Here is a 72,089-nt window from a genome sequence, read left to right on the forward strand (position 1 = left end):
CTTTATAAGAAGAGACACAAGATTCTGGGAAGATGGCCAAATAGGAACAGCTTCAGTCTACAGTTCCCACTGAGACCAAGGCAGAAGGTGGGTGATTTCTGCATTTCCAACTGAGACCAGGAGACTCCCTTGGGTGCCTACACCAGCAGGGCCCCGGGTTTCAAGCACAAAACTGGGCAGCCATTTGAGCAGACACTGAGCAAGCTGCAGGAGTTTTGGGGGTTTTTTTGTTTGTTTGTTTGTTTCCCACACTCCAGTGGTGCCTGGAACCCCAGTGAGACAGAACTGTTCACTCTCCTGAAAGGGGGCTGAAGCCAGGGAGCCAAGTGGTCTTGCTCCACGGGTCCCACCCCCACAGAGCCCAGCAAGCTAAGATCTACTGGCTGGAAATTCTCGCTGCCAGCACAGAATCTGAAGTCAACCTGGGACACTCGAGCTTGGTGGGATGAGCATTTGCCATTACTGAGGCTTCAGTAGGTGGTTTTCCCTTCACGGTGTAAACAAAGCCACTGGGAATGTCAGACTGGGTGTGGAACCTGCCACAGCACCACAAAGCTGCTGTAGCCAGACTGCCTCTCTAGATTCCTCCTCTATGGGCAGGGTATCTCTGAAAGAAAGGCAGCAGCCCCAGTCAGGGGCTTATAGATAAAATTTCCAACTCCCTGGGACAGAGCACCTGGGAGAAGGGGTGACTGTGGATACAGCTTCAGCAGGCTTAAACTTCCTGCCTGCCAGCTCTGAAGAGAGCAGCAGATCTCTCAGCACAGCGCTTGAGCTCTGCTAAGGGACAGACTGCCTCCTCAAGTGGGTCCCTGACCCCTGTGCCTCCTGACTGGGAGACACTCCAGCAGGGGTCGACAGATACCTCATACAGCAGAGCTCTGGCTGGCATCTATCTGGCAGGTGCCTCTCTGGGACGAAGCTTCCAGAGGAAGGAGCTGGCAGCAATCTTTGCTGTTCTGCAGCCTCTGCTGCTGATACCCAGGCAAACAGAGTCTGGAGTGGACCTCCAGCAAACTCCAGCAGACCTGCAGAAGAGGGACCTAACTGTTAGAAGGAAAACTAGTGAATAGAAAGCAATAACATCAACATCAACAAAAAGGATGTCCAAGCAAAAACCCAGTCCAAAGGTCCTCAGCATCAAAGATCAAAGTAGATAAATCCATGAAGGTGAGGAAAAATCAGCACAAAAATGCTGAAAATTCCAAAAGCCAGAATGCCTCTTCTATTCCAAAGGATCACACCTCACCACCAGCAAGGGAACAAAACTGGATGGAGAATGAGTTTGACAAATTGACAGAAGTAGGCTTCAGAAGGTAGGTAATAACAAACTCCTCTGAGCTAAAGGAGCATGTTCTAAGTCAATGCAAGGAAGCTAAAAACCTTGATAAAAGGTTACAGAAACTGCTAACTAGAATAACCAGTTTAGAGAAGAACATAAATGACCTGATGGAGCTGAAAAACACAGCATGAGAACTTCGTGAAGCATATACAAGTATCACCAGCCAAATCGATCAAGCAGAAGAAAGGATATCAGAGATTGAAGATCAACTTAATGAAATAAAGCATGAAGACAGGATTAGAGAAAAAAGAATGAAAAGGAATGAACAAAGCCTCCAAGAAATATGGGACTATGTGAAAAGACCAAACCTATGATTGATTGGTGTACCTGAAAGTGACAGGGAGAATAGAACCAAGTTGGAAAACACACTTCAGGATATTATCCAGGAGAACTTCCCCAACCAAGCAAGGCAGGCCAACATTCAAATTCAGGAAATACAGAGAACACCACTAAGACACTCAAGAAGAGCAACCCCAAGAGACAATCATCAGATTCACCAAAACAAAGCAAAAATGTTAAGCGTAGCCAGAGAGAAAGGTCAGGTTACCCACAAAGGGAAGCCCATCCAATTAACAGCGGATCTCTCTGAAGAAACCCAACAAGCCAGAATAGAGTGGGGTCCAATATTCAACATTCTTAAAGAAAAGAATTTTCAACCCAGAATTTCATTTCCAGCCAAACTAAGCTTCGTAAGTGAAGGAGAAATAAAATCCTTTACAGACAAGCAAATTGCTGAGGAATTTTGTCACCACCAGACTGGCCTTCCAAGAGCTCCTGAAGGAAGCACTAAATGTGAAAGGAAAAACTGCTACCAGCCACTTCAAAAACATACCAAAATATAAAGACCAATGACACTACAAAGAAACTACATCAACTAATGTGCAAAATAACCAGCTAGCATCATGACGATGGGATCCAATTTACACATAACAATATTAACCTTAAATGTAAGTGGGCTAAATGCCCCCAGTTAAAAGACACAGACGGGCAAATTGGTTAAAGAGTCAAGACCCATCAGTGTGCTGTATTCAGGAGACCCATCTCATATGCAAAGATGCACATAGGCTCAAAATAAAGGGATGGAGGAATATTTATCAAGCAAATGGAAAGCAAAAAAAGGTAGGAGTTGCAATCCTAGTCTCTGATAAAACAGACTTTAAATCAACAAAGATCAAAGAAGACAAAGGCATTACATAATGGTAAAGGGATCCATGCAACAAGAAGAGCTAACTGTCCTAAATACTCATGCACACAATACAGGAGCAGCCAGATTCATAAAGCAAGCTCTTTGAGACCTACAAGGAGACTAGACTCCCACATGATAATAGTGGGAGACTTTAACACCCCACTGTCAATATTAGACAGATCAATGAGACAGAAAATTAACAAAGATATTCAGGACTTGAACTCAGCTGTGGACCAAGTGGACCTAATAGACGTCTACAGAACTCTCCACCCCAAATCAACAGAATATACTTCTTCACAGCACCTCATAGCACTTATTCTAAAATTGACCATAATTGGAAACAAAACACTCCTCAGCAAATGTAAAGGAATGGAAATCATAACAAACAGTCTCTCAGATCACAGTGCAATTAAATTAGAACTCAGAATCAAGAAACTCACTCAAGCCAGGCTCACACCTGGAATCCTAGCACTTTGGGAGGTGGAGGCAGGTGGATCATGAGGTCAAGAGATCAAGACCATCCTGGCCAATACAGTGAAACCCTGTCTCTACTAAAAATACAAAAAAAAAATTAGCTGGGCATGGTGGCACATGCCTGTAGTCACAGCTACTCGGGGGGCTGAGGCAGGAGAATTGCTTGAACCTAGGAGGCTGAGGTTGCAGTGAGTTGTGATCATGCCACTGCTCTCCAGTCTGGAGACAGAGTGAGATTCTGTCAAAAAAAAAAAAAAAAAAAAGAACAGAAAAGAAAGAGAAACTCACTAAAAACCACAGAACTACATGGAATCTGAACAATCTGCTCCTGAATGGGTAAATAACAAAATTAAGGTAGAAATAAGTAAGTTATTTGAAACCAATGAGAATAAAGACACAATGTACCAGAATCTCTGGGACACAGCTAAAGCAGTGTTTAGAGGGAAATTTATAGCACTAAATGCCCACAGGAGAAAGTGGGAAATATCTAAAATCAACACCTTAACATCACAATTGAAAGAACTAGAGAAGCAAGAGCAAACAAATTCAAAAGCTAGCAGAAGACAAGAAATAACTAAGATCAGAACAGAACTGAAGGAGACAGAGACGCAAAAAACCCTTCAAAAAAAATCAATGAATCCAGGAGCTGGTTTTTTGAAAAGATTAACAAAACAGATAGTCCACTAGCCAGAATAATAAAGAAGAAAAGAGAGAAGAACCAAATAGATACAATAAAAAAATGATAAAGGGGATATCACCACTGATCCCACGGAAATACAAACTACCATCAGAGAATATTATAAACACCTCTACACAAAAAAGCCAGAAAATTTAGAAGAAATTAATAAATTCCTGGACACATATGCTTTCCCAAGACTGAACCAGGAAGAAGTTGAATCCCTGAATAGACCAGTAACAAGTTCTGAAATTGAGGCAGTAATTAATAGCCTACGAATCAAAAAAGCCTAGGTCCAGATGGATTCACAGCCAAATTCTACCAGAGGTACAAAGAGGAGCTGGTACCATTCCTTCTGAAACTATTCCAATAAATAGAAAAAGAGGGATTCCTCCCTAACTCATTTTATGGGGCCAGCATCATCCTGATACCAAAACCTGGCAGAGACACAACAAAAAAAGAAAATTTCAGGCCAATATCCCTGATGAACATTAATGTGAAAATCCTCAATAAAATACTGGCAAACCAAATCCAGCTGCACATAAAAAAGCTTATCCACCACAATCAAGTTGGCTTCATCCCTGGGATGCAAGGCTGGTTCAACATATGCAAATTAATAAACGTAATCCATCACATAAACAGAACCAATGACAAAAACCACATGATTATCTCAATTGATGCAGAAAAGGCCTTCAATAAAATTCAACACCCCTTCATGCTAAAAGCACTCAATAAACTAGGTATTGATGGAACGTATCTCAAAATCATAAGAGTTATTTATGACAAACCCACAGCCAATATCATACTGAATGGGCAAAATGTGGAAGCATTCCCTTTGAAAACCGGCACAAGACAAGGATGTTCTCTCTCACCACTCCTATTCCATGTAGTACTGGAAGTTCTGGCCAGGGCAATCAGGCAAGAGAAAGAAATAAAGGGTATTCAAATAGGAAGAGAGTAAGTCAAATTGCCTCTGTTTGCAGAAGACATGATTGTATACTTAGAAAACTCCGTTGTCTTAGCCCAAAAACTCCTTAAGCTGATAAGCAACTTCAGCAAACTCTCAGGATACAAAATCAATGTGCAAAAATCACAGGCATTCCTATACACCAATAATAGACAAACAGACAAGTCATGAGTGAACTCCCATTCGCTATTGCTACCAAGAGAATAGAATATCTAGGAATACAACTTACAAGGGATGTGAAGGACCTCTTCGAGGAGAACTACAAACCACTGCTCAAGGAAGTAAGAAAAGACACAAACAAGTGGAAAAACATTCCATGCTCATGAATAGGAAGAATCAATATAATGAAAATAGCCATGAGGCCCAAAGTAATTTATAGATTCAATGCTATTCCCATCAAGCTACCATTGACTTTCTTCACAGAATTAGAAAAAACTACCTTAAATTTCATATGGAACCAAAAAAGAACCCATATAGCCGAGACAATCCTAAGCAAAAGAAACAAAGCTGCAGGCATCATGCTACCTGACTTCAAACTATATTACAAGGATACAGTAACCAAAACAGCATGGTACTGGTACAAAAACAGATATATAGACCAATGGAACAGAACAGAGGCCTCAGAAATAACATCACACATCTACAACCATATGATCTTTGACAAACCTAACAAAAACAAGCAATGGGGAAAGGATTCCCTATTTAATAAATGATGTTGGGAAAACTGGCTAGCCATATGCAGAAAACTGAAACTGGACCCCTTCCTTACACCTTATACAAAAATTAACTCAAGATGGATTAAAGACTTAAAGGTAAGACCTAAAACCATAAAAACCCTAGAAGAAAACCTAGGCAATACCATTCAGGAAGTAGGCATGGCCAAAAACTTCATGACTAAAACACCAAAAGCAATTGCAACAAAAGCCAAAATTGGCAAATGGGATCTAATTAAACTAAAAAGCTTCTGCCTAGCAAAAGAGACTATCATCAGAGTGAATAGGCAACCTACAGAATGGGAGAATATTTTTACAATCTATCTATCTGACAAAAGTCTAATACACTGAATCTACAAGGAACTTAAACAAATTTACAAGCAAAAAACAAACAACCCCATCAAAAAGTGGGCAAAGGATATGAACAGACACTTCTCAAAAGAAGACATTTATGTGACCAACAAACATATGAAAAAAAGCTCATCATCACTGGTCATTAGAGAAATGCAGATTGAAACCACAATGAGACACCATTTCACACCAGTTAGAATGGTGATAATTAAAAAGTCAGGAAACAACAGATGCTGGAGAGGATGTAGAGAAATAGGAACACTTTTACACTGTTGGGAGTGTAAATTAGTTCAATCATTGTGGAAGACAGTGTGGCAATTCCTCAAGGATCTAGAACCAGAAATACCATTTGACCCAGCAATCCCAGTACTGGGTATATACTCAAAGGATTATAAATCATTCTACTATAAAGACACATGCACACGTATGTTTATTGCAGTACTATTCACAATAGCAAAGACTTGGAACCAACCCAAATGCCCATTAGTGATAGACTGGATAAAGAAAATGTGGCACATATACACCATGGAAAACTATGCAGCCATAAAAAATAATGAGTTCATGTCCTTTGCAGCGACATGGATGAAGCTGGAAACCATCATTCTCAGCAAACTAACACAGGAACAGAAAACCAAACACCGCATGTTCTCCATCATAAGTGGGAGTTGAACAACAAGAACATGTGGACACAGGGAGGGGAACGTCACACACTGGGGCCTGTTGAGGGGTGGGGGGCAAGGGGAGGGATAGCATTAGGAGAAATACCTAATGTAGATGACAGGTTGATGGGCACAGCAAACCACCATGGCACATGCATACCTATGTAACAAACCTGCGTGTTCTGCACATGTATCCCAGAACTTAAAGGATAACTTTAAAAAAAATGAAGAAGAAGAGACACAAGACAGATGATCTCTCTCTGCCATGTGAGGATACATTGACAGGACAGCTGTCCACAAGCCAGAAAGAGGTCTTTCACCAGGAACTAAATCAACTGGCACCTTGATATTGGACTTCCAGATGCCAGAACTGTGGTAAATAAATATCTATTGTTCAAGCCACCCACTTAGGTAGCAGCTAAGTTCAAGTCACTTAGATAGCAACTCTATCTAAGACAATTAGCTTATCCAAGGTATCACAGCTAGTGAATGGAAGTAGTAGATTTAAATAAAGACAGTCTAACTGGAGACCTTACACTTAACCTCCAAGCTATAATACAATCCCCCAGTGCACCACTGGGATACTGTGCAACTGCTTGGCATTGCCAATCAAAGGAAGAGACAGCAAAAGTCTCTCCCAGATAGAAATGTTGCAAGAGGTACTGTGCAGGAGGTGTCCACAGACGACAATTTCACTGGAGTACCAGCAAGGGTAAGGAAGCCACCTTGACTATCTGGAGACCCCAACAGTGATTCCAGAGCCTACTGTGGAGGCCATGGCTGGAGAGAGTTGAACAACAGAAGAAAGGATAATGATGGTGTGAGGAGAGATGAGGAAGTGGAGCAGCAAGGATGGATGTGAAGTGGGGTAACAATGTAGGAAGGGTTGCAATGCAGGGCAGTACCTTAGAGATTCTGGACTCATTTCTTTTCATTGAAATAAAATTTCCTGGAAACAAATTATCCCAGTTTCTAAGGTCTTTTGTCTATGCTGAAATGCAATGAACCACAATGAGGGTGTTCTCAAAATTGGCAAGATACCAGCACAAGCTGGGAAATCTTTTGCTTACTTAAATTTTCATGATGAGGTTGACCAGGGTATGTTTGTAAATCCTTGGCACGTTCACGAAGGCATGTCCTCAGTCTTCCTCTTCCAGACACTGTTTACTCCATTGGCAGATATTAATATTGAAACATGTTTGGGTGGAGGCTCTAGGAAAATAGATGAAGAACAGCCCCTGCCCTCAAGGGGCTCACAGTCTAGGGAACACTCAGACACTTACATGATCAATGGCAATACAGTGACCTTGAAAATAGGACAAAAGGTGCCCAAAAAAAAAATCACTGACAGGAAAATCCTGACTAGTCAAGAAAGTTTCAGGGAGAAAGTGTCATGGCTGACTTTTGCAAGACAAATAAGAGTCGGCCAGTTAGAGAAGGATAAAGGATGGACGTTCGTGGCAGAGGAGACGGCTGGATGAAGATGGGGATGCATAAAAGAGCATGCTGAATTCAAGCACTTGTAAAGTGAAGATCCTATTCTGAAGATCCTGTTTATTGCTCATTTTCTTTTATTCGCACTTAGGGATAGTTAGTAACAGATCAGTGGTAGGTGATGGGGAGAAGAGTAAATTGGTAACATTCTACCCATATTCCCTGCATTATAAAATACTCCCCTTCAGTTGAAGAATACAATGTAAAACTCTGGATCTATCGATAACTGTCTCCCAAATTGCTTTTTGTCTTCTGAGTCACTGCAGGGGTTTCGTGCACCTCCTTTGTACCCATGAAACCCAACCCCTTCCTAGGATGGCAATAGCACCAGCTCCAAGTCTCTTATTTCCTGTCACTGGCAAATTTCTCCCTAATCTGATTACTACTTTGTTATTAGACTATTTTCATATTACCCTTTTTAGCATATAGATGGAATTTTTAGTTTTTTCTAAATGCTTCAGATAATCTTTATCCCTTTAAACACCCTTTAAATGCTTTTTCAATGAATGTTACTCATTACCGTGAGATTCGTTCCCCTCTGGTTCTTTTCAAAGGGCAGAGCATTGAGGAGATAACAGATTTTGACAAGTTATTAAAGAAGGGTTAAGTCCACAGATTTCATTATATTTTCTCGCACAGAGTCTGGAGTAATATTTTATATTTATTTTGTTACACGGGGCCTTATCATATAATCCCCCCACCTGCCACCACCACCAAAGGAACCTACTATGTGGGAGTTCCTGTGACAATATGTGGCTTGCGAGTTGCCTGAAAGAGATCAGAGAGTATCTTAGAAACAAAGTAGAATTTGTCTCTCTCTGATCACGATAACCAGAAATGGAAAAGAACACTGAACCAAAAATAGTAGCACCATTTACTCTGACAGAATAGGAAACTAGCAGCTTCTGCTTGTGAGTTTTAGGATCTCGAGCAAGCAACACCTCTGTGACTCCTTTTACTCGTCTGTCAAACAGAAAGGATGATATAGATGCAAATGTATTTCCCTAAACAGAATCCAGAATTAGTACAATTTTCAGTCCAATTTGTACAGCTCTGCATTTTACCAAAAGAAAGGACTAAAATAGTGGAGTAGTCCACCAGCCAAATGGTGAGCAGAGATTGCCACGGGCTTTAATAAAATTCTATTTATAGTCAGAATTCTGGAGCTATATTCACCATTGTCTGTTAGATAAAATACATACCTGATTATTGTATACACCATTTACAGTGTGGCTTTAATGGAACATTCTAACACAGAAATGAGCAATCTTTAAGAGTTAGATGTTATGTGGGAAGGTAGAAAAATCACATGCTTTGGAGTCCAAAAATGTGGTTCCTATTCTCTGCTTGGTTTCTTTGTGAGTCTCACACCCACCATAGCCTAAGTCATTAGTTCCCAAACTTTGTCACATGGGTATCCCTCTCTGCAAAAAGGAGCAAACAGGTCGCTTGCCCAGGAATTTGGGGGAGATCCTGGAACCACCTCTTGTCATCAGAACATCCCCCATTGAAAATACTCTGATTTACCGTAAAAATCTATTTGACTTGTGATCGAATCCCTTTTATATGTATTCTTGGTTTCTAAATAAAAATGTTTAGAATTCGTTATTGTCATCTAAAATTTTTAAAAGTTGTTCAGAGCTGTCCCTCATGTAGCCTCCATTTCCTCACCTCCCTTCACTTTTAAAATTATTTCTGGCCAAGCACAGTGGCTCACGCCTGTAATCCCAGCACTTTGGGAGGCTGAGGAGGAGGATCACTCGAGCCTGAGTTCAAGACCAGGCTGGGCAACAGAGTAAGACCCCCATCTCTACAAAAACGTTAACAATTAGCCGAGTGTGGTGGTACACACCAATAATCCCAGCTACAAGGGAGTCTGAGACAGGATCACTTGAGCCCGGGAGTTTGAGTCTGCAGTGAGCTGTGATGGTACCACTGCACTCCAGTCTGGGCAACAGTGAGACCCTGCCTCAAACAAACAAACAACAACAACAAATATATATATACACACATATATATACACACATATATATATATACACATATATATACATATATACACACATTTGTATTTTAAAAATCCATGTATATATTTTTTAAAATTCAAATATTACTACAAAGTATTTATTGAAAATATAGTCCCCTTACTTACTCTCTAAGTCCAAGTCTGCTGACCAAGGGCAAATACTTTCCATTTTCTTAGCTTTTTCTTTGGATATTTATGGTCATATTTTAAAATAATATTCTTGGACTTTATGGAACTGAACACACAGCATGTAATCTTCTGCACATTGAATTTTTTATTCAATGTTATATGTGTAAGAGGCAGCCATGTGGTTCGTTTAATTACATGTTGTGTTGTTGTGTAACATTTGGTTCAATAATTATACCACAATTTACATATCAATTCTCTTGAGATTGGTCACTTGAACTCTTTCTATGTTTTTGCTATTCTAAGCAATTTACTATGAACATTCTTATACATGTCTCCAAGGAATACAGGCAAGATTTTCTTTCCATCCTGAGATGTAGAATAGCAGGATCACCAATATACACATTATCAACTTGTGTGTTTCACTTTCTTAATAAAACAAATTCTTTCTTTAAAATTTTATTTTTAAATTTTTAATTACTATGGGTACATAATAGTTGTATATATTTATGGGGCACATGGGATATTTTGATATAGGCATACAACATGTAAGGATCAAATTGGAGTAATTGGGGTATCTATCTCCTCAAACATTTTTCATTTCTTTGTGTTAGGAATATTCCAATTTTACTCTTTTAGTTATTTTTAAATATACAGAAGTTATTTTGAGACAGGGTCTCACTCTGTCACCCAGGCTGGAGTGCAGTAGCATGATCTCAGCTCACTGCAACCTCCACCTCCTGGGCTCAAGTGATCCTCCTGCCTCAGTCTCCCAAGTAGCTGGGACTATAGGTGCGTGCCACCATGCCCAGCTAATTTTTGCAGTTTTTGTAGAGATGAGGTTTCCCCAGGTGGGCCAGCCTGGTCTGGAACTCCTGACCTCAAGTGATCCGCCCACCTCGGCCTCCCAAAGTGCTGAGATTACACGCATGAGTCACCGCACCCAGCCAAATTATTGTTAACTATAGTCACCCTATTGTGCTACTGAATAGAAACCAAAATTCTTAATATAAAAGTAGGCAAATTCATCAGTCTCAGCTTTATGATTTGTCCTTTTCTTATGTATTCAGAAGTTGTTTCTTACTCTAAAATCGTGAAAACATTCTTCCATTTATTTGTAAATAAGTCCTGAATCCACCTGTGATATATTTTTGAGTCTTGTGTGCCTATTTCCTCTTCAAACCCTCTCATCTGGCTCCCACTTCCACCACATAACTGAAAGTGCTCTTGGGAAGGTAAGCAATGGCTTCCACATTGCTTTATTCAATTCTCTTTTCCAGGCCTTATCTTAGATAATCACTCAGCAACTTTTGATACAGATGACTCCTCCTCCTTTGTGAAAGATCTTCTGTTCTTGGCTTCCATGAAACCACATTCTCCTAGTTTTCTTTTACACATCAGGCAGCTCCTTCACCTTTGCATGTCTCCGTTCCCTTCTTGACCTCCCAGGTTCAAGCAGTTCTCCTGCCTCAGTCTCCCGAGTAGCTGGCCCTCTCTTCTTCTCTTTCTATGCTGTTTTTCCAGGCAATCTCGTCTATTCTAAGGGCTTTGTGCTGATGATCCTTAACATTGAATCTGTAGCCTATACCTTCCTCCTGAGCTCCAGCCTTATAACCCCTTATGGATGTCTCTTGGCATCCAAAATTATTATGCCTAAAACTGAACCCTTGATCTGCCTTTCCCAATTCCATAAATGTCACCCACATCCACCCTGACATATACCAAATATCTGGTGAGGTCTTCCTTGACATCTCCCTCAACATCTAGCACAATAGCGAGTCTTACTGAGTCTCACTAAAAGGCATCTGAAATCTGTACACCTCTCTCTCTGCTCACTACCAAGCATTCATTATCACCCAATGACTCCTAATCATGCCCCCTGCTTTAATTCTTGTTCCCTCCAATTTTTTTCCCAGATGAAAGCCAGAATGATCTCATAAAAATATAATTGGATCCATGTCAATCACCTATATAAAACCCTTCAAAACTTATTATTGCAGTTAGGATAAAAATCCCAAATCCTTTATGTGGCCAAGAGGATACCTTGCAGCAAATGACACCAGCCTCTTTATATATAATCCAGTATACCTTAAGGTCAACTTACAATACTCTTTCCCCATTTGTTTTTTGGTTTGTTTGTGTCTCTCTTCCCTCAAGCTTCAGGTTAAGTGTCCTCCCCTCTGTTATATGATCTCGTAGTAACTTGACTTTCCTTTATATCATCTAATATGATTTGTGATTAGATGTTTGTCTGAAAATTAACTTATTTTCTGTATCCGCACTAGATCCTGACTTCCTGGGGGCAAGAACCATGTCTGCATTATTATTATTATTTCTCCCGTACACCCTGGGCCTAGCACAGTGCCTACCCATGTTAGGAACCCAATAAGCCCTGTTAAACACCAAGGGCACGTGGAGAAGGCAATGCCCCTCTCTTCACTGAGAAGACTCATAATCTCGCAGAGTTCCTAGCAGCTGAGACTCAGAGTCTTGGGGCTGCATTCCTGTTTCCAGGAAGATGATGCTGGAGAATTCACTCCTTATGACTTCATCTTCATTTTTTTTTTTCTGAGACAGAGTCTTGCTCTGTCACCCAGGCTGGAGTGCAGTGGCGAGATCTCAGTTCTCTGCAGCCTCTGCCTCCCGGGTTCAAGCCATTCTCCTGCCTCAGCCTCCCAAGTAGCGGGGATTACAGGCACGCACCACCACACCCTGCTAATTTTTGTATTTTTGTAGAGATGGAGTTTCACCATGTTGGCCAGGCTAGTCTTGAACTCCTGATTTCAGGTGATCCGCCCTCCTCAGCCTCCCAAAGTGCTGGGATTACAGGAGTGAGCCACCGCCCCCTGCCTGGGCTTCATCTTCCTTATCCGGAAGCTTCCCCTTTCCCTGCTCGTGTTTACATTCCCTGCCCCGTAATTCCCACTACACTCCCTTTTGGGGCTAGGATTTCTTTCTAAGGGAGAGGACAGCAGAAGGGGATAAATTTTCCCCACAGAAGCCTGCCTGACTGTACAGGCTGTGTACACTGATTATTATTGTTACTTTAAATCGGAAATGTAATTAGTGTATTAGTACTTAATTGTATAGTAGTCTATTAGTAGCACAAAATCCATTCACCTAAGATTATTCTTGTAGGTGATTCGGACACAATAAAGTCAAACTTATTACTATTTCATCATCACTGTGGTATTATTGCCCCCTGGTGGCTATGCTAATTACTTAGCCCTCACCGACTGGGAGCTATCGCTCTTCAAACAGCAGCTGGGATGTTCCCGGAGGATTGTGGTACTTGCTTCCCTCCAAACAAACCTAGAGACAATCCGGGCGCGGTGGCTCACGCCTGTAATCCCAACACTTTGGAAGGCCAAGGTGGGAGAATTACTTGAGGTCAGGAGTTCGAGACCAACCTGGCCAACATGGTGAAACCCTGTCTCTACTCAAAATGCAACTATTAGCCGGGGCGCACACCTGTAATCCCGGTTACTCAGGAGCCTGAGGCAAGGGAATCGCTTGAACTGGGAGGGGGAGATTGCATTGAGCCAAGATCATGCCACTGTACTCCAACCTGAGTGACAGAGTGAGGCTCTATTTCAAGAAGAAGAAGAAAAAAAACAAAAACTAGAGACAAAAAGGGCATGAGAGCATTTTTTTTTTATGAAAGTCTCTATGTCAACCCCACCCACACCTTTGTCTTTAGGGTGACCCACTCCAACCCTTTACTCCCCTTCCCCTAGACTTTTCTGTCTCTTCTTAGGCATCATTCAGTCTGGCAACAGCTAGAGTCATGAAGCCATGTGGTCTCCAAGAACAACAGTTGGCGACCCCCAGTTTAGAGAACACCTATAGTTCAACCTGATAGGCAGCATTTCCATGGCCTTAGGCTTTCAGGCAGCAAAAAAGTTTCAAATTTATAAAATCATAGAAGCACTGCCAGCCATCAGCCAGGTGAAGTTACCTATGATAATTGCTGTGCACTCTTAGGAAGTGTCACCTGTGCACTTTGGTTTCATGTTTCCAAATGCATACTCACTCTTCAAATCAGAAACTTACCCACAAGACACAATTCAGCCACTCACAATTGTACAGCCTGGTTCTAGCCTTTAAGATGAAATAGGAGAAAGGTGGATATGGGGAATTTTGTGTCTAATCGATAGAAAACGCTTTGGCCGAGTTGAAAATATATATATAGCAGTTTTTGCTATATGTTCTTTCCAACAGAGAGAAGCATTTCCAAAAAGCCGGAGGTAGTTGCTTTTATCCATAATGGAAGCAATTCAGTTAAATGGTTGTTCACAAAGCAGAACTTGTCATGGAACCCAGGGTTCCTTGCTGCCTGCATTCCCTTTTTTTCCTCTCTAGCACTGAATTAAGAATCAGATAGCAACTGGCTCTGATTCTTGATCCCTTCGTTACTAGCTGTGTAAGGCAAGTTACTCAAGGATTTCTGAGCCTCAGGATCTTCCCTTTATATCCATAAAATGGGTATAATAATACCTACCTCATATGTTTGTTGTAAAGAACTTATGCCAGGCATGTATTAACCATTCAAGAGGCAGTAGCTGTCATCATTACTATAATTATTCTTGTAGTTATTCAAGACCTTATGATTGATCTCAAGGAAGAAAATAACAAAAAGCCAGTCAAAGCTCATTGTTTGCATCAGAGAACAATATTTAGTTAGTAACAACGGACAAATGATATCCTTCCCTTGCCCTCCTTTTCTGTCTCTCTGTGGCAGGTGGAATTCTCAAATGGACCCTAAAATTCCAGGCCCCTGGTATACGACCCTGGATAATCCCTTTTCCTTGGATGTGGGTAGAGCCTGTGATTATGATGGAATGTCACAGTCATGAGCAGGTTACACTGTATGGTAAAGGGGAAGGCATTCTGCAGATATAATTAGGGTTTCACATCCGTTGATTTTTGAGTTCATTGAAGGAGATATTATCCTGGGTGGGTCTGACCAAATCAGGTGAGCCCTTAATTTTTATTTTATTTATTTATTTATTTTTCTTTTTGAGACAGAGTCTAGCTCTGTTGCCCAAGCTGGAGTGCAGTGGTGTGATCTCGGCTCACTGCAACCTCCACCCTCCAGGTTCAAGCAATTCTCTTGCCTCAGCCTCCCAGGTAGCTGGGACTACAGGCACACACCACCACGCCCAGCTAATTTTTTGTGCTTTAGTAGAGACAGAGTTTCACCATGTTGCCCAGGCTGATCTCAAACTCCTGAGCTCAGGCAATCTGCCCGCCTCAGCCTCCCAAAGTGCTGAGATTACAGGTGTGAGCCACTGCACCCAGCCTGAGCGCTTTAAAGGAGGCTCTAGAGGTTGCAGACAGGAGAAGCAGAGCTCTCTCTTGCTGGCCTTGAAGAAGCAAGTTGCTGTGAGTTCCACAGCTGCAAGGAAATGAATTCTGCCCATAATCACGTGAGCTTGGAAAAGGATCTCAAGTCCCAGATGAGACCCCAGTCAACACCTTGATTGCAGCTCATGAGGCCCTGAACAGAAGACCCAACTAAGTCATGCCTGGACTCCTGACCATGAAACTGTGAGAAAATAAATATGTGTTGTTTTAAGCCACTGAATTTGTGGAAATTTGTTATGCAGGTATACAAAACAAATACACTCCAATACCTCGAAAAATATTAACATGGTATTCACTGGTGTTTAATTTCCCAAAGAACTAGGAAAAGAGCCCAGATGTCAAAACTCTTATCCCAGTATTTGATTGCTTCTTTGACTTGTGGGTTATTTATAGAATATTTTTAGTTTCCAAATAGTTGGGAGCTTATCCAGAGATCATGTTATTGGTTTTTACATTATACTTCCAGTATGTTTCCATTTCTCCCCTCCTGGCCTCTGTGCTATCATCGTCATCACATATTGTACATTCACATATGTCATGAACTCCACACTGTATTGTTATTATTGTTCTTTAAACAATGAATTCTCTTTAAAGAAAATTAAGAAATAAGAAAAACTCATATGTAAATTACCATTTCCAATGCTTTTCATTCCTTTGTATAAATCCATAGTTCCATTTGGTATCATTTTCCTTCCATTTGAAGGACTTAACATTTCTTATATATGGGTCTGCTGGTGATGAGTTCTTTCAGCTTTTGTATGCCTAAAAACGTATTCATTTAGCCTTTGTTTCGAAGAGATATCTTCACAGGATATAAAAGTGTAGGTTGCCATATTTTTCTTTCAATATTTTACAATGCTTAGTACTTTAAAGTACCTTGGCACATAGCATGTTTCATTTCTCTGTCTGCTTTTAAGATTTTTCTTTTTATCACTGGTTTTGAGACATTTGATAAAGATGTTCCTTGATATAGTTTTTTTTTTTTTTTTAATGTTTCTTGTGCCAAGGGTTCCTTGGGTATCTTGGATTTGTGAGTTTATCATTTTCATCAAATTTGGATTGATGCCCATTATTTTTTCAAAATTTTTTCTGTTCCCACCTCCTACCCCCGCCCCCACCTTATCTTCTCTCCTTTGGGGACTCCAATTACATGTATATGCAGTTGTGTGACGTTTTTCTTCAGTTCACTTACACTGTGTTCATTTTTGTTCTTAGTCTTTTTTCTCTGTATGTTTGATTTCAGATAGTTTCTCTTGCTATGCCTTCAAGTTCATTAATCTTTTCTTATGCAAAGTCTAACTGATCATTAATTCTACTCAGTGTATTTATTTAAATACATTGTATTTAATATTTCCTGTAGCTCTTTGAACATATGGAATACAGTAATAAGAAGTTTTAATGCCCTCATCTGCTAATTTGAACATCAGCTCTGGGTCGATTTTGATCAGTTTATTTTTCTCCTAATTGTGGGTCACATTTTCCTGCTTCTTTGCATGCCTGCTAAGTTTTGTATTAGATGTCCGACATTATCAGTTTTACCTTATGGGTGCCACATAGTTTTGTGTTCCTATAAATATTCCTGAACGTTGTTTTGAGAGGCAGTTCCATTAGTTCAGTCCTTGCTTTTGCAATGTGTTAGGTGGGACCATAGCAATGTTTAGTGTAGGGCTAATTTTTCCCCACTAGCAAGGCCAAACCTGTCTGAGTACTCTAATCTATGCCTCATGAGTTTTCTGGTCTGGTTGGTAAGAACAAGCACTGTGAGAGCTCTGAGTATTATAGCCTCTAGGCCTTCCTGTAGTTATTTCCCCAGCTTTAGGCAGCTTTCTCATATGCATGTATTGACCAGTCCTCTGTGGAATACTCAAGGGGATCCTCTGCAGCTTTCCAGAATTCTCCCTCTGTCTCCTATCAGCTACTTTGCCCTGCAAACTCTAGCCACTTTTTCCTCCCTTGATTCTCAGCTCCTTCTCCTCAATTCAGGCAATCCACAGGGCTCCGCTGGGGTTTCCTTTCCCTGCACTACCATCTATAAACATCTTCAAGGTAGTTAGCTGGGGTTAATCAGAGAGCTCACCCTCTCAGCTTTCCATCTCTCAAGGATCACTGTCCTTCATCACCAGATGTCCAATGTCTTGACAACCATTGTTTCATATATTTTGGATTTTTTATTAATTTTTTTTCCTTGAGAGGGTAAATCTAGTGTTTGTTACTCTATCTTGACTGGAAGCAGAAGTCTATCTGAACCATGTTGCATCAGAAGAAAGGGCAGAAGGTGAGAGTCATCATTCTACTGAATTTCTAGAAGCTGTCTAGATATATGATAATCATACAATTGAGATAGTTTTCCCGTTTTACTCCCCGTTTCTTTTTACATAATAGACTGAGAAAAGGGGACAGGTCAGATGCATCTATTTTTCTCTTGCAGGAATTTATAAATTTTTTAAACTTGTTTTCCTAACAGAATGAGAAATAAAAGAATTCTAAAATTATTGGTGAATTTAACTCAAAGCAAGCTAAAAGTCTTAAGAAGATAACAAGATGAATTTTTCCCTCTAGTAGTTTGAGGTGATACCACATCTGCTCTGAACGATTGAAAGTACAATCTTACTACATTATGTAGAATCCTTTGAAATTAAGATTCTTCCTGCTAGGTGAACATCCTTGCTAAGATCACTGCAAATACCTATCACTGTTGTCCGTTCCACATTTATCTGGTAAATATTCAGTCTAATTAATAGTCAGTTGGGATTAACTCTAAAGGGGAACAAGAATAAACTCAGCAGGAAAGTTTTAGGCCCTCCCATTATGGAGAATTCTTCAATTACTCCTTTTAAGTTTTCAGAGACTGTGCTAAAAAGGACTGATGATGCTGTTAGCTATAAAACCTGTCAGGGGAGAAGAATGTTCCCTGCTGCAGTGTTTGCTGAAGTTACATCAATGTCTGAGCAACATCCCCATCACTAAGAACACCACCTGGTTGTAAAGTAAACTGTATTTAGGGTAAAAAAAAAAAAAAAAAAAAGAAGGCATTTTGTCATGCAATACGGTATCCTCTGCTGAGTGCCAGAGAAATTCTACAAATGGAATAAGAACTAGCAGGATCTGGCTGGGCGCTGTAGCTCACACCTGTAATCCCAGCACTTTGGGAGGCTGAGGCCGGTGGATCACGAGGTCAGGAGATCGAGACCATCCTGGCTAATACAAAAAAAATTAGCCGGGCGTGGTGGCGGGCGCCTGTAGTCCCAGCTACTCGGGAGGCTGAGGCAGGAGAATGGCGTGAACCCGGGAGGCGGAGCTTGCAGTGAGCCGCGATTGCGCCACTGCACTCCAGCCTGGGCGACAGAGTAAGACTCCGTCTCAAAAAAAAAAAAGAAAGAACTAGCAGGATCTGTGCAGGCATGGTAGACTTAGGGGCAACAGGAGCAACCCATATCCTACGCTTGTACCTCCATACATTATCCCCTTTTTGACTCTTTTGTACCTCATACAATCAGTATATTAACATGTGACCTCCTCAAGAACAAAAACTAGATGGTACTATTTAATATTCTTTTGGGGTCCCACCCAGTCCTAACAGCAATGATGCTGACATTGGCTATCTCTCTGACCTTGTCCCTACATCTTCCAAACCCCCATGCAGCCACACTGGCCTTTACGCAGTCCCTCACATGTGCCAAATATGCTTCTACCACAGGGTGCTTTCACTTGCTGTTCCCTCTGCTTGGAGCATTCCACTCACTTAAATCTGTAACAGTCATTTCTTCTCTGCTTTTCCTGACGCTCCAGCCTAAAATCACACCACCCCTCCAGTACTTTCCATCCTTTTCCAATCTTTATTTTCTGCCCAGCCCTTTTTACCACCTCACATGATATATATTCACTTATGTGTTTATTCTGTTGACCCTTAAACAGTAAGGCACTTGAAGGCAGGGGTTTTATTTTGATCTTCCTGTCTCCCCAGCACCTGAGACAGCAGCTGGTGCACAGTAGGGGCTCAATAAATAGTTGCTGAATGAATAAATAAGCAAGCATGTAGAACAAATTGTGAGCTAAACACGTGTGTGCATCATAAGGAAACTGGCTTGGTTAGATGGAAGTAGCGAATGATATTTGGTTATACATTTAAAATTTAACACAGCACACGACTGGAGATACTATTGGAGTTTGTTGGTATGGGGTCAGCTGAGATGCGGAGTAGCAATCTAGGAAGGCAATGAAGAAGGATTCATGGGAAAATTGAGGCTGGTTGAGTCTGAGACACTCCCTCAAGAAAGGCTTAGTACGAAGATCCTCAATCATGAATCCTGCAAAACATTTCTCAGCAGGCTGATGTACAGTTGTCCCTCGATCTCCCCAGGTTCCGGGACCCTGCAGACACCAAAATCCATGGATGCTCAAGTCCCTTATATAAACTGACATATCATTTGCATACAAACTACACACATCCTCCCATTTGCCTTAAATCCTCTCTAGATTATTTACAATACCTAATACAATGTAAATGCTATATAAGTACTTGTTATACTGTATTGTTTTTAATTAGCATTATTTTTTATTGTTGTATTCTTAATTTATAAATTTTTAACCTGTGGTGGCTGAATCTGTGGATGCAGAACCTGCAGACACCAGATACCCAGATACCGAGGGCCAACTGTATACCCTGTGGAGTGTGAAACAGCATAACCTTTTTTTGACCTGCACTCTTACTTAATATTAGCACCTGGAAGTGTGGTGGCAAGGTAGGTAACCACATTTAAAAACTGACCTGAACAGTAGCTGCACAGGACCATTTACAAACTGAGCTAGAGTTTTCCACTGGCACATTCCCCTTCCAAGATGGCACCAACTTTGTTATTTTATTTTTTTAAGAATAAATGACATTTTCATATTCGCAGTGCATCAGTCTCGCTGGGGCTCTTCTACTCCCTTAATGGTTGTCATTATGAGGATTCCATCTGCTCACTCACAGCTGAAAGGTGGGCCAACAGGAGGGCCCAGCTGAGCACTTAATAGGTGCACAATACACGTTTCAGAAATTTAAAGTGGCAGAGCCACTTCTGCAAGCAATGACGCTGGTGCCACATGGTGTGAGGATGAAGCCCCTTCAGGCAGAGGAAGATTGAAGAATGGAATTTCTCTTTACCAGTGGAGGCTGGTCCCCAGCACACTCATCTGTTTGGGAAAGGTCCCAAACCTTTCTCAATCCATCTCTCTCTCTCTCTCTCTCTCTCTCTCTCCCTGCCTCCCCCTGCCCCTTCCTTGCTTCCCCACCCCACTCCCACCCTACTAGGCTTGCACCTGAGTTTCACAGTCCTTGCAGAGAGAATTGGTGGCAGCCTCCCTGTGAGATTCTCCTGGTGAGACTCAGCAGACTTTCTAGGGGAGAAGAGCTGTAATTTTCCTCCAAGTAATTTTGACTATCAGGCCCTCACTGCAGCTTGTTCTGAAAAAGAATAGAGAACAGGCAGCTCTCTGTAGCTGCTATAATTGCAGAGCCAAATGAGAGAAGACAGAGGGAAGGAGGGTGTGAGCAAAAGAAGTGAGAATCATGGGACTTATGCAAACCCCATCCGTGCTCAGGAGGGAGCTTCCCTAGAGGAACAGTGGGGACAGCCACTGCGACGACGGTAATGCTTGAGTCTAGTTGGTGATATATGCCACACAGTACTTGCACACTTTTCTGATTTTCTTTTTTTTGTTACTTTTTATTTTTATTTTGAGACAGGGTCTTACTCTGTCACCCAGGCTGGTGTACAGGCTAGAGTGCAGTGGTGCGATCTCAGCTCACTGCAGCCTCAACCTCCCAGGGTCAGGTGATTCTCCCACCTCAGCTGACCAAGTGGCTGGGACTATATGCCACCACGCCCAGCTAATTTTTTGTATTTTTTGTAGAGACAGAGTTTCGCCATATTGCCCAGGCTGGTCTCAAACTCCTGGGCTCAGTTAATCTGCCTCAGCCTCCCAAAGTGCTGTGATGGCAGGTATGAGCCACCACACCCAGCCCTGATTTTCCTAAAGCTTTGTGGCTTGATATATCAGTTGAATTATGTTGGTCTAAAAATGAGATGTAATCAAACTGGTGGTTTAAAAAAAAAATCCTGTTTAAAACCAGATTATTTGGCCAGGCGCGGTGGCTCACGCCTGTAATCCCAGCACTTTCGGAGGCCGAGGCGGGCGGATCACAAGGTCAGGAGATCGAGACCATCCTAGCTAACACGGTAAAACCCCATCTCTACTAAAAAATACAAAAAATTAGCTGGGCATGGTGGTGGGTGCCTGTAGTCCCAGCTACTCGGGAGGCTGAGGCAGGAGAATGGTGTGAACCCGGGAGGTGGAGCTTGCAGTGAGCCAAGATTGCGCCACTGCACTCCAGCCTGGATGAGAGTGAGACTCCATCTCAAAAAAAAAAAAGAAAAAAAACCAGATTATTTGACAAAAAACTTTTTCTTCACTTGCAGTAAAGCTAATTTGATAAATTTGTGAATTTCAGCCAGAATTTATAATTTTATCTACTTTACAATAAAAAATACATCTACCCTAAATGTCAAATTTGTAAATCATCTCAATTGCCATATATTGCATAATTATTGTGCAGGAATATTGTGAAGGAAGTACTTTTCAGGCCTTTTTTTTTCTAATTTAATTTTCCCAATAACCCTGGAAAGAAGATAGGTATTATTACTAGCTTCTTTCTTTTTTTTTTTTTTTTTTGATACAGAGTCTCACTCTGTTGCCCAGGCTGAAATGCAGTGGTGCAATCTCGGCTCACTGCAGCCTCTGCCTCCCAGGTTCAAGCAATTCTCCTGCCTCAGCCTCCCAAGCAGCTGGGACTACAGACACGCGCCACCATGCCCGGCTGATTTTTTGTATTTAGAGTAGAGACGGGGTTTCACCGTGTTAGCAGGGGTGGTCTCGAACTCCTGACCTCAGGTGATCTGCCTGCCTCAGCCTCCCAAAGTGCTGGAATTACAGCCGTGAGCCACTGCGCCTGGCCTACTATCTCCTTTCTTAAAGAAGAGTAAACTAGGACTTAGGAAGGTGAAATAACGTCCCAAGGTCAAAGGTGAAGCCAGGTCAGTCTCCCTTGGATGCCCAAGTTCTTCTCTGCTCTGCTCTCTGCAATGTGTCAGTCATCCCTACGCATGTGAATAACCTGAGGTACTTGTTGAAAACACAGATTCCAAGGCACCAGTCCTGCAGGTTCCAATCCAGCACCCTTGTTCTTGTTGCTGGGAATATGCATTGATGACAAGCAGCAGAGGCTATTCTAAAACAGATGCTGTAGTGCCTCGCTTTGAGAACCAGAGCTCCAGGAACTATTAAACATCCAGCACCTCCTAGTCCAGCCCCCAGAGATTAAATGGCTTCCTCAAGGCTGCTGCATGACAGAACAGGGCTGGGATCAGAAGGGACCCAGCCGGCCCAGCATTCTTTCCACCACATTCCAGTGGAGAAAAAATTCAAATTTCTGAGAGAGCTTTGTTCTTCCCCTCATTTTTTCAGTTCTTCAAGCAGCCAAACTCCCCTGGAGCGTCAAACAATATGTTCAAGGCCAGCACGGAAAAATCACACCACTAATTCGAAAAGTCTCAGTGCTTTGTGCCCACGTACTGCCAAAATTGGAAGCAGTGAAAATCATTTAAATATTACTTTTCTTTAATTGTGAGAATATCAGTGTGTGAAAATTGCCATGTGTAACCTTAAGAGTTGTTACAGCTTTCTAAAAAGCAAGCTTGCCTTTTCCAACTGCCATTCAGCAAGTATTGTTTCTCATTTTACACATCCCCATTAAACTCTCAGCACAGTATTAGACCTATACAATATCTAAATGCAGTTCAGAACTGCTTCTTAACATAGATGTAAATGGAAGTCTTATAATTCTATGAGATTATTATAGCTAAATTTACTGTTACACTGCCGTTCTCTGAGTTATTACCCTGAGATTGGTGTTTTACTCTCTGTATTTACCCAGTTTGTGTTGAATGAGCAAACATCAAGATTGTTGGCTTAATGCCAAGGTTCAACAAACAATTGTTCCCCTGTTTGTGGGCTTATTTATTTATTTCTAGTTGTTCTCTGCAAGAATCTGTCAAACCAACTCTCTTAAAGGGATACCTAAAATATGCCTGGACTCTGTGATTTGCGGCAACACCATTCATTCATTACTGGTGTTATTGCAAGTGTTGGCAAATGAATTGCAAAAATGTTGATTATGCAAATGTGTTGTCGTGTGTGTGTGTTTTTAATGACAATATTCTGATACAAATTTCCTTTAGTAATAGTAGTTTTCTTTATCACACAGCTGTTCACAGACAGATTTGTGAGCTTCCTAAACGTGCTTGGTAGAGTTACTGAGGCAACCTGCCCCAGCAGATTCAGAAGCCAGAAACTTCAGAGACCCCTTATAACTGAGCAACACAATGTATATGAGGGATGAGGGGTGACTGTTTTCAAGTAATGGAATGTTTGGGTTGAAATGTCTGGCAAAGGGATGTGAAGAACCAGAACAACATGGGATTTTAAAATTAGATCTTGGACCAGGCACGGTGGCTCATGCCTATAATCCCAGCACTTTGGGAGGCCGAGGCAGGATCACCTGAGGTCAGGAGTTCGAGACCAGCCTGGTCAACATGGTGAAATTCTGTCTCTACTAAAATACAAAAATTACCTGGGTCTGGCGGCAGGCGCCTGTAATCCCAGCTACTTGGGAGGCTGAGGCAGGAGAATCACTTGGATGAAGGAGGCAGAGGTTGCAGTGAGCTGAGATAGTGCCACTGCACTCCAGCCTGGGCAACAAGAGCAAAACTCCATCTAAAAAAAAAAAATTTTAATTTAATTTAAAAATAAAATTTGATCTTGAATTCAAGATGACACTCAAAATGCCACCTGTTTCCTACAAGCTGGTACCCTCTTGTCTTTTTCCAGAAGCCACGGTGCTCCCTGCACTACATCTCGGATGTAAAACAGCAGGGCAACACAGTGAAGTGTCATTCCCACCCTATAGCCCTCCTGTTGAACAGAGTGCTTCAGCCAAGCATGGGAGGGCTTATCAGCTGAATGAAGCCACTTAACATGTTTTACAGGCCTGGGAATTCTGTTATTTAATGAGATAAATTCCCTTGTGTGGCATTTATACCCTCGGAGTTTTTTGCCCTTCTGAAAGTAGCACAAACTCTTTCTGGCTTCTCGGGTTCCTTATAGTGATTTAATAACTTTGTGGGAGTTACTTTATCATTTTAAGTCTGAGATCAGCAAACATGTTCCATAAGAGGCTGGATAATAAAGATTTTAGGCTTTGCAGACCATATGATATCTGCCATAACTACTCAACTCTGCCAGAAAAGCAGCGGTTGGATGATAATATGTAAACAAATGGGAATGTCTGTGTTCCAATAAAACTTTATTTACAAACACTGACATTTGAATTTCATATAATTTTCACAAATCACTAAATCGTACTCTCCTTCATTTTTTTTTCAGCCACTTAAAACACAAAATCCATTCTTAGCTCATGTGTCCTATAAAGACAGAGTGGGCAAGATTTGGTCAGTGGGTTTTCTAGTCTTTGCTTCAGACTAATAGTAGGCTGATAAAGTAGAAATGCCAATATTAGCCACTAGCTGCCCTCATTTACTTAATCCTTAACAAGCACTCAAAATATTAGCTATTATTGTAATAATCAGTCCATTGAGACATGTTTGGGAATGAAAATCAGTACATAATTTTTCTATTTATGGAAAGATGCCAGTAAACTCAGTAAATGTGATATTGGGTTTAGAACTGATTTCTCTATGTGACTTTCCACTTCTTAGAAAAGCCTGGAGTTGGAACTGAAATCAGAAAGCTTCCATTGTGGAATTTGAAGCCTCTGGGCTGCCTATGACTCACCCTGCCCTAATACCCTGCCCTAATACACTATTGCTCAGAGTGCTGCAGGGAGACAAGGCTGATCTCTGGTTTGTCCTGCATCCCATGTGGGTTAAGTTTGTACCAGAACAGAGAGAAAACCGACTCCTAGGTTGGGTGATGGCAGGCGAGGATTTTCTTTTCTCCTTCACCCTGACCCACTAAATACAAAGAACCTTTCTCTACCAGGGAAGAGAAATAAGCAGCTGGTGTAACATCAGGGCTCCTAGTTGTAATTTTATGCATAAAGATGTTCCTAGACTGAAAATTCCTTGATAAAATGAGGCCAGTGTTTCTTTTCTTCTGTACTTGATTGTCTAATGGACTTTGTCTTGATTCTTCTCCTTCATTTTCCTCCTCACTTCTTTCTCCTGTCTTCCATTTTTCTTTTCTATTTTCTGTTTTTGCAGTAATGATTTAATATTCAGAGGTGTTCTACATCTTTGCTACTCAAAGTCTGGTTGTATTTATTACCTATGGTTTTTTTTAACATAGCTAGTTGAATTGTAAGTTTATATACTTTAATTTTAATAACAGCTGTATTTAACAACTGGGGCCAAATTTCCTGTTAATCGGCTCTCATCAGCCCTAACAGACACCTAGAAAAAGGGCATTTTCACAACTTCGGATATGTTAACTTAAAAAACACACACAGTATCTAGAAATGTGGAAAGGAGAGAAAACTTCATTTCTTATAAAGGGTTACAGCCTGCAAGGTGGCCATCCTTCAGGCTGGGAAGCTTGCCTCGTGCAAAGACCAGAGACAGGTGCTTCAAAGGAGTAGGGGTTGGGGTAACAGCTTTATCCTGAACCGGCTGGCTAAACGTACATATTCAACAGGTTGTAGGAGGAGCTATGAATATTCATAAAGGTAGTTCGGATGCATATGTATTAAATTAACATGCATGTTAACATATGACCCCATGTTCACTTTGGGGTGATTTAACATTTGAATGTATTAAAATTAAGTCCTATATATCAAAAGGTCTTTTGAGGACATGAAGCATGCAAGTCCATAACCTCTGTCAACTGGTCAGAAACAGTCCATGGTCGCTGGTCTTCTTACCAGCAGAAAGTTACTGAAATTGATCTCTTGTCCAATCAAAGCTGTAGTTAGGGCTGGTGTCGCAGGAGGTCAGTTAGTCAGAGCCTGTGAGCTGGATAAGCTGTAATTGTTTCAATATTGCTTATTTCCGGCCAGTGCTTGTTTAGCTGCTAAAGAGAAAGAAAAACTTCATAGCAAGATTAGAACATAGTTTCTTCTTTAAATGTAGAGGTGTATGACTTAACCATTGCCTTAGGTCCTATTTATAATTTGGTATGTTACTGCCACGAAAGTTCTGTCAATCTTCTTTTTTTTTTTTTGAGATGGAGTCTCGCTCTGTCACCCAGGCTGGATGGAGTGCAATGGCGCCATCTCGGTTCACTGCACTCTCCACCTTCCGGGTTCAAGCAATTCTCCCTGCCTCAGCCTCCCAAGTTTCTGGGATTACAGACACCCACCACCACGCCCGCTAATTTTTGTAATTTTAGTACAGATGGTGATTCACCAGGTTGGCCAGGTTGGTCTTGAACTCCTGACCTAAGGTGATCCACCTGCCTTGGCCTCCCAAAGGGCTGGGATTACAGGTGTGAGCCACCGCCTGTTCTGCCAATCTTCTGGTCTCTATTTTAACATTAATGCTGATCAGTTGTCGTGTCTAAACCAAGGCAGTATAAAAAAAAAAAAAAAAAAAGGCATGTCTGACCTCTCATTCCGTCATAACCAGGAACTTGGTTTTTAAGTTGTTCTGGGATCCCCTTGGCTCAGATGGGGTCTGTTCAGTCTATGGTGGGCTTAGGATTTTATATTAGTTTACACAGTGTAGTCCTAGGATGCTGCAGACGACACCTGCACAACACACTTGGGTACCACCTACTCGTTCTCAGCAAATTTCTGTTCACGGAGAGCCTTAAAAGAAAAAAAAAAAAAAAAAAAAAGTTGTGTGCAGTATTTTACCCTTAGAGTTCTACAAACATCCATTTAACTTGCTCAAGAACATTTTATTGGTGTTCTTTGTGTTGGAATATTCTAATCGAGAATTTCCCCCAGTTTCCAGTTGGGGCATTACATGTGACACCCATGAGTTAATACTATCAGAGCTGTTCCCCCAACACCATTTTAGCTTTGTTTCAACTCTTCATTCAATAAATCTTCAATGTTTCTTGCTCCATAATTATAATACTTTGAGTTGAGTTTCATTTCCTCGTCTTTCCTCTTCCTCAATTTTAGTAAAACGAAAATTGACAGCAACATCCAATAACAGTGAAATGAGTTTAAATGCTGTAAGTAATCGGCTTCCTATCACAGAGATGAGCATTAGTTTCCTTGGAAGGACCCAGGATTTTTACACCTCCAAGAATCCTCAGTTGTACTTTCCTGGTATTGTGGTGACACAGAGAAACTGAGTCAGGCCACCTAGTTCCTCATCCTACCTTCATTAACTAGCTTCCCGTTGACCTTGGGAAAGTCACTCAACTTCTCTAAAACTAAAAAAAAAGAGTTGATAGGAGACCTCTAAGATTCCTTTTAGTTCCTGTTTTAATTCTTTTTAAAAATAAAAATTAAGATTAAAAGAAAATATCCGGAAAAGACAAACTTGTTCCTCATTTGAGCAGTCTTCCTGGTCTGCCTTTTTTGACGGATAACACCTTCTTGATTTAATTCTCTGCTAGAAATATGCATAGCCATGCTCTTTCCATACAGCCTAACAGCTCATAAAATGCACCTGCCATTAAAATGATTTGCGTGACCCATCTGGCGGCTGCTGAGCTGTTTATGGTCCTATCCGCTTTTCTCCATCGTGTGGGTTTCTGTTTCTGCGACCGTCTTTCTGAGGTCGCTTTGTGCCACTGCCTTCTGGTGCTGTCGGGGCCGCCTCCACTCCGTCCTCCGGCTCTCAACAGCCGTCTCTGCGACTGGACACCTGCCTCGCATTCCACACGATCACCTTCACTACGGACAGTGTCTAAAAACAAGGATGTGGTCCAGGCACCAGGGGGAGGGGCGTGTCACACACACCGTGTCTTACAAAGAGGAAAAATAAGAGGTTCCCGCAAAATGCTTGCGACTCTGGTACTTTTCAAAGTAACGCAGCCAGGCAGCGGGCCTTCCCCCGGCCCCTCGCTCTGGATAGGGCTGCCATTTTCATCCTAGCTGTGATTTAGACGCCTCCAACCTTCTAGTTTTCAGTTACCAGAGTCCCATCTCCGCCCAGGTCCCGGGTCTGCATGACGTAATTTATTGTGGCAACCATTCCTGGAGGCTGCCCAGAAACCCAGTGCGTCCGGCCCGGGGTTTAAGCGCGGGAAGTGGGAGAGGAGGGTGGCGCCCGAGCGCAGGGGCAGGGGCGCAGGGCGCAGGAGCGCGGGACCACCGGCGCCGGAGCGCGGCAGGGAGCGCTCGCGGGGGCGCACAGCAGCCAAGCCCGCGGAGGAGGAGCGCGCGCGCGCAGCATGGGCTGCGGACCTTCCCAGCCTGCTGAAGACCGCAGACGTGTACCCGCGCCCAAGAAGGGCTGGAAAGAGGGATTCAAGGTAATAAATAAATAAATAAATAAACAAACAAACAGACAGACAGACATAAAGCCTTTTGCCTGGGAGGTCTCGCGATTCCCACGCTTGGGGGCGACAAGAGTTGGCTGGAGCAGGGTCGGTCGAGGCTAGTTAACAGGTGGTAGCAACTTTATTCTACCGGTGTTTAACTGCTGTCTTAACCGGGTCTAGACAGATGGATGGATAAATATCAAAATATATCTATTTATATCGATAGAGAGTATAGATACAGATATATGGCTATAGGATCAATTTTGAGAGCCTTTGGTGTTTAAAGAGATTGCGAAGGTGGTCACACCCCAGGGCAGAGGCAAGGAATAACCGGATGAGCAGCATGTTCTGCACAGAGCTAGGGTTGACCGTGATTCTCGAGGGAAGGTTAGAGTCCCTAGGAACTGCCGTATACTATTGGCTTCTGAAAAATAGGCCCTTTGGTCTTTTCTTAAAGCTGGGAGAGATCTCAGAACCTATCTGGCTGCGTCCCCTCGATTCATAGATGAGGATCATGAGGCCCAGAGAGATAGGCGACTTGTCTGAGGCTGCACAGCTAATTTGGGGGCACAGCGAAGGTAGAATTTAGTTTTCAAGAGTTTCGTTCCAATATTCTTTTCCCTAATTCCTCAAAGTTGCATGCCCTGTAATTCTTCTAGAGACATTATGGGGAATTTTTTCCAGAGCGAGACCTAGAGGGATGAATTGGTTGAGCAGAAATGAGGTCCATGATTTCTTTGCATCCTTACCACCCTCCAGATTCCACAGACAGCGCTAGCAACCCTCAAGGGTTCACCTAAGAGGGGTTACACCGAAAGATAAGGCTACCATATAATTTATCATCAAAATTATGCTTTTAAGAGTGAAAGGGAACCTATTAATACATTTTCCCAAAGACCCTGGCCGAAGCACAGCAAATTGGGACTTATGGCCACCTTTCCGAAGGGTCATTTTTGGAGCTGCTGTTCAAAGAGCACACACTTGGTCTCAACAGGCACTGTGCAAGACACTATTAAGTGCCAGTTGCAGCACCTACTTCATGTGGGGCACATCTGTTGGGCTCTTGGAGTACATTTTGAAACAAGCAAACCAGAATCTAGTGAAGGCTGACTCCACATTTAGTACCTGGTGCCCTGGGGAAAGCCTGTGCCCAAATGGCCACCCATCTTAACACTGTTTTCTGCTTTCCATCCTAAAACTGCCACTGTCTCTGTATAGGGACCCATTACTTTTTTTTTTTTTTTTTTTGGTGTTCTGTCACCCAGGCTGGAGTGCAATGGCACGATCTCAGCTCACTGCAACCTCCGTCCCCCGGGTTCAAGCAATTCTCCTGCCTCAGCCTCCTGAGTAGCTGGGATGACAGGCGTGCACCAACACGCCCGGCTAATTTTTATATTTTTATTAGAGACAGAGTTTCTTCATGTTGGTCAGGCTGGTCTCGAACTCCTGACCTCATGATCCACCGGCCCCAGCCTCCCAAAGTGCTGGGATTACTGGTGTAACTCACCGCACCCCGCTAGGACCCATTACCTTTTATGGGGTATTTCTGCCTCTCCTGCCAGGATCCTAACAAATTTCTCCTCCAGACTGCCACCTATCTTGCCAAGGGAAAAATTTCTCTTCGTGTGCAAAACCCTTTAGTTTATAATCTATCCTGTCCCTCTAATGTCATCCTCTTCTCTTGTCTTCTGCCAGTGCCTATCACTCATGGGCTCTTGGGTCTGCTAAGCCAAATGACTCTCAGGGCTCAGTTCTTCCAGGCTTCTCACACCTCCATGCCTTTACCTGTGCCATTCCCTCTTCCTGAGATGCCCTCCCTGGGACCCTCTCCTATTGGCCTGGTGAACTCATGATCACTTTGGACTAATACGTAGAAATACTTTTTTCTCCCATTTTTCAAAAATACATTAATGTCACTTAAAAGTGCTAATCCATTGTTTTTGTCCCCTTTTTCATACAAAAATCTTTCTTTTATTTTTTATTTATTTTGCTGGCCTGATTACATATAAGACTTCAACAGAAGGAAATGTGTTTCTTTTCTCGCCATTATCATTTGTTCCATCTCATGGTTACTGCTGAAACTAATTTCGTTGCATAGCATAGGAGGGGATGCTAAAAACCAGTCCTCACCGAGCGTCAAATACAAGATGTCTTCTGGGCCAAGCCATTCCAAGGCCCAGGAGGGTTCCTGGGTTTCTACCTAAATTTCTTGGGTAAGATAATTATCACTTCTCACTTGGATTTTTGTACAAGTCTCCTAATTGCTCTCCCTGGAACCTTTTTCTACTTCCTGCTCCACCTGACCACCTCCTCTAATCATCCTCATGACCTCCAGAAGGATCCTTCTCAAATAAAATCTGATTATCTCAGTCCTCTGTTGAAAAGAAGTCACCAACCCACCAGGTAGGACACATAAACCCACGGTCAAGAGTATGACAAGCTAGGTTTGATTTCTAGATTTATTATTTATTTGTTGTGTGACCTTTTTCAAGTTATTTAACCTCCCTGTGCCCCAGTTTTCTTATTTGTAAAATGAGGGCAGTAATAATATACATAGTGGGGCCTCTCTATCTGTGGGTTCCACATTTAGGGATACAAGAAGCACGGCTGGAAAATATTTTTTTTTAAAAAACTGTACTGAACATGTACAGACTTTTTTCTTGTTATTTTGCCTTAAACATACAGTACAACAACTATTTACATAGCATTAACATTGTTTTAGGTATTTATGAATAATCTACAGATGATTTAAGTCATACAGAAGGATGTGCATAGATTATATGCAAATACTACACCATTTTCTATAGAGGACTTGAACATCCATGGGTTTTGGTATCCAAGGGAGGTCCTGGAACCAATCCCCCACTAATGCTGGGGATGACTGTACTTATTTTATAGAGTTGTTGTGAGGGTTAAATAAACTCAATATAGGTAAAGTGCTCATACCAACGCCTGACGCAGAATAAGTGCCTGATGTAAATTATTTCAATTATTATTATAAGATAAAATCCTGGCCGGGTGCGGTGGCTCATGCCTGTAATCCCAGCACTTTGGGAGGCCGAAGCAGGCGGATCACCTGAGGTCAGGAGTTCGAGACCAACCTGACCAACATGGAGAAACCCTATCTCTACTAAAAATAAAAAATTAGCCGGGCGTGATGGCACATGCCTGTAATCCCACCTATTTGGGGGGCTGAGGCAGGAGAATAGCTTGAACCCGGGAGGCGGAGATTGCGAGGTGAGCTGAGATCATGCCACTGCACTCCAGCCTGGGCAACAAGAACAAAACTCTGTCTCAAAAAATAAAATAAAATACCTGTAATCCCAGCACTTTGGGAGGCCGAGGCGGGCAGATCACAAGGTCAGGAGATCGAGACCATCCTGGCTAACACGGTGAAACCCCGTCTACGTCTCTACTAAAAATAGAAAAATTAGCCGGGTGTGATGGCGGGCTTCTGTAGTCCCAGCTACTCCGGAGGCTGAGGCAGGAGAATGGCGTGAACCTGGGAGGCGGAACTTGCAGTGAGCCAAGATGGCGCCACTGCACTCCAGCCTGGGCGAAAGAGCCAGACTCGTCTCAAAAATAAAATAAAGATAAAATCCTAAATCCTTACTTAGCATGCTGTCCTGGCCCATCCTGGAGCTGACTTCTGCTAACTCCTCCAGTCTTGTCTCTCCCCACACTCACACCCTAGACAAACCTTAGGACTTGTTCCCCAGGCCCATTCTGTCCCTAGCTCCATGCCTTTGCACCTACTGTTTCCTCTCCTTCCAGACTTTTCCTTCTCCCTCTCTTGGGTCACATGATAAATGTGTACCCATTTTACAAGACACTCGAGGTCACTGCTCCTGAAGCTCTTCATGACCTCCCACCCCCAACCTCTGCCACCATGCTGGCAGGGTTGATCTTATACCTTCTACTATCATATTTCAAAGCATTTTATTATATGTGTTTGTTTCTATATTTGCCTTTCATCCTATGCGGTTACCTCCTTGAGGACAGGCACTGTTTTTTAATCTTTGTATCTCCAATTCTTACTACACTGCCTGATACTGATCAGGCACTAATGAATCTTTCTTGAGCAAATGCATGTCCCTCCTGGTTCCAAGATTCCTTAATGTCTTCTTGTCTCCTAGTAGCATAACTAGACTAATGACAGTCTGCAAGGAGGAAATTCAATTTTAAAATAACCTGAAAATAGACTGAGATTCGACTCATGCATATACCTTCTTTCCTAGCCCCAAGCACTTGACTTTGGAAATCTGATCTGGGAAAGGTATGATTATTATTAATTAAACACTCGATAGCTATTGGTATAATAATAATTTCTTTCACAGCTTTCATAAATGCATAAGGCTTAGGGTTCAGTAGTTCAGCAGGATCTTTAAAATGAAATGAACGTGTTTGCTTGCATGAAATATTTATGTTTCTTAGTAACATGACTTTAAAATATTCTAAGTCAAATTTCTTGAGACCTATATACAGACTTCCCCTTCACTTTTACTTTAGTCTAAAGTGGTGAGAAGATACAGTAATAAAATAATGCATAATAATAAGAAAAGCATGGAAAACTTCTTAGTTGGAGAAATGTTATTCTTCTATAAGAATAACTCAAAATTCTTGCCTGTTATAAAAGAGGAGAGGCTGGATTGGAATAGATGGTCTCCAAGGACCCTGCATAGTTTTTTCCTAATACCTGATAAGAAAATTCTAGTTGATTGTCAGTAAAGGGGAGTAAATTACTTCTTAAAAATCAAATTTTGAAGAAATTCTTCTTATATGTCTATAGACAAATATATTCACAAAATACATCTACTAATAATTTGACTTAAGAAGGTTTTAACTCCAGGGAGCCTTGACAAATTATTCCCTTCAAGCTTTTTGGTAAATATGTTTCCCAAAAGCTATAGAACAAATGTAGTACATCCATACCAAAAAACAAATAAGCAAAAACACACAACAAACAAACAAAAAACACCTGTCCGTAGTTTAAGCAATACCTTATTTGGAATGCTGATTATTTCTGTGCATAGCTGTTATCTTATAATTCACAACTTTTAAATTCTACTTAAAATTGATAAAAAGTTTATCCCTGAGACACTGAGGTATGAAATAAAGTTCATAAAATGTAGAAACACATTGAATCTGTACCGTCAAGGAAAAAATAGAACATTCCACTCACCATCCCATCCCCTCCCCAAGTATCATTACTTATATAATAATGGAGGTGACTTCTTTTCTTCTTCTTTCTTCCTTCTTTCTTCTTCTTCTGAGACAGGGTCTCACTCTGTCACCCAAGTTGAAGTGCAGTGGTGCAATCACGGCTCTCTGCAGCCTCAACCTCCCCTGGCTCAGGAGATCCTCTCACTTTAGCCTGCTGAGTAGCTGGGAATACAAGCATGAGCCAACACGCTTGGCTAATTTTTGATATTTTGTAGAGATGAGTTTGGCCATGTTGCCAAGGCTTAATGTAGGTATACTTCTTACTGGTGTGAAAATATAAATTCTTCATGTATGTGTAGAATAAGAACACTGCTATATCCCTGAGAGGCATAGATCTAATTAACTTATAAATATGTCTGGTCTTTAAACTATGTCTGTTCTCAAGTCTACACTCATTATGAAATTGGGTTAAAATTTCCAGAATGTGTTACACATGGGTAAGATATTTGAAAGACATTCTGAGTTTTCAAAAGAGAAGAACCTTAAATTTCTGCTCTGGTTTATGTTGTTTCATGATAAAAGACTGTGTTTTGTCTGCTACAATTTAGGTTTTGGTCACCAGCAGAGCTCAAAGGCAGACTGTCTCTAAGTAAGAACAGATGGGTAGAGATCCTTGCTAAGGCCTGGATTCCAAATCCAAGTAGTTATAGTAGCTTTGATAACACAATTGTGAGGTCACTGAGGTTGTGGTATTTAAATCTATGCCAAGTTGTAATGTACAGAAAGTCTTTGTGAAAAGCCATCGTTTAGACTGAAAATATTCAAATTTGCTCTCAATTCCAACGTGGGCATTTTGCTATTGTTGTTGTTGTTACTATCGTTAAATCATTAAATTTTTCCATTTGGAAAAAGTCCAAGAGTCTTTCAAGAGTCTCCACTTGGAAATGTTAAATGACAAAACTGGACCCTGTTTGTAACTCAGTGCTTCTCTAGGATCAAAAAATGATGGATCTGCAAACCAAAATAAACTTGTGAAAATACTTGTCTTACCGTCACTGTAGATATTGGCTTTTAGTAGTTTATTTGGAAAGAAGGAAAACAGTGTTCAATATGACTTACATGATGTGCATCTTTACCTTTAGCATGAACTGTGAGCATCAGATATGGTCTCCTTCCTGTTCTGTTCTTTTCTTTTCTTTTCTTTTTTTTGAGATGAAGATGGAGTCTCGCTGTGGCCCAGACTAGAGTGCAGTGGTGCAATCTCGGCTCACCGCAACCTCCACCTCTCGATTTCAAGTGATTCTCCTGCCTCAGCTTCCTGAGTAGCTGAGATTACAGGTGCCTACAGCCACACCCAGCTAATTTTTGTATTTTTATTGGAGATGGGGTTTTGCCATGTTGGCCAGACTAGTCTCGAACTCCTGACCTCAGGTGATCTGCCTGCCTCGGCCTCCCAATCTCCTTTTCTTTTGTTATATGTTTTATATATGTATAAAACACACATATATATAACATATGCACATATGTTACATGTAATATGTTGTATGTAAAGACTCTTTTCTTGGTTCTGCTTACTCTACAGGGACAGGATGGGCAGTAACTGTGTCCATAAAGAAGGACAGATGGACGGAGACAGAGAAAAGCACATCGTTGCTTTTAGGCTTTCTCTTTGTGCCAATTCCCGTTTCATATCCACTGAGTTTTTGATTACTTTCTTGTTTGTTTGGTTGGTTTTTCATTATTTCCCATGTAGCCCTGAGAGACAAAACTAATTAACCCTCAACACAATGAACTGATATTGGTTTAGCTGGAGTTATCATTTTGCGTAAACACAGTGATAAGGAGCTATGTAACTCCCACTACAAGCATGCAAGAATCCCTAACTGAATTATGAAAACCTGATCATGACAGACACCACCATAACCTAGCCATTGTGATCCCTACTTAGCCTCTGAGGAACTTCAAACATTAGAGTAATTCCAGAAAGTGGTTAACACATGCTTGTATATATTTTTTAAATTTGTATGACTTTTACTGTGAAAGTACCAAGAGTTTCATGACAAGGCCTTATTTTTAATTCATTTTTCTTAAAGAAAACATTTCCTGCCTAGAGTCATAATTTTAGAGCCAGAGGACCTCCCGTCTTCAAACTGAAGCTTTGAGAGGTTGCTTCTCACAGTACACTTTCTAATATTTCTGGACCCACTTCTTTCCCCTATTTTCGCTGCCACCATCTTTGCTTATGTTTAATCACTTCTCACCTTGACAACTGCAATAATTGCAACTGATCGCCATGTTCTGTTCCTTCTATCCACTCCTGTCACTTGCAGGAACCCAAAAGTGATTTTTCTAGAAAACCCTTCTGATGATTTTCATTTATTTCCATGGATAAAAATCCTACACAGGATTCCTGTTGCATTCAAAATAGAATCAATCTCCTTTGCTTGTCACAAAATACTTCCCTTTTTCACCTCAGTGCCTTCCACTGTCTACCCCAATCTGTTTCTGCTACACTGGAAGAATTCATGTTCCTGGACACACAATATGGTTTCATTTCTCTGTCTTGTGTATGCTGTTTCCCCTGCCTAGAATGTCCTTTTCTCCTTGTCCACTGGAAGCTCATTTATCAAGAACCAATTCAGGCATTTTTTCTTCTTTCATACCTTTTGCTCCCTCCAACAAGATACAAACTTTTCTCACAGTACAGCAAGGCTTTGCCGCAGAGAGTGGGAGGTTGGGTATGGCGTCACGTGCCTGTAGTTCTAGCTACTGGAGAGACCAAGGCAGGAGGATTGCTTGAATCCATGCACTTTGATTGTGCCTGTGAATAGCCCCTGCACCCCAGCCTGGGCAACATACGGAGACCCTGTCTCTAAAAAAAAGAGTAGGAAGTGGAGGGCAGACTCCCAAGGCCCTTCAAAGACTCGGCAGGAAAGAAAAGTGCCCCTTGGGCCAAAAAGTCAAATCAACAGACATTAAATGAGTCCGGTCGCGGTGGCTCATGTCTGTAATCCCACACTTTGGGAGGCCGAGGTGGGCGGATCACGAGGTCAGGAATTCGAGACCAGCCTGGCCAACATGGTGAAACCCTGTCTCTACTAAAAATACAAAAATTAGCCAGGCGTGGTGGTGCGCGCCTGTAATCCCAGCTATTCGGAAGGCTGAGGCAGGAGAATCACTTGAACCCGAGAGGCAGAGGTTGCAGTGAGCCGAGATCGCACCACTGCACTCAAGCCTGGGTGACAGAGCAAGACTCTGTCTCAAAAAAAAAAAATAGACATTAAAAGAATCCTGGGAAGACATTACCAAGTGGAAGATGCATGTGTTCTTTGTGTTCTTATCTCTTCTGGAGACACTGAGGAGACTTCCTGTGGTATGTGTGTCTTAGATGGAGAAGACCTTGATAGCATCCGTTGAAATGAGAAGTGGGAAACTTGCAATGAAAGAGGGCCAGCACCTGGAGAGAGAAGACATGATAGTCAGGGGAGATACGATAAAAGTTTTTCTGAACACATTAGCATTTAAAATTTACTTACTCTAAAAATAAATGACAGTTCTTTAAATTAAATTAATTCAGCTTTGTGAAAAACTCATTACATTGTTCTTATTTTGCTGTGGAACTGTGAAAAATTTAACAAGGACCAGCATTTTGTCATCAATGGTTTACTAAATCACCAAGAGGCCATTTTTATGCTTTGTTTTGACCTATTTACAAGCAATGGAACTGTGGTTTGAAGAAATAGACTCCTTGAATGGAGAAGGTGGGATTATAAATTAGTGCAGTATTTATGGAGGGCATTCTGGAAACACATATTAACATAAAATGTGCATATCCTTAGACCCAGCATATCCACATCCAGGAATGTATTCTCATGGAATGATTGGATGGGTTCACGGGTTCACAGTGATGTATATTCACAGATATTATTCCAACACAGTTTATAATATTGAAAAGTTAGAAACACCTACATATCCTTCAGTAGGACTTGGTTAAATACATTGTGGCATAGTTACATAATGAGCTCTAATGCCATCATCAGATAAGTAGCTACTCCTTATTGCTAAATAGAATGAGGTAGACCTATATATGTTGACATAGGTAAATGTTTCTTATATACTGTTAAGCAGGTTACAGAAATATAATATAATTTAATATGTAATTCTTATTATTTTTAAAACAGCTTTATTAAAGTATAATTCATATGATTCACCTACTGTCTTAGTCTGTTTGTGCTGCTATAACAGAATACCATGGACGGGGTAAATTACAAAATACAGAAATTTCTTTCTCATAGGAAGTCCAAGATCAAGGCAATGGAAGGTTTGATTATCTGGTGAGGGCTGTCCTTCTGTGTCCTCACGTGGCAGAAAAGCAGAGCAAGTTAGCTGAAGCTGTGTGAAGCTTCTCTTTTTAAACACCTTAATCCCATTAATGAGGGAGTATCCCGCATGGCCTAATCAACTCTGAAAGTTCCCACCTCTTAATATTATCATATTGGTAACACCTGAATTTGAAAGGGACACATTCAAATCATAGCATCCATTTAAAATGTACAGTTGACAGCCATTACCACAATCTAATTTTAGAACAATTTTGCCCCCTGCAAAGAAATGGCTACCCATTAATAGTCAATCCTCGTTTCCCCACCCTAAGCAATCAATAAATCTATCTTCTGTTTCTATAAATTTGCCTATTCTCAATATGAATGGCCTTTGTGATTGGCTTTTTTCACTTAGCATAATATTTCCAAGTATCATCTATGTTGCAACATATGTCAGTGTTTAATTTCTTTTTCTTGCCAAATAATATTCCTTTGGATGACTGTACCGCATTTTATTTATACATTCATCAGCTGATGGACACTTGGGTTATTTCCACTTTTGCGGTGTTATAAATAATAATTGTGAATATTTGTGTGCAGGTTTTTTGCAAGAACAGATGTTATTTTGCTTGGGTACACACTTAGGGGTGAAATTTCTGGGTCACATGGTAACTCTATGTTTAACTTTTGAAGAGCTCTCAAAGTGTTTTCTAAAGTGCTGCACCATTTCACATTTGCTCAGCAATATATGAGGGTTCCAATTTCTCCGCATCCTCACCAACACTTGTTATTATGGGTTGTTTTCATTATAGTTATCCTAGGGGATATGAAGTGGTATCTCACTGTGGTTTTGATTTGCATTCCTCTACTGATTAATAATATTGAACATCTTCTCGTGTGATTATTGGCCAGTTCCAATTTATTTTTAAAGGTTATGTGAGCAAATACATCTGGGCAATGATATGCTAAAATGTTAGTAGTGCTTCTGTCTAGAAGATATTGTTTCTTATTTTCTACTGTGTTTCTCTATCAATCAAGGTTCTACCAGAGGGAAAGAACCAGTAGGATAGATGGACAGATAGATAGGTAGATAGGTAAATTGTAAGGAATTGGCTGATACAGTCATGAAGGCTGGCTAGGAAAATCAAAATCCACAGGATAGGGCAGGTAGTCAAAAAGAACAGCCTGGAGTTGAAGCTGCAGTTCACAGGCAAATTTCCTCTTCCTCAGGAAGACCTCAGTTCTACTCTTGAATCTTGAAGCCTTTCAATTGACTGGATGAAACCTGCCCAGATTATCAAGGGTAATCTCCTTTACTTAAAGTCAATTGATTATATATATTAACCACATCTACAAACCACATTTATGGTAACACCAAGATTTGTGTTTGACAGAATAACTGGATACTATAGCCTAGCCCAGTTAACACATAAAACTGACCATTGCAATTCTCTTATATTATTCAATTATTTTTTACAATAAGTCTGCATCACTTTTTTTTTTTTTGAGATAGGGTTTCACCACCTTGCCCAGGCTGGTCTCGAACTCCTGGGCTCCAGCGATCCCCCCTCCCCAGCCTCCCAAAGTGCTGAGGTTACAGGCGTGAGCCACCACATCCAGCCTGTATTACTTTTTTAATCAGCAAAAACAATATAGCTTCATTATTATAAATTGTTTTAATACCATAGTACCTCTACTCTCACACTCAATGCTGAACTTGTCTATCTTGGTATCCTCCAGAATGCTCAGCATAGTAGCTCTTACCTGGTAGATGCCTATTAGATACTATATTAGTTTTCTATTGCTGCTATAGCCAATTCACACAAATTTAGTGGCTTAAAACAGTAGTTGCCAACCTTTTTGGCACCAGGGACCAGTTTTGTGGAAGACAGTTTTTCCATGGACCAGGGTTGGGGGGATGGTTTCAGGATGACTCTACAGCATTGCCTCTATTGTGTACTTTATTTCTATTATTATAACATTGTAATATATAATGAAATAATTATACAACTCACCAAAATGTAGAATCAGTGGGAGCCTTGAGCTTGTCTTCCTGCAACTAGACAGTCCCATCTGGGGGTAATGAAAAATAGTGACAGATTATCAGGCATTAGGTTCTTTTTTTTTTTTTTTTGAGATGGAGTTTCACTCTTGTAGCCCAAGCTGGAATGCAGTGGCACCATCTCGGCTCACTGCAACCTCTGCCTCCTGGGTTCTCCTGCCTCAGCCTCCCAAGTAGCTCAGATTACAGGTGCCTGCCACCACGCTCAGCTAATTTTTTCTGTTTTTAGTAGAGACAGGGTTTCACCATGTTGGGCAGGCTGGTCTCGAATTCCTGACCTCAGGTGATCCACCCGCCTCGGCCTCCCAAAGTGCTGGGATTACAGACGTGAGCTGCTGCGCCCAGCCGCATTAGATTCTTACAAGGAGTACACAACCTAGATCCCTCGCAATGTGCAGTTCACAATAGGGTTTGTGCTCCTGTGAGAATCTAATGTCACTGCTGATCTGACAGGAGGCAGAGCTCTGGGGGTAATGTGAGTGATGAGGAGCAGCTGCAAATAAAGATGAAGCTTCGCTGGCTAGCCCGCTTCTCACCTCCTGCTCTGCAGCCCAGTTCCTAACAGGCCATGGACCAGTACTGGTATGTGGCCCGGGGGGTTGGGGACCTCGATCTATGGCTTCCTGGGTATTATACAGCCCACCACAGATACTAGCTGGCTAAATATTCACAAAGCAGACCCTGCAACATTGTTTTTATTTACCAAGAAATCTTGACTCTAACAAAACTGTTCCCTTTTCACAGGCTGATGTCGGTGCGCCTCATACTGGGGAAAATTGCAGCCCCCAGATGGAAGCTGCTCTGACCAAGAATACTGTGGACATTGCAGAAGGCCTGGAACAAGTCCAGATGGGAAGCTTACCTGGAACCATGTCAGAAAATTCTCCATCTCCTAGTGAAAGAAACAGAAGAGTAAATTCAGGTAACCTCCCTCTGCCCCCATTCACGTAGATCTTCACAAAATACTGTGTCTCTAAATACGTTTACAAGGTTTATTTGGTGGACCTTTTATCATTGCTTTCTGGGCCATGGAGTACATTAAATGGCAGTGCTTTTGTCTCTGAAACATTAGAATTTAGCCTTAGGCCTTCATTATGTGAGTAAATAATGCTAAGCATTAATCTTCTTGTCGATGAAGTAATTAAGACCATCTTTTAAAAAAAAAACTAAGAGGCTTTATTGGGAGTTAAAGCCAGACTTTAGGAATGGGACTTGCACAGTTCAAAGGAATTTAAACTCCCACGATGATAACATCTTTCCAAGGGAAAGTTCTACATTTACAAAAATAAATAAAACCTACAATAAACTGTTTTCCCTGTCTTTTCCCATCCAAAGTATCAGCAAATATACAACAAAAGAATCTTTCAGAAATGTGAAAGAGGTAGTTATGACTTACTTGTGCTATTTAGAAACTATTTGTAGGTTTTCCTATGGTGTGTTTTCCCTTGACTTGAGTTACCGCCTGGTGTCGATTTAAGTCATCTTATTTATATTCGGTCAGCCTTTGAAACATATTGAACTTCACAGCCCTCAAGGAAAAGTACTCTTTTTATTTCAGGGGGGGAAGACTTTTCCTCCCCATCACTGTTGTTTCTTCTCTAGGTACAAGTTGGGATTGGAAAACAGATGGGTTCATACATGTGATTCTATTTCTTGAACTTCCCTGGCACACTCAGGTTATCACAGATTTTCTATTCACCCTCCCCTTGCTGTTCTGATGTAGTCAGTGTGACCTCAGAGAATGACTAGGAGGTTGAGGAATGCAGCACAGGAACGGACTCTCCCTCCCTTCTATGTGTTAGGTTGACAAATACATTTTTTTCTTTCCAATAATTTTGTTGATGCAACTTCCCTCTAGACAGCAACATGAATGCTAAATATCAGTGTTGGTCACAGACTTCAGAGTGTCAGGCAGACAGGGACCTGGTGACCCAGAACAGTCAGTGCTACCAGCTGTGTGTATAATGTTAAAGGTGGCATGAAGAGGGTGACAGGTAAGCAGAAGGGTGTTGAGAGAGAACAGCTAGGGAGGAAGTCAGCCACCAAAGTAGATGTTTCTAAAATGCAGCGTCAAGGAGTCCTCAGGAAGCATCTTACCGCAGAGTGAGTAGGACCTAGTACCCTGAACTTTCTATTTGTCCTCTGCCCAGTTTTCTCTCTCTGTCTCAGCCCTTGGCATCCTCCTTTTTGTGTCTCTGCTCTTCAAATCTGCAGAGTATACTTCTTTTTTTTTGAGACAGAGTCTTTCTCTGTCAACCAGGCTGGAGTGCAATGGTGCAATCTCCACTCACTGCAACCTCCACCTCCCAGGTTCAAGCAGTACTCCTGCCTCAGCCTTCTGAGTAGCTGGGATTACAATAATGCACCACCATGCCCGGCTAATTTTTGTATTTTTAGTAGAGACGGGGTTTCACCATGTTGGCCAGGCTGGTCTCGAACTCCTGACCTCAAGTGATCCACCCGCCTCAGCCTACCAAAGTGTTGGGATTACAGGCATGAGCCACTGCACCTGACCCTGCAGAGTATATTTCTTAAGACTATCAAGTTTCACACTAACATTCCCCAAGTGTTTCCTTGTTTAAAAACTTTTTATTTCGTATAATTTCAGAGTCAAGAAAAGGTGCAAAAAACAAAGAACACCTATATTCTTTCACTCAGATTCCCCAAATGTTAGCCTTCTGCCACATTGCATTATGATATCCCCCCTTATGCAAGTAGATTTTTTTCTGTTAATAAGTTACAGACATAATGCCACTTTGCTTTCACATACTCCAGTGTGTATTTCCTAAAAACAAGGAAACTCTTTGCATAATCACTATACAAGGATCAAAATTGGGAAATTACCCTTTTTTTGTTTGTTTTTTTGAAATGGAGTTTTGCTCTTGTTGCCCAGGCTGGAGTGCAATGACGCCATCTCGACTCACTGCAACCTCCGCCTCCCAGGTTCAAGCAATTCTCCTGCCTCAGCCTCCTGAGTAGCTGGGATTACAGGCACCCGCCACCATGCCTGGCTAATTTTTGTATTTTTAGCAGAGACGGGGTTTCATCATATTGGTCAGTCTGGCCTCGAACTCCTGACTTCAGGTGATCCGCCCACCTTGGCCTCTCAAAGTGCTGGGATTACAGGCATGAGCCACCACGCCCGGCCAGGAAATTACCTTTGATGTAGTACTATTATCTCATCTATAGGTCATATTCAAATTTTGTCAATTGTCTCACAACTGTTCTTTATAAATGAATTTCTGACTCAGGATCTATCTAATCCAGGATCACATGTTTAATTTAGTCATCTATGGTCTTTAGTCTTCTTTAATCTGAACAACTCCTCAGCTTTTCTTAGTCTTTTATGACCTTGATATATTTGGAAAGTACAAAACATTTATTTTGCAGAATGTTTATCAATTTGGGTTTGTTTGAGCTTTTCTCCTGATTGGATTTGGGTTACACATATTTTTTTTTTTGGAGACAGAGTCTCGTTCTGTCACCCAGGCTGGAGTGCAGTGGTGCAGTCTCAGCTCACTGCAACCTCCGCCTCCCAGATTCAAGCAAGCAATTCTGTCTGCCTCAGCCTCTCGACTAGCTGGGATTACAGGTGCCCGCCACCACACTCGGCTTTTTTTTTTTTTTTTTTAGTAGAGACGGGGTTTCACCATGTTGGCCAGGCTGGTCTTGAACTCCTGACCTCAGGTGATCCACCTGCCTTGGCCTCCCAAAGTGCTGGGATTACAGGCATGAGCCAGGGTTACACAATTTTAGCAAGAATACCAAAAATGATATTGTGTCTTTCTTAATACATCAAATTAGGAGGTACATTATGTCTATATTCAACTCATTATGTTTATGGGGTTTTTGCTATGCAAAAGTTTATTTTTAATCTAGTAACATTATAAATGTTTAAAATTCAATTTGGATTTTGAGTCACAGTTAGAAAGCCTTTCCCTACACCAAGGTTAAAGATAAATTCACCCGTGTTTTCTTGTATAATTTCACTTTTTACACTTATGCTTATGAGGAGTTTCCGATGACATCAGAAAATGTGAACATAAATGTTAGCTAGATAGGAAATGAAACTGTATGTTCAGTATGATGTCAAATTTACAAAAATAAAATTTTGTATATTAACAATGGTAATCTCTGGGTGGTGAAAGCATGGACTTTTTTTAATCTTTTACTAGTTTCTGTATTTTCTAAATTTACTACAGTAACTATCACTTTTATAATCAAAAAGAAGCACAACATGGTTTTTAAACAATCCCCAATATTCTCCAATGTCCCAAGAAAGCATGAAAATTAGTTGAAATGACTGACATATTCCAGGAATCTCTGTATAAGTTAGCTGCTGTAAATATCAAGCCAAACACTTTAGAGAACTCCAGAAAGAATGGATCAGAATGGTTACGATAATTTTATTATGTTAGCGACAGATGTCAAACATGACATTCCTTTTAGAAACATCCTGGGAGATAAATGAACCACTGACAGTGGAACCACTTACATGACCTATTTGGGAGGAGAACAGTGGGACAGTTGAGAGCATGAGTGTTGGAGCCTAGCAGACTTGGATGTAGCCCTGGATAACACACATGCTACCTGTATCACCTTGAGTAAGTTAATTAGCTTCTCTCACATCAGTGTTTATTTCTAAAGTAGGGATAATAATAGCACTCTCAGAGTTGATGTTTGCATTTGATGACATACAGTGTATCAAGTACTCAGTATAGTGCAGGTGCCTAAGTGCTCAGTAAATGGTCATTGTTATTATATTGACCCTTCCAGACAAGGCCACCTTCTTCTTTTTTTTTTTTTTTTTTTTTTTGAGACAGAATTTCACTTTTGTTGCCCAGGTTGGAGTGCAATGGCATGATCTCGGCTCACTGCAACCTCCGCCTCCCAGGTTCAAGCGATTCTCCTGCCTCAGCCTCCCTAGTAGCTGGGATTATAGGCATGTGCCACCATGCCTGGCTAATTTTGTATTTTTAGTAGAGACGGGGTTTCTCCATGTTGGTCAGGCTGGTCTCGAACTCCCGACCTCAGGTGATCCACCCGCTTCAGCCTCCCAAAGTGCTGGGATTACAGGCATGAGCCACCGCGCCCAGCTAAGGCCACCCTCTAACCAAAAAATCATTCCAGTTCCTTGAAGGAGATTCACCACTGACCTTTTCATTGAAATCTTCTCCATTGTTTCAAGTTTCTAGTTGACCTCCCCGTACAACATGTTTTACTACCCCATGCCAAAATCTGTACAGAGCACTTTAAAATGAGAAGCGGCTCTATTACAAACACTTGCAAGAGTAGAAAAAGCAGCACTGGACAGATACTGAGATAGGAGGAAAACTGTTGGAGTTACTTGCAGTGGCCAATCCTAGAAATCTCTTATACCGGAGAGGTTAATATGCTGAAGTGAGAGGCATCTGATTAGTGTGTGTGTGTGTCTGTGTGTGTGTGTTTTCTATCTTCCCAGCACAAATTCATGAAAAGTCTCATTGCTAACCATTGAGATTAGAAATTTTCGCTGGGTGAAGTGGCTCATGCCTATAATCCCAGCACTTCGGGAGGCTGAGGCGGGCAAATCATCTGAGGTCAGGAGTTCGAGACCAGCCTGTCCAACATGGTGAAATCCCATCTCTACTAAAAATACAAAAATTAGGCATGGTGGCACACACCTGTAGTCCCAGCTACTTGGGAGGCTGAGACAGGAGAATCACTTGAACCCGGGAGGAGGAGGTTGCAGTGAGCTGAGATCTCGCCATTGCACTCCAGCCTGGGTGACAAGAGTGAAAGTTCATCTCAAAAAAAAAAAAAAAAAGAAAGAAATTTTTGTGGGAAGATGCCATCCACTAAATGGAATGGACTAGATTCCTATCAGGACTTCCTGATGATGTCAGCATAGAAAATAGCTCATTTCTCAGGACTTCCCATTGCACTGTTACTGACAGGAAAAGCAAAACTGTCTTTGGCCCAACAGGCCAGCACCCTTTATTTTATAATGTGATGGCATAAACTCGGCTGCTTATTTGCTTATTTATATAATTGGATGATTTGTAATGGGGAAGCCTCTTTCATTAGTGCAGCTTATAAAGACTCCCCCATAAACTGTTTCAGTGCTCATTTTTAGAATCATGAATAAAAATTTAGCTGATATCACTCTAACTCCAATTCTGATTTGGTTCAAAGACTCTTTTCAAAAAGGCATACTTTTACTTATGTAGACTTAGCAGATGGCGTAATTATAAACTTAGGGTTGCAGAACTAGAAGTCTCTTGGCAACATCACGCTGTTTATCCTTTGTATACAAAGCATGGAAACCAAACCACAACTCAAAGAATCACCAAGAGTATCTGATTCTTAGCTGTGGTTTAGCTTCATAATTAGTCCAACAAACCAACGTCGTCGTACCCAAGTGTATGAGTGTTGTTACAACAAAAAGGCAGTCCACAGCAGCACACAGAAAGGCTTTTTGTTATCTTAATATGTGATCTGCTAAGTAAACAGTATATTATGTTGATGTGTATCCTCTGTAAGAACATGAAGAATTTGAACTTCAAAGGATCACAAAGACTTATAATAGAAATATATTAAGTGTTGAAACTAAGATCTAATTAAGTAGCATGGTTTAGAAGGCATCCATTTAGCGTTTGATTGAAAAAAATCTTCATTCTTAAATTTTGCTTTCTTTTTTCTTTTCTTCTTTTTTGGAATACCTAGTGACCAATGGATTAATCAATAAACCCCAACCCCTAGACAGTCGAGAGAGACAGAAGTCATCAGATATCCTGGAGGAACTAATTGTTCAAGGAATTATACAAAGCCACAGCAAAGTATTTAGAAATGGAGAATCATATGATGTCACGGCAAGTAATTTTATAATTAACATTAGCTTATAGTTAAAATTAGCATAAAATATGATTGATCATGAGTCATTATTTCCAGCATATGCAAATTACAATACAGATAACAGCATTTATTTAAGTCAGATTTTTCTCCCTTAAATTCCCCCCACACCTCTGCACACCATCTTGTATGGTTTGGTTCTGTGCTCCCACCCAAATCTCACCTTGAATTGTAATCCTCAGGTCTGAAGGGCGGGACCAGGTGGAGGTAATTGAATCATGGAGGTGGTTTCCCCTATGCTGTTCTCATGATAGTGAGTGAGTCTCACAAAATCTGATGGTTTTATGAGTGTCTGGCATTTCCCCTGCTTGCACTCATTCTCTCTCCTACTGCCTTGTGAAGAGGTGCCTTCCACCATGATTGTAAGTTTCCTGAGGCCTTCCAAGCCATGTAGAACTCTGAATCAATTAAACCTCTTTTTTTTATAAATTACCCAGTCTCAGGTATTTCCTTATAGAAATGTGAAAACAGACTAATACACCATCCTTTTTTGTGGACTCAGAGATTGCTCCAATTATTAATGATTAATTGATCCAGTAAAACATGTATTGGGTTTTACTAAATTTGAGAAACAATAGGCCCCACTGAATAACATACTTTCATTCTTTCAACAATTTTTCTTGAGCACTACCTATGTAACAGGCATTGTACAGGGCATTAGAAATGTAAAACTGAATCTGATTTATTCAGTAAGAAAATAGGCCTGACAAGTGTTTGAGGTGATGGATATGCTAATTACCCTGACTTGATCATTACACATGTATCAAAACATCATACTGTGCCCTATAAATATATACAATTATGTGTCCATTAAAAATAAAGTAAAACTTTAAAAAAGAAAATAAATAGGCCTAAATGCCAAAGCTAAAACAAATATGGCTATACATTTATCCATAGGCACACCCCAAAATCAAACATGAGGAATTAAATAGAATTCTAGAAATTGCTGTACTATTATTTTTCTTTGTTAATTTATCCTGATTAATCTGTCATAGTTTTTCTTCAGCATGAATAATATTTTTACTCTGATTTTAACTAGCTTGCCTAAAGTCTAGAGTTCTAAATTTTTTTTTTTTTTTTTTTGAGATGGAGTCTTGCTTTGTCACCCAGGCTAGAGTGCAGTGGCACGATCTTGGCTCACTGCAACCTCTGCCTCCTGGGTTCAAGTGATTCTCCTGCCTCAGCCTCCCAGGCAGCTGGGGTTACAGGTGCCCGCCATCACGACCAGCTAATTTTTGTATTTTTAGTAGAGATAGGATTTCACCATCTTGACCAGGATGGTGTTGAACTCCTGACCTCGTGATCCACCTGCCTTGGCCTCCCAAAGTGATGGGATTACAGGTGTGAGCCACTGCACCTGACTGAATTCTAAATTTTTAAATAAATTCTGTATAAACCTGTGAAGAAGATAGCAGACTTAGGTGTTGCTGTTATTTTGTTTTGTTTTCTTGTTTGTTTGGGTTTTTTTTTTTTAAGCCAATGCTCCCAGGCACTACCAGTAGTCCTTGAAGTACAGGCAGAAGAGAGAAAGTGAAAAAAAAAAGAAATAACAATGAAAAGAAGCCAGAGAAAAAAATGAATGAAAAAGAAAAGAAAGAAAAGGAAATGGTGGAAATAGAGACCAGAAATTACCCCAAAGACTACTTAATGGTTGTCTATCCCTGTGTTGTAGGGAAAACAGTCCATTCAGAGTTAAAAACTCGTTATTTAAATCAAATTTGTCACCTAGACTGAGTCACTTAATGTTTGAATAAAGTTAATTTCCTTCTTTGTGTATGAGGAATGTTGAGAACTCATGAATAAAAGCCAAAGTGGCATTTTCTTTTGAAAAAGGAAAATAAATCCTGCAGAAAGTATTTGGGGGAAAGGAAAGGAGATTGCCAAACCTTGTGAATAACATTATCAGAGCTGCCAATAATAAGAGGATGTTGGGGGATGGGGGGAGGGCGGAAAGGAAGGTAAAAATGGATTATATAATGGAAAAGATAATGCCAACATAATGGCAATTTACATTTGCACAACGCTATCATGATACAAGGCATTTTGGAGTGCCTTATCTTATTTGAAAGTGCTAGAAGAAGGATGGGTTTTTAATATCAGAGGGGAGAGGAAAGATTTTTTTTCTAGCTGTAGGTAAGTCTGTAGGGGTCAGGAAAAAATAAGGCATGTCAAAAGAAAAAGGAAAGCAAGTCTGAGAGGAGGCAGATAGATTGTGGAAACATTCAGTAGCTAAGCAATGTCTTCTTAAGGGAAATGCTATAGATACTTCGATGTCTACATACATACGCCAGTAGGAATCACATTAAAACATTCTCCATGATTCAATTGCCAGAGATGAATGAGTTCTGACTTAGACTTTGCAAGGGAGCCTACAAGGTTAATTAATATAGACTACCTTGTGAAAGAGATGCACCTTTAAAAAAATAATAACTATGGGCTGGACTTTTAATAACATCATTAAGTGAATCAAAGATGAAGACTATTTTTCATACTATATAGGCATATAGAATGGTTGTTGGGAACGTTCTCAAAAGGATTTAAATGTGACAGGCTTCAGGAATAGCACAATTTTGTTTTTTTGGCTTTGGTATTAGGCCAAGATATCCCAACATAAGCCAGGCTTGCAACAGACCAGGCAGCAACACACAGCTCTCTTGTTTCATCGTCTAATCCAGTGGTCCTTAACCTGCCGGTACATTGGAGTCACCTGGGGATATTTCAAACATCCCAGTGTCTAGGTACCACTTCCGACCACACAGCCTGGGCGTGTGGCCCTGCTTTCACACTTCTGAAAGCTCCCAGGTGATTCCCATGGGCAGCCCAGGTTGAGAACTACTGCCGTGAAGTTTCACCAGAACTCTACACAACGCTCTCAAATCCATTACCAAAGCTGGGAAGGGTTAAAGCTTTTGAAATCATTCTTGATTCCCTATTCATTGTGAAAGAGAATTCTGAAATATTCCTGAAAATATACCATTTCAGGAATAGGAACTAAGATTATACTCAGGAAGCCTAAGGAAATAAAAGAGATGCAGTTTCTGTGTCACGGATAAAACTTCTTTCAATTCAGAGGTAGCTGAGAACATATGCGTGTCAGACACCAGGTGTCTTGCATATTTTGGGAAGAGTTATGAGGCCAATGTAAAAAGATGAGAATGAATATTGAAGGACTGAGAGGGGAACCATATTAAGAATGGAAATATTATTAGATAATATTAATCATTAATAATATTAATACTTTGAATATCTAATATTTAATAAGTTTTTCCAAACCCAGACTGATAAAACTGGCTAAAAACAAAACAAGAAGTCAAGGGAAACAAAAAAGGGATAGTCAAAAAAAGATATTATTATGTCAGCAGTTACTACAATGTGGTGAATCTTAACAGACATGTAAATATTATTTCTTCACTGCTCTAGGGAATAACATTCTTTTAAATAAAATATTATGGGAAAAATAGAATAAATGTGAAAATACTTTGAGTCTCATGCTCTACCAGCAGAACTAGCCAAGCAGCCAAGGAGAATAGTTTAAAAATAAGACTTCTTATGTGGGCCAATAGTATATTTAAATACAAGGGCATTTCAGACTTAGATCTGGCTGCTTCTTAGCCAGGTCATTATCTTTCATTGAGTTATTTAGAGTGAAATTGAATAAAGGATGTTGAAAATTGAGGGTTCACCTTCATGAAGGTCCCTCATGAAGATCCCTCTTCCGAATCAGCGGCATCCCCCTTAAGCCAGTCTCTCCCTAGAGGTAAGGGGAGGATCTGTGTCCACCACAGAGCCCCCTTTGTCTTTTTTCTTAATTTTCATTGTAATCTTGCCAGTGAATACCACAGTAATTCCATAGTAATCTCTGGATAACCAGCTTTCAAGATGTTTATGCTAGAATACTTTATGTTTACTTAACAGTTAAAATCAGGCTAGGCAAGATGGCTTATGCCTGTAATCCCAGCACTTTGGGAGACCAAGACAGGCAGATGGCTTGAGCCCAGGAGTTTGAGATCACCCTGGGCAACACGGTAAAACCCCATCTCTACAAAAAAAAAAAAAATTAGCTGGGCATGGTGGTGTGCATCTGTAGTTCCAGCTACTTAGGAGGCTGAGGCTGGAGGATCACTTAAGCCTGGAAGGTCGAGGCTGCAATAAGCCTTGATTATACCACTGCACTCCAGCCTAGGTGAAAGAGCGAGACCCTGTCAAATAAAAAACCCAATTAAAAAAAAAAAGAGTTAAATGTGCTAGGCATGGTGGCTCACATTTGTAATCCTAGGGCTTTATGAGGCTCAGCTGGGAGCATCCCTTGAGGCCAGGTGTTCAAGACCAGCCTGGGCAACATGGTAAGATGCCATTTCTACAAAAAAAAAAAAAAAAATTAAGAGTTAAAATGATATGTAAGAAATATAAGATTAAGAAGCTAAGTATCGGATTGTTGAGTGAATCTTTCAGTGTATTTTTAAACATTCTAATTAGACTTAAGTGACTATATTGTAAACAAACATTGGTTTTATGTACACATGTCAATATGTGTATGGATAGGTATAGACCTCTTTAGAGAGATGTGATTGGCTCTCATTTATCCACATAGGTATTATTGAGTTTGTCTTTTATCCCAAATTCATTTCTCCCTGCCACTTAGCACGTCTTGGGTCTGCCTACCTGAGGCTCTGTGAATTCACTATTGACCTCTGTGTCTGGTCAAAGTTTATTCCCTTCTCTGTGTGACTTCTGTACTTGGGAACCTGAAGTGTACTTGCAGAGTTTGTTCACATTGCATAAGAGTCTCTAACATTATTTGTTGAACCTCACGGAGAATTTTTTAAGGAGGAGGAAGTTGACTGAGTTAGGACTCAATAACGCCAGCTAATGATCAGAGTGACCTTCCCCAGGAGGTCTAACAGTGACAAAACAAGAATGAAGGGCTCTTTTGCAGGATTGGCCTATTCTATCCACAAGACTCCCTTAAGGAAACAAAATGAAGACAGGTTCATCTGTAGGTCAATAGTTAATTAAGAAAGCTCTGAGGAATACACAGTGTATGTAAGAAGTAAAATATACAAGTCAGTAGCTAGAAACAGGACTCTAATCTAATTGTAGCATTTTGAACTTGGCAGTCCTCTGAAAGTATTCTTTAAGAAAATAATTGAACTGGTAACTTCTGTAGGTTGATTTTGTTGTTGTCGATGTGTTGTTTCCACTGGTAACACCTCTCTAAGCATAAGATGATCATTGTTTTATATATATATATATATATATTTTTTTTTTTTTTTTTTTTTTTTTTAAGAGACAGGGTCTGACTACATTGCCCAGGCTGGTCTTGAATTCCCGAACTCAAGTGATTCGCCTGCCTCGGCCTCCCAAAGTGCTGGGATTACAGCGTGAGCCACTGCACCCAGCTCATTGTTAACATTTTTAAGTGCCAACATATGATAAATTCTGACTTCATAAAATTCAGTTGTAAAGAATACAGATATCTTTCTACAGGTTTTTTATTTTTTTACTTAAAATGTGGAACTCAAGAAAGAACATGGCTTGCACAGGTAGGATTAACTTCCTCTGTGGGGAGGATCATTTTAGAATTAAGCCACAGGAAGAGGTGACCAAAACAGAAAAATCCAAGTTCTCTCAGAACTACTGATCTCAGAATTTTAGTCAAGGTTCAGGCTCCTATGTATAGCCTAATCTGGCATTTCTTTAGTGGATCTTGGATTACTACTTAATTTTCTTCTAGCCTTCTATGCATGAACATCCCTAAAAAATCATTTTCTTGCTAATTTCACAGTATCTCTAGTTGAGCCGCCATAGCAAGTATTTCCCTCTTTTCAGCGGGTGGTTTTTGCCAGCAGGAAACTTAGGAGCCAATTGTCATAAAAATAACACAAAATGATGATGGGAGAGGGAACTTCCTTTGACAAACATTCCACGGTTTTCAAGTAGTGAAAAACTTTGCACCCCATAAACCATCAGATGGTTCTAAAGGGGCCAAAACGTCAATAAATGTTTTTTCTTTAGGAGACTTCCTGAGAATCATAGATTTTAAAGCTGAAAGGAAGCTTAACAGGCCTCTGCCCCCTTGCTGCTTCACAGTTGAGAAAATTGAGACCAAAGAGAAGAGCTGCGGGTTTCCACTATGCGCTGGGCATTCCTGCCGCCCCAGAGCTGAAGCTTATGCCTGCTGCCTGATGATCCCCCTGGCTGTAGGCTCTCCTTCCTCCCCTCTGTGTTTTCACCCCTTTCCGCTTTGTCCTGGTTATGAGTTTGTGTTCTGCCTTTGGAAGAAGTCACTGCTTTGACTGAATGAAAAGTAGCTATCATTTGCAGAGTGGCTACTTTATCCTTTTCTTTCTTTTTTAAAACCAATCCCAAAATATGTATTATTAAACTTCTTTTACAAACGAGGAAACCATAGCTTGCAGAGTTTAAGGAATCATAGAGAGTCAATGCACACGCTGGGCGTGGAGGCTCACGCCTGTAATCCCAGCACTTTGGGAGGCTTAGGCAGGTGGAACACCTGAGGTCAGGAGTTCAAGACCAGCCTGGCCAACATGGTGAAACCCCGTCTCTACTAAAAATACAAAAATTAGCTGGGCGTGGTGGCACACACCTGTAATCCCAGGTACTTGGGAGGCTGAGGCAGGAAAATTGCTTGAACCCGGGGGGCGGAGGTTGCAGTGAGCCGAGATCGTGTCAATGCACTACAGCCTGGGTGACAGGGCAAGACTCGGTCTCAAAAACAAAAACGAAAAAAACCGTCATTCCATAGCCCAGCCAGGATTCAAACCCAGGGCTGACTAAGTCTCGGTCTGTTGCCTTGTTTTACTCTGCTAAACTGCCTCTCTTTGATTTATTTTCCCGGTACCTATAGCATTATAGTCTGGAGAAACAGTCTTTTAGAAATTACACCGAATATTAATAGCTCCTTTGTCTTTAAAAAAAAGTCTTTAGAGAAATTATCTGGAACAATATTCAGTTCATTTTGTAATGCAGCCTTGGAGTTAACTACCCCCACCCAGTTGTAATAAATCTATATTTATATAGAAAGACGTCCATATTAAGTTAATTGAAGAAAGTGAATTGCAAAGCAGTGTGTATAGTATAACTCCATTTAGGTTTTGTTTAACATTACAGATATCCTTAACATATATATGTGTGTACATATATATATATGTGTGTGTGTGTGTGTGTGTGCAGAGTAGATACCTGGGAAGACACACACTAAACTCTTTACAAAGGTTCATGCTAAAGACTGGGACTGGAGGCGAGGTGGTTAAATAGAGGATAAGGAGATGATTTATGTATCAGTTATATTTTTTATAATCCATCTATATTATCTTAAAACTAATTTTTAAAACAAAAACACGTTAAAACTTTCTTCATAAATACTTTATGACAATTTTACTTATTTTGGAACTAGAAATAATAATTAGAAAGTCATCATTACTGCTTTGAACTGTTGAAAGGGTAGTTGATCATATGAAGTGGGATTTTTCCCCTGCTGTCATGAAAATGTTTGTCAAGTTCCTCCAGCAAAGCCCAGCACAGAGTTGTTGTTCAGTAATCGTTAATTATCTCTTTCTACCACAAAACCAGAAGCAGTGAGAACTAATCTCTGTCCCAGATGAAAGTAACTTGTAGCTTGTGGAATATTATAAAATCATCAGGTTGAACTCTTCACCTTAAACTACAAATTCACCCCCATTCTCCACTGCTTTTCATCTTATATTCATTCTCAAGATTTTTTCCTTCTAAGGGGTCGTCTTCTATACAGTCTGAGAACACCTGCATTCATAGGGCCTTTTTGTAATAGCCTAGTGTTTTTAAGGCATCTAATAGATCTTATCATTATAATTCTGTTGTTACCAACTTTCACATTGGTTTTTTTAATCTACGCCTGGAAAGTTAGATTTTTAGAATTTACTTTATTTATTTATTTAATTATTTTGAGATAGGGTCTCACTCTGTTGCCAAGGCTGGAGTGCAGTGGCACGATCTTGGCTCACTGCAAGCTCCACCTCCTGGGCTCAAGTGATCCTCCACCCTCAGCCTCCCAAGTAGCTGGGACTACAGGCACATACCACCACACCTGGCTAATTTTTTGCATTTTTGTAGAGATAAGGTTTCACTATGTTGCCCAGGCTGGCCTCTAACTCCTGGGCTCAAGCAGTCTTCCCACCTCAGCCTCCCAAAGTGCCGGGATTACAGGCATGAGCCACTGCACCCAGCCTAGAATTTACATTTTAAACTGTTTATTCTAACTCTTTTGCCCTTCTCTTCTGCCAGTGAATATGATTGTTTCTTCATGTAAAAAGATGTTTTATTCCAGTTGACTACGACTGAGAAGCCATTGAGAAAGCCACCTGCCAGACTGAAAAAACTCAAGATCAAAAAGCAAGTGAAGGATTTCACAATGAAGGACATCGAGGAGAAGATGGAGGCTGCCGAGGAGCACAGGAAGGTAGTGAGCTCTCAGATGCTCTAGGCTTGAGGAGTTTGCTGTCTGTTAAAATGATCTCATGCCAGACCTTTCCTATCAGCAGTTTTAAGACAAACTGCATGGATCTATAATCAGGTTTTTTTTTATTACTTTACTAATTTTTTTAAGAGACAAAGTCTCACTATGTTGCCCAGGCTGGAGTACAGTGGCATGCTCAGAGCTCACTGCAATCTTGAAATTTTGGGCTCAGGTGGTCCCAAAATTTCAGGTGGTCCCTGTCTCAGCCTCCTGAGTAGCTAGGATTACAGGCCCATACCACTACATGAGGCTGATTTAAAAAAAAAAAAATTGTTGGCCAGGCACAGTGGCTCATGCCTGTAATCCCAGCAATTTGGGAGGCCGAGGCAGGCGGATCACAAGGTCAGGAGATCGAGACCATCCTGGCTAACACGGTGAAACCACGTCTCTACTAAAAATACAAAAAATTAGTTGGGGATGGTGGCAGGCACCTGTAGTCCCAGCTACTCGGGAGGCTGAGGCAGGAGAATGGCGTGAACCTGGGAGGCGGAGTTTGCAGTGAGCCGAAATCGCATCACTGCACTCCAGCCTGGGTGACAGAGCGAGACTCCGTCTCAAAAAAAAAAAAAAAAAAAGTTGTTTAGAGATGGGGTCTCATTATGTAGCCCAGGCTGGTCTTAAATTTCTGGCCTCAAATGATCCTCCTGCCTTGGTCTCCCAAAGTGTTGGGATTACAGACATGGGCCACTGTGCCTGGCCCATAGCTAGGATTTTAATGATCTTTATGCTTTTTATTATATGTTATGTTTAGTGGTTTTTCTTAAAAATTTCCTTTCTGTTGTAAAGGAATAAAGCAGGTTGGGTGAAAATTACGGTTTCATCCATATAGCATAAGTAAGCAACATCCAATTCGTGGAATTAAATGAAGTATGGAGTGTTCTTCATATGGAAAAAGAGAAACTTCAATTGAGGCTGGGGGCAGGAGGAGAGGCAGGGTTGGGGTGTTGGTGTTAAACTGAGAGAAGCTGCTGCAGAGCATCAGGCTAAATTACTCCTGCTGCATTTTCACCAAGGGCTCCCACAACCCTCCACATGCCATTGGCCAGACCCAGCCTTCACAGCTGGGTCTGACAGCCTTCATTTACCAGCTCTCTAATTGGCGTATCAGAGAGCAAGGACCAGATTCCAAGCTCCATGAGGGTAGGCCCCGTGTCTGCCTTCTTCAACAAGAGTTTCCCAACAAATATTTGTTATATGAGTGAATAATGACATAGAGAAGCCATGAATGTTCAATACAAGCAACACTAATCACAACTTGTAGAAAGTTATTCAGGCTCTTTTTCATTCTTTAATACTGCATTTCAGATTAAAGAAGAAGAAATAAGAAAAAGGCTACGGAGTGACCGACTTTTGCCTTCAGTCAATCATTCAGATTCAGCTGAACTAGGTGGGGCTGAGGTTGCATTTGCCAAAGAACTTCAAAGGGTGAGGTCTGCTGGATTTGAACCATCTGACCTGCAGGGAGGAAAACCATTGAAGAGGAAGAAGAGTAAAAGTGATGCAACCTTGATTGATAGAAACGAAAGTGATGAAAGTTTTGGGGTCGTGGAGTCAGACATGTCCTACAACCAAGCAGATGACATAGTCTACTAAGCCATTTTTTGTGAATTTCATAAGAAAGCATTCATTCTCCCCATTTGTGACATTTGTAGTATGTCTCATATTCTTTGACTGACTGACCTCATTCCACTGGGATTTCTGCCTTGGGCTTAAGGATGATTGTGTGGGCTGCACAGGCTGAAGGTTAGTTGAGTAAATTAAGTAGCTATGCTAGCTTTAAAAAAAGAGCGAGGGGGAGACTTGACCAGCATAGCTATTTGGCACTCTCCTTTGTGTGGCTTCAAACATTATGGAGATGTCTTTAATTTATAAGTGCCTTCAGCTTACATGAATAAGTTCGTGCCAAATGAAATCCTTCCTGTTTACTCCTGCCTTGTGGCGGGGTCCATCCTCTGCTGGTCCTTTAAAACAAATTGCATGGATTTGTATTAAGTATTTTAATGATTTATATGTTTTTTATGCTGTATGTCTATGGTTTTATGAATTTTTTTCTCTGTGTTGTGAAGGAATAAAGCAATGTCTTGAAGTTGGCTGAATTACAGTTTTATCCATATAGTTTAAGTCAGCAATATCTAATTCTCAGAATTACATAAAGAATAGAGTTTTCTTCTTGTGAAAACAGAAGAACTTCAGTTGAGGCTAGGGATGGAAGGAAGTTGCGAGGGTGCAGGTAGACTGGGAGCCAGCCCTGCTACCAGTGTGTGTCTTACCTGCAGACATGCTGAGCTGAGAAGCTGCTGGTCCTCATCTTATTGAATTATACCTTGGTTCTTCCCTCCCTTACCACTCACATCCAATCAATTATCCGGTCTTATGATTCTAGATGGTTTTTTTTTTTTTGGAGACAGGGTCTCACTTTGTCACCCAGGCTGGAGTACAGTGACATGATCTTGGCTCACTGCAGCCTTGACCTCCTGGGGCTCGAGCAATCCTCCCACCTCAGATCCTCAAATAGCTAGGACTACAGGCATGCATCACCACACCTGGCTAATTTTTTGTAGAGATGGGGTTTCGTCTTGTTGCCCAGGCTGGTCTCAAACTTCTGAGCTCAAACAATCCACCCACCTCATTTGCTTGCAGACACATATCAAAAATCAGTGAGTGCCAAGTGACAATGAAGCTGCATCTGGTGGCAGGCTTTAGAGTGGCAAGTGAGTTGATGTGCTTCAATCGTACAGCTGCATCTGGTGGCCTTAAAAGTATGTTTGAGGCAACTTCAAATCTCTGTATGTTCTGAATTAAAGTCCAGGCGGAATATCCTGACATTGCCACAAAAGCACTGAAAAGCCTGCTTCCATTTCTAGCATCCTATCTTTGTGCAGCAGGGTTTTCTGCAGTGACAGCAAACAAAGTGAGATTATGGAGTAGACTGGACATAAGCAACACATTTCGGATGTCACTGTCTCCCATCACCCCAGATGGGACCATCTAGTTGCAGGAAAACAAGCTCAGGGCTCCCACTGATTCTACGTTATGGTGAGTTGTATAATTATCTCATTATATATAACAGTGTAATAAGAATAGAAATAAAGCACACAATAAAGGTAATGCACTTGAATCATCTTGAAACTATCCACACACCCTCCCCCATGTTCATGGGAAAATTGTCTTCCACGAAACCGGCCCCTGGTGCCAAAAAGGTTAGGGATCTCTGTTGTATATGTTCGTATAGCCTGTAGGACTTCAGACACCTACAGCCAGTGAGGTATGATGGTGGTGGCAGAAGGAGGTAGAGGGGCTTCTTCAAAACTCATTGGAGAGCCAAAACCATTAGAGTCAGTCTACTTCTTACAACCTGACCCTGAGGCATGCAGGCTCTCTGTGTCTCAATTACCTTACATGTTAATTTGGGATAGCCACTGTCACAGAGTTGAATCAGATGAAATAATGTGTTTAAAGATACTGTGTAACTGCTTGCCTGGTTCAGCAGACTGAGTTGTCCCACCCCTTCTATGCAGATATCTTGATTCAGGGGTGCCCTGTCCACTCCATGCCCAGACAGCTCTCCAGGCATTCGGAACACCCACTCACCTGGAACAGCAGCCTGAATCACCCCACCCTTCCTGTGCAGAGATCTTGGTGCAGAGGGGCCCTCTCTGCTCTACTCCCAGGCAGATCTTCAGGCATCTGGAGCACCTAATCTCCTGCATTAGGAATTTGGGCCAACTCCCATCCCTGTGCAGAAAACTTGGGACTGAGGAGGTTTCCCAGCTCCACACCTAGGCACAACTCTGGTTGCTTGGTGGCCACCCGCTAGATTATCCCTCAGAGCTTGCGCTTGTTTCTGCCACTAGGGAATGTGCAGGCAAAGCTGCCTGGTCTGGCCCCACCCATCATGGCCCCTGCCCCTGCCCCCTCCGGGGCTGCATAGGGGAGCTCAGACCACTGTGAATTCCACAAATCACCCCATTGCCGAAGGCAACAGAGAGCTTCTGCAACAAACAAAGATCAAGTATATACACCGCCACATTGGCTGGCTCCTACCTATAAGTGCCATCTAAGGGCTTGTAGGTCAAACTGCACAGCCCAATATAAAACCTGCTGAAAGAAATGCATAGGGCTACATAGAAGCAAAGCCAAAAGACCCTACCCTGTTGGGGTACAGTACAGTTCCTCTACAGTAACAGGAACTGTACAGGGAGAAGGGGGGAAGGAAATGGAAAGAAAAAAAAACAATATTATAGGAAAACAAAGAAAAAGAAAAAACCCTATCTTCAGGAAAATAATAACACAAATTAGAAGTGCCAGTATCTCCAGATGAGAAGGAACCAGCACAAAGATTCTGCACCATGAAAAATCTGAATATAGTGACAAACCAAAGGATTGCACTAGCTCTCCAGCAATGGTTTCTAAATAAAATGGAAACTCAGAAATACAGATAAAGAATTCAAAGCCTGGATTGCAAGGAAGCTCAATGAGATACAGGACAAGGTCAAAAAGCGGTACAAAGAAACTTCTAAAGCAATCCAGAAAATAAAGGAAGTGATGAACATCTTAAAAAGAAATCAATCAGAGTTTCTGAAATTGAAAAACTCAAGGAATTTGAAATACAACTGAAAGCTTTATCAATAAACTGAACAAAGCAGAAGAAAGAATTTCAGAGCTTAAAGGTTGGTCTTTCAAATCAACCCAGTCAGACTAAAATAAAGAAAAAATAAATTTTAAAAATGAAAAAAGTATTTGAGAAGTATGGGATTACGTAAAATGGCAAAACCTATGAGTTACTGGTATTCCTCAGAGAAAAAGAGAAACAGCAAAAAACCTGGAAAACATATGTAAGGGAATAATTCAAGAAATTTTCTCTAATCTTGCTAGATAGGTAAACATCCAGATACAAGAAATCCAGAGAACACCTGCATGATACTATACAAAATGATCACCAAGGCATACAGTCACCAGATTGTCCAAGTCAATCTTTAAAAAAAAAAAAAAAACTTAAAGGCAGCTGGAGAAAAATGTCAGATCATGTACAAAGGGAACTCCATGAGGCTAATAGCAGACTTCTCAGCAGAAATATTACAAGCCAGGAGAAATTGGGGGCCTATTTTCAGAATTCTGAAAGAAAAGAAAATCCAAATAAGAATTCCATATCCTGCCAAACTAAGCTTCATACGCATAGGAGAAATAAAATCTTTTCCAGATGAGCAAGCACTAAGGGAATCTGTTACCACTAGACCAGCCTTACAAGAGATTTGTACTGGAATTCTAAACATGGAAATAAAAGAACAATACCTACTACCACAAAAATGCACTTAAGTTGACACAGACCTTATAACTACACAATGGAAACTGCAAAGCAACCAGCTAACAACTTCATGATAGAATCAAAACCTCACATATCAATATTAACCTTAAATGTAAGTGGTTTAAATGCTCCATTTAAAAGGCACAGAGAAGCAAATGGATAAAATAACAAGACACAAGACCCATCTATCTGCTGTCTCAAGAGAACCATCTCACACATAATGACACCCACAGGCTCAAAGTAAAGAGTTGCAGAAAGATCTACCACAAAAACAGAAGATAAAAAAAGAGCAAGGGTCACTATTCTTATATCAGATAAAATAGACTTTAAACCAACAATAGTAAAAAAGGACATAGAAGGACATTACATAATGACATAGGGTTTAATTCAATAAGAAGACTTAACTATCCTAAATGCATATGCACCCAATATTGGAGCATCCAGATTTATAAAGCAAGTACTTCTAGACCTATGAAAAGAGTTAGACAGCCACACAATAATAGTAGGGGATTTCAACACCCCACTGACAGCATTAGACACATTATTGAAGCAAAACACTAACAAAGAAATTCTGGACTTACATTCAACACTTAATCAATTGGACCTAATAGATATCTACAAAATGAATACATCACCCATTAATCACAGAATATACATTCTTCTCATCTGCACACAGACTCCACGATTGACCACATTATCAACCATAAAGCAATTCTCAATATGTTTTTAAAAAATTGAAATTATATCAACCATACTCTTGGACTACAGTAGCATAAAAATGGAAATAGATATCAAGAATACCTCTCAAAATCACACAATTACATGTAAATTAAACAACTTGTTCCTGAATTGCTTTTGGGTGAACACAAAATTAATGCAGAAATCAAGAAATTCTTTGAAATAAATGAAAACAGAGACACAACATACCAAAATCTGTGTGGGATTGCAGCAAAAGTAGTGTTAAGAGGAAAATTTAAAGCATTAAATGCCTACCTCAAAAAGCTAGAAATATCTCAAAAATGATCTCACATCACACCTAGTAGAACTAGAGAAACAAGAACCAACTAACCCCAAAGCTAGCAGAAGAAAAGAAATAACTAAAATCAGAATGGAACTGAACAAAATTGAGAGCCAAAAATCCATACAAAGAATCAATGAAACCAAAAGGTAATTTTCTGAAAGAATAAGCAAGATCAATATATGGATAGCTACATTAACAAAGAAGAAAAGATCCAAATAAGCAAACTCAGAAAAAACAAAGGTGACATTACAACTGATCCCACAGAAATACAAAAGATCATCAGAGACTATTATGAACAACGCTATGCCCACAAACTAGAAAATCTAGAAGAAATGGATAAATTCCTAGAAACACACGATCTCCCAAAATTGAATCAGGAAGAAATTGAAACCTTGAACAGACCAAAATCTAGTTCCAAAATTGAATCAATAATAATAATTTTTAAAACCTACCAACCAAATAAAGCCCCAGACTAGATGGATTCACAGTGGAATTCTCCAGATATACAAAGAAGAGCTGGTACCAATTCCACTGAAACTATTCCAAAAAAATGAGGAGGAGGGACTGCTTCCTAACTCATTCTACAAAGCCAGCAAAAATCTAACTCATTCTACAAAGTCAACAATTAAAAAAGAAAACTACAGGCCAATATTCCTGATGAAAATAGACACAAAAATCCTCAACAAAATACTAGAAAACCAAATCCAACAGCATATCAAAAAGATCAAATCAAGTAGTATCAAGATCTTGATACTCATCAAGATCAAGTAGTATCAAGATCTTGATATTCATCAAGATCAAGTAGGCTTCATTCCTAGGATGCAAGATTGGTTCAACATATGCAAATCAATAACAGTTATTCACCACATTAACAGATTAAAAACAAAAACCATATGATCATCTCAACAGGCATGGAAAAAGCTTTTCATAAATCTAACATCTCTTTATGATAAAAACCCTCAAGAAGCTAAGCATCAAAGGAACATACCTCAAATTAATAAGAGCCATCTATGACAAACCCACAGTGAACATCATACTGAATGGGCAAAAACTGGAAGAACTTCCTCCTGAGAACTGGAACAAGACAAGGATGCCCACTCTCACCACTTCTATCCAATATAGTACTGGAAGTGCTAGCCAGAGTAAGCAGGCAAGAGAAGGAAATAAAAGGCATCTAAATAGAAAAAGAAAGAAGTCAAACCATCTCTCTTCACAGATGATAAGATTCTACATCTAGAAAAGCCTAAAAAGATTCCGCCAAGAATCTACTGGAACTAATAAATGACTTCAGTAAGGTTTCAGGATGCAAAATCAATGTATAAAAATCAGTGGCATTTTGTCCGGGCACAGTGGCTCATGCCTGTAATCCCAGCACTTTGGGAGGCCGTGGCAGGCGGATCACGAGGTCAGGAGATCGAGACCATCCTGGCTAACACGGTGAAACCCCGTCTCCACTAAAAATACAAAAAATTCTCCAGGCATTGTGGCGGGCGCCTGTAGTCCCAGCTACTCCAGAGGCTGAGGCAGAGGCTGAGGCTACTCCAGAGGCTGAGGCATAAGCCCGGGAGGCAGAGCTTGCAGCAAGCCAAGATCACGCTACTGCACACCAGCCTGGGCAACAGAGCGAGACTCTGTCTCAAAAAAAAAAAAAAAAAAATCAGTGGCATTTCTATACACCAATAACGTTCATGCTGAGAGCCACATCAAGAACACAATCCCATTTACAATTGCCATTCACAAAAACAAAATACCTAGGAATACATCTAACCAAGGAGGTGAAAGATTTCTACAAGGAGAACTATAAAACACTGCTGAAAGAAATTATAGATGACACAAACAAAAGGAAAAACATTCCATGCTCATGGATTGGAATAATCAATATTGTTAAAAGAGCAATACTGCCCAAAGCAATTTACAGATTCAACCCTATTCCTATCAAAACTATCAACTAGAAAAAAGTATCCTAAAATCCATACAACTAGAAAAAAACTATTCTAAAATTCATATGGAACCAAAAAAGAGCCTGAATAGCCAAAGCAATCCCAAGCAAGAAGAACAAAGCAGAAGGCATCACATTACCTGACTTCAAACTATACTAGAGGCTACAATAACCAGAACAGCATGGGACTGGTGGAAAAACAGAGACATAGACCAATAGAACAGAATACAGAACCCAGAAATAAAGCTGCACACTTACAACCATCTGATCTTTGACAAAGTTGACAAAAATAACCAATGAGGGAAAGGACTCCCTATTTAATAAATGGTGCTGGGATAGCTGGCTATCCATATGCAGAAGAATGAAACTGGACTCCTACCTTTCACCATAGACAAAAATTAACTCAACATGGATCAAAGAGTTAAAGATAAGACTTCAAGCTATAAGAATCCTAGAAGAAAACCTAGGAAACACCATGCTAGACATCAGCCTTGGGAAACAATTTATGACAAAATCCTCAAAAGCAACTGCAACAAAAGCAAAAATTGACAAGTGGGAGCTAATTAAACTAAAGAACTTCTACACTGCAAAATAACTATAATCAAAGTAAACAGACAAGTTACAAATTGAGAGAAAATATTTATGCACCTGACAAAAATCTAATCTCCAGAATCTATAAGGAATTTAAACAATAGAACAAGCAAAAACAAACAACTCCATTAAAAATGGGCAAAACACATGAATAGACACTTCTCAAATGAGGACACACAAGTGGTCAACACGAAAAAACAATGCTCCACATCACTAATCATCAGAGAAATGCAAATCGTAACCACAATGAGATACCATCTCACACTAGGCAGAATAGCTACTATTAAAAAGTCAAAAAACAAGAGATGCCAGCAAGGTTTGTGCAGAAGAATGTTTATACACTTGGTGGAACGCAAATTAGTTCAGCCACTATGGAAAGCAGTTTGGAGATTTCTCAAAGAACTGAAAACAGAACTACCATTTGACCCAGCAATCTCATCACTGAATGTATGCGCAAAAGAAACAAATCTTTCTACCAAAATGACACATGGACTCCTATGTTCATTGCAGCACTCTTCACAATAGAAAAGACATGGAGTCAGCCCAGGTGCCCATCAGTGGTGGACTGGATAAAGAAAATATGGTACATATACACCGTGGAATACTATGTAGCCATAAAAAGGAATGAAATCATGTCCTCTGCAGCAACATGGAGGGAACTGGAGGCCATTATCCTAAGTGAGTTAACACAGGAACAGAACACCAAATACCACATGTTCTCACTTATAAGTGGGAGATAAACATTGGGTACTCATGGACATAAAGATGGCAATAGAAACTAAGGACCACTAGATGGGGGAAGAGGGGAAGGAAGCAAGGGTTGAAAAACTAACTATTGGGTACTGTTCTCAGTACCTAGGTGATGAAATCACTCATAGCCCAAACCTCAGCATCATGCAATATACTCATGTAACAAACCTGTACATGTGCCCCCTAAATCTAAAATAAAAGTTGAAAAAATAAGTAAAATTTAAAACTTAAAAAAAACTGTCAGATTTAAAACATAAATAAATAATAAAAGTACCATACAAACTAGAATATGCCGCTATTTTTATGTCACGTAAGTTATCTAAAATTCTATGTAAGCAACATGATGTTTTCCATCCATCCTGAGGCTTTTCTATGGAAGGGTTCACAAGGTGGCATGTGTCAATCTTATAAAATATTAGAGTAGCCTAAAATAATTGTACAAGGACAATTTCAAAAAGATTTGGATATCATTCACATCTCTGCAAATAATAAAATTTAAATGACCACAAAATACGTTCAACACAAATTTATAGTACTTCCAAATTAAATTCCCAAATTTGACAAATACCGAAATAATATTTTCTCTTGAAATCTTATGCTCTTGCCTATGTTATTTACAGTGGCTCAGATGACATGTTCATTGCATTAAAATCTATATGGTAGGCCGGGCACAGTGGCTCACACCTGTAATCCCAGCACTTTGGGAGGCCAAGGCAGGCGGACCATGATGTCAGGAGATTGAGACCATCCTGGCTAACACAGTGAAACCCCGTCTCTACTAAAGATACAAAAAATTAGCCGGGCATGGTGGCAGGCACCTGTAGTCCCAGCTACTCGGGAGGCTGAGGCAGGAGAATGGCATGAACCCAAGAGGCAGAGGTTGCAGTGAGCCAAGATCGCACCACTGCACTCCAGCCTGGGTGATAGAGTAAGACTCTGCCAAAAAAAAAAAAAAAAAAAAAAAAAACACCTATATGGTATAAATGTGAACATTATCACTGATATCCTGCCTTGAAAACCTCTCTACATATATGGAGTTACATATGCAAAAGACAAACACATCCTAAATGATAATCTGTATATTTTCTTAGTGACTTATATATATAAATGATGTATATCATCATTTATGTGATGATATCATTTATATAATTACATCACTAGGAAAATATACAGATTATCATTTGTTGTATATTTATAAAATAGAAATTACTTTGTATTACTTTGTGTATTTACTTAGTGATATCATTTTCACAGGATGGGAAGAGTGATTATCAGACTGCAGAATGCCTGGATCCCAGAAACGTCTCTAAAGTTCCAAGTGCATTACAACTCACAAAAGCCATCTCAGGGTTTGGAGATGAGGAAACGGAGATCAGAGACTCTGAGCAACTTCCCACCCTCACAGAGCCATTACCATAAGCCAGGGAGGGAGTTTGTATTTGAATACTACTCTGCCTTCAAAATGCTATCAATTCCATTACTCCGATATTTTTTAAAAACTTCAAATGTATATGTGGCTTTTTCCCTGATCACCTTTCTTTTCTTTCTTCTTAAAGGATGATTTGTACTGATGAGTAATCTAAGAGAAAGATTGAGATATCTAAAATAGAGCCTCTTGTATAATGTCAATTTTTTGTATCAAAACAATGTTGGTTTTCTAATGTTTAAAAGCTAAATATTTGAACAGCCACCAGGGTATTTCAACTAAAATCAAACCACAACCTTCAGGTAGTTATGAGGCAGGGAGCACATCATTAGGTAAATCTTTATAATCATCTGAATTGGTAGCAACTGAAAAATGCCTGTATAGTTTTCCTTTGAAAGGGGACCTTGCTGTGTCTAACAGAATGTACTTTGATAGTTAGCAATTCTTTAATTTTAGGTGGGAAAAAATACATATGGATAACTCACATTTAAGGTAATGTATTTAAAATAATATTTGAGGTATATTTTTAAATATTTCACATATATTTGAAATAACTCACATTGTGAGATACTTGGTTTGCAATAGTAATTTTGTAATCACAGGGATAAAATAAGATTTATCACAGTGTTGCTATAGTGACTACCAGAAATGTATGACTGTGCCTATTTCTGTGTTTGTTATTTCATTATCAGTAAATAGCCAGTATTTGAAGAAGTGTTTATATAGTGAGTACTATATTCTAAAGATGTGAAATGTTCAGATGTGTCAGTGTATACATCACTTTTGCATCCACATAATCTGTATACACAAAACCTTCATGTAGGGCAGAGTGGAGCCTATATCTCAGACAGCTCAGTAAAGGGCATTATTGTAAAATAAACTGTGAGAGATGACAGTTATATTCTCTTTGTGTCACTTGTATCTGCTTTTTAAAAATAATAGCTGCCTCTTTGGTTTTTAAAAATTACATGAATAATATGTAATAGGAAATATTAAAAACCATGGCCTCCCAAAGTGCTGGGATTACAGGTGTGAGCCACTGAGCCCAGCCATGGTTTTTAATATGGCGGGTGGATCACAAGGTCAGGAGATCCAGACCATCCTGTCTAACACAGTAAAACCCCGTCTCTACTAAAAATACAAAAAAATTAGCCGGGCGTGGTGGCAGGTGCCTGTAGTCCCAGCTGCTTGGGAGGCTGAGGCAGGAGAATGGCATGAACCTGGGAGGCGGAGCTTGCAGTGAGCCGAGGTCGCACCATCGCACTCCAGCCAGCCTGGGTGGCAGAGCGAGACTCCGTACAAAAAAAAAAAAAAAAACCGTAAGAAGCAAACGACACCAAGAATCAAACACTTTCCCCTCCCCTTAAAATAACTGCAGCAACATTTTTGTATTTCAATAGTTTTTGGGGAACAGGTGGTATTTGGTTACATGGATAAGTTTCTTTAGTGGCAATTTCTGAGGTTTTTGTGCACTCACCACCCAAGCCAGTGTACCCTGCACCCAATATGTACTCTTTTACCCCTCACCCACCTCCCACCCTTTCCCCTGAGATCCCAAAGTCCATTCTGTCATTCTTATACTTTTGTGTCCTCATGGCTTAGCTCCGACTTATGAGTGAGAACATATGATGTTTGGTTATCCATTCCTGAGTTACTTCACTTAGAATAATGGTCTCCAAGTTGACCCAGGTCGCTGCGAATGCCATTCTTTCATTCCTTTTTATGGCTGAATATATATATATATATATCACATTTTTCCTTATCCACTCATTGATTAATTGGCATTTGGGTTGATTCCATATTTTTGCAATTGTGAATTGCTATTAATTCAAGTATCTTTTACGTATAATGACTTCTTTTCTCTGGGTAGATACTCAGGAGTGGGATTGTTGGATCAAATTGTAGATCTACTTTTATTTATTTAAGGAATCTCCACACTGTTTTCCATAGTGCTTGTACTAGTTTACAGTCTCACCAGCAGTCTAAAAGTGTTCCCTTTTCACCTTATCCACACCAACATCTATTTTTTTTATTTTTCGATTATGGCCATTCTTGGAGGAGTAAGGTGGTATCACGTTGTGGTTTTGATTTCCATTTCCATGATAATTAGTGATGTGGAGCATTTTTTCATTGGTTGACCATTTGTATGTCTTCTTTTGAGAATTGTCTATTCATCTCCTTAGCCCACTTTTTGATGGGACTGTTTGGTTTTTTCCTGCTGATTTGTTTCAGTTACTTGCAGATTCTGGATATTAGTCCTTCATTGGATACATAGTTTGCAAAGATTTTCTCCCACTCTGTGGGTTGTCTGTTTACTCTGCTGATGATTTCTTTTGCTGTGCAGAAGTTTTTTAGTTTAATCAAGTCCCATCTATTTATCTTTGTTTTTGTTACATTTGCTTTTAGGTTCTTGTCATGAAGTCTTTGCCTAAGCCAATGTCCAGGAGGGTTTTTCCGATATTATCTTCTAGAATTTTTATGGTTTCAGATCTTAGATTTAAGTCTTTGATCCATCTTGAGCTGATTTTTGTATAAGGTGAGAGATGAGGATCCAGTTTTATTCTTCTTCATTCCTGTTGGACTACTCCTTTTATCATATAATGATAAGGGGCATTATCATATAGTGTCCCTCTTTGTCTTTTTTAAAGTCTGGGTTTTTTTGTTTGTGTTTTGTTTTGTTTTGTTTGTTTGTTTTGAGATGGAGTATCACTCTGTTGCCCAGGCTACAGTGCAGTGGTGCGGTCTCGGCTCACTGCAACCTCCGCCTCCTGAGTTCAAGTGATTCTCTTGTGTCAGACTCCCAGGTAGCTGGGATTACAGGTGCCTGCCACAAGACCTGGCTAATTTTTTGTATTTTTAGTAGAGATGAGGTTTCACCATGTTAGCCAGGCTTGTCTTGAACTCCTGACTTCATGATCTGCCTGCCTTGGCCTCCCAAAACACTAGGAGTACAGGCATGAACCACTGCACCCAGCTCTAAATTCTGTTTCATCTGAAATAAAAATAGTTACCCCTGCTCCTTCTTTGGTGTCCATTTGCATGGAATACCTTTTTCTACCCCTTTACTTTAAGTTTATGTGAGTCCTTATTTGTTAAGTGAGTCTCTTGAAGACAACAGATATTTGGTTGGTAAATTCTTGTCCATTCTGCCATTGTATTTTTTAAGCAGAGCATTTAGGCCATTTACATTCAACATTAGTATTGAGGTGTGAGGTATTATTCTATTCGTCATACTAGTTGTTGCCTGAATACCTTGGTTTTTTTTTTTTCATTGTGTTATTGTTTTATAGGTCCTGTGAGATTTGTGCTTTAAGGAGATTCTTTTTTGGTGTATTTCAGGGATTTGTTTCAAGATTTAGAGCTCCTGTTAGCAGATCTTGTAGTGTTGGCTAGGTAGTGGCAAATTCTCTCAGCATTTGTTTGTCTGAAAAAGACTGTATCTTTCCTTCATTTATGAAGCTTAGTTTCACTGGATAAAAAATTCTTGGCTGATAAATGTTTTGTTTAAGGAGGCTAAAGATTGAACCCTCATCCATTCTGGCTTGTAGGGTTTCTGCTGAGAGATCTGCTGTTAATCTGATAGGTTTTCCTTTGTAAGTTACCTGGTGCTTTTGCCTCACATCTCTTAAGATTCTTTCCTTCGTCTTCACTTTAGATAACCTGGTGACTATGTACCAAGGCAATGATCTTTTTGCAGTGAATTTCCCAGGTGTCCTTTTAGCTTCTTGTATTTGGATGTCTAAATTTCTAGCAAGGCCAGGGAAGTTTTCATTGATTATTCCCTCAAACATGTTTTCCAAACTTTTAGATTTCTCTTCCTCAGGAATACCAATTATTCTTAGGTTTGGTCATTTAACATAATCCCAACCTTCTTGGAGGCTTTCTTCTTTTTTTTGTTCTCTTTTCTTTGTCTTTGTTCGATTGGGTTAATTTGAAAACCTTGTCTTCAAGCTCTGAAATTCTGTCTTCTGCTTGTTTGATTCTGTTGTTGAGACTTTCTAGTGTATTTTGCATTTCTTTGAGTGTGTCCTTCATTTCCAGAAGTTGTGATTGTTTATTATTTATGCTATGTATTTCTCTGGAGATGTTTTCATCCATATCCTCTAACTTTTTTTTAAATTTCTTTAAGTCAGTGTTCACCTTTCTGTGGTGCCTCCTTGAATAGCTTAATAAATGACCTTCTGAATTCTTTTTCTGGCAATTCAGAGATTTCTTCTTGGTTTGGATCCATTGCTGGTGAGCTAGTGTGATCTTTGGGGGAGTTAAAGAACCTTGTTTTGTCATGTTACCAGAATTGTTTTTCTGGTTCCTTCTCATTTAGGTAGACTATGTCAGAGGGAAGTCTGGGACTCAAGGGCTGTTGTTCAGATTCTTTTGTCCCACAGGGTGCTCCCTTGATGTGGTGTTCCCCCCTCTTCCTCTAGGGATGGGGCTTCCTGAGAAAGCCAAACTGCACTGATTGTTGTTTCTCTTCTGGGTCTAGCTACCCAGCTGAGTTAGCAGGCTCCAGGCTGGTACTGGGGAGCATCTGTAAAGAGTACTGTATCTGTCTTTAGGTCTCTCAGCCATGAATATCAGCATCTGCTCCAGTGGAGGTAGCAGGGGAGTGAAGTGGACTCTGTGAGAGTCCTTGGTTGTAGTTTTGTTTAGTGTGCTGCCTTAGTGTTGGCTGACCTCCAGCCAAGAGATGGCACTTTTAAGAGAGCATCAGCTGCAGTAGTGTAGGGAGGATAAAGCTTGCCCTAAAGTTGCCTGGATAAGTATTGAGGTTTCTCAGGTGGTGGGTGGGGCCACAGAGCTCCCAAGAGATTATGACCTTCGTCTTTGGCTACCAGGGTGGGTAGAGAAAGACCACCATGTTGGGGCAGGGCTAGGCATGTCTGAGCTCAGACTCTTCTCGGGCTGCTGTGGGGATTGGGTTGTGGTTCTCAGGCTGATGGAGTCATGTTTCCAGTGGGGTTATGGTTGCCTCTACTGCATCATGCAGGTCTCCCGGGGAGTGGGGAAAAGCTGGTAGTGACAGGCCTCACCCAGCTTCCACGCAGCCAGCAGGGCCATTCTCACTCCAACTGTGTCCTCTCGACAGCACCAAGTTTATTCCCAGGCAGCCAGTGAGCAGGGCTGAGATCTTGCCCCAGGCTACAAGCCTCCCCACTGAGAAAGCAAGCAGGGCTTTCAGGTTTCACCCCTCCACACCTGCTATGGCTTCTGTGCTCCTATCTGTACCCCC

The 72,089-nt window shown here is 40.7% G+C and overlaps 1 protein-coding gene and 1 long non-coding RNA gene across 2 annotated transcripts; one reads left to right on the forward strand and one right to left on the reverse strand.

The window, feature by feature from the left end:
* Window positions 1-26,174: 26,174 nt before the first annotated feature.
* On the reverse strand, window positions 26,175-34,120 carry LOC134761608 (uncharacterized). Its single transcript, XR_010140518.1, has 3 exons — window positions 34,057-34,120; window positions 27,038-27,240; window positions 26,175-26,504 (listed from the first exon to the last, which is right to left on the reverse strand). It is a non-coding gene; the product is annotated as an uncharacterized LOC134761608 (long non-coding RNA).
* Window positions 28,544-57,855, forward strand: STMND1 (stathmin domain containing 1). Its single transcript, XM_009241447.4, has 5 exons — window positions 28,544-28,865; window positions 41,166-41,343; window positions 47,127-47,272; window positions 55,639-55,770; window positions 57,133-57,855. The coding sequence occupies exons 1-5, from the start codon at window positions 28,785-28,787 to the stop codon at window positions 57,418-57,420; spliced, it is 825 nt and encodes a 274-aa protein (XP_009239722.3). The 5' UTR covers window positions 28,544-28,784; the 3' UTR covers window positions 57,421-57,855.
* Window positions 57,856-72,089: the final 14,234 nt, after the last annotated feature.

Source organism: Pongo abelii, chromosome 5 (genome assembly GCF_028885655.2).
Source record: "Pongo abelii isolate AG06213 chromosome 5, NHGRI_mPonAbe1-v2.0_pri, whole genome shotgun sequence".
Taxonomy (NCBI): Eukaryota; Metazoa; Chordata; class Mammalia; order Primates; family Hominidae; genus Pongo; species Pongo abelii.

Bases quoted from the DNA above. Each gene is read 5' to 3' on its own strand.
- STMND1 (XM_009241447.4), top strand. From the start codon at position 28,785: ATGGGCTGCGGACCTTCCCAGCCTGCTGAAGACCGCAGACGTGTACCC. The intron at 41,344-47,126 runs GTAACCTCCCTC...TGGAATACCTAG, and splicing joins AAACAGAAGAGTAAATTCAG to TGACCAATGGATTAATCAAT. The intron at 47,273-55,638 runs GCAAGTAATTTT...GTTTTATTCCAG, and splicing joins GAGAATCATATGATGTCACG to TTGACTACGACTGAGAAGCC.